This window comes from Halichoerus grypus, chromosome 2 (assembly GCF_964656455.1).
Source record: "Halichoerus grypus chromosome 2, mHalGry1.hap1.1, whole genome shotgun sequence".
NCBI classification, from domain to species: domain Eukaryota; kingdom Metazoa; phylum Chordata; class Mammalia; order Carnivora; family Phocidae; genus Halichoerus; species Halichoerus grypus.
Genome location: NC_135713.1, coordinates 150,626,614 through 150,695,502, shown reverse-complemented (window position 1 = coordinate 150,695,502; position 68,889 = coordinate 150,626,614). Strand labels below are relative to the sequence as shown.

At 62.1% G+C, this 68,889-nt stretch overlaps 1 protein-coding gene across 2 annotated transcripts; it reads left to right on the top strand.

Moving 5' to 3' along the window:
• Positions 1-35,395: 35,395 nt before the first annotated feature.
• Positions 35,396-66,924, top strand: WSCD1 (WSC domain containing 1). 2 transcript variants are annotated; one of them, XM_036078347.2, is made up of 9 exons: positions 35,396-35,515; positions 43,487-44,186; positions 48,803-48,917; positions 49,634-49,818; positions 52,454-52,575; positions 59,928-60,087; positions 60,493-60,657; positions 61,885-62,085; positions 63,093-66,924. In XM_036078347.2, exons 2-9 carry the CDS (start codon positions 43,760-43,762, stop codon positions 63,443-63,445), a joined length of 1,728 nt encoding a protein of 575 aa, XP_035934240.1. In that variant the 5' UTR covers positions 35,396-35,515; positions 43,487-43,759; the 3' UTR covers positions 63,446-66,924. The 2 variants fall into 2 exon arrangements, with proteins under 2 accessions (XP_035934240.1, XP_035934241.1); XM_036078348.2 differs by lacking the exon at positions 35,396-35,515 and adding an exon at positions 42,753-42,862.
• The last annotated feature ends 1,965 nt before the right edge of the window (positions 66,925-68,889 follow it).

The following is a 68,889-nucleotide window of genomic DNA, read 5'->3' as shown; positions in this document are numbered from 1 at the left end:
GTTTGTCCATCGGCTCCTGACCCCGTGGTCGAGGGGCCCCCCGGGGGTGTTGTCCAGCTGGGGCGTGGGCAGCCCCTCCTGCGGAGCCAGGGAGACCCCGGCAGCTCACGTCCCAGGAGACGCCTGGACAGGTGTCACTTGCAGAAAACCCATCAGCGCCGACTCGGGCAAACGGGGGGAGGGCAACAGGGAAAAGGCACAGAATCGGTGTCCCCTGCAATGTCCTCTGCACCCTTTTACTCTTTTAAAAAAAAATCTAGGGTCCATCCAGGATCTCACGTTGCATTTGGTGTTAATTCTCTTCAATCTCCTTGATTCCAAAAATAGTCCCCTGCCTTCGAAAAACCGAGAGAGGGAGGATAGACACAGAGATCTCCCTGTCCATGCATCTGTCGGCCGTGGCTGAAGAGTCCAAGCCACCAGGACACGCTACTCGTCTCCTCGGGATTGCGCCCAGACCAACGTCCGGGCGCGGATCCACCTACGTGATGGTGTGTATTTCCCGCTGCGTCGTGCCAGGAGATGCGCGTCGCCAGCTTGCGCGACGATTGGTGAGAAGCCGGCCACTCGGTCAAGGGGGTGCCCGCCGGCCCCTCCGTGGCACGAGTACGTTTTCCTTTTGCAATCAGCCACCAACCGTGGGATGATACTTGGAGGCGGCGCGAACACCCTGTTCCTCGATGTCATTTCCCCCCGTGGCCCCGGCATCCACCGATGACCCTTGCCTGTGTCAGTCACCGCAGGGCTGGTTTGCAAAACGGTGATTTCTGCGCACCAGCTTGGAGACACGGGGCACGAGGAGGCCACGGTTCGGAGGGGGCCGGCGCTAAGACCCAAGCTTGGGCTTTACAACCCCGCGTCCTGCCCATTCTCCCTGCCGCCTGCAAGGCTGCTCCGGAAGCCGCTTAGCTGTGAGGGACGGGGCCTGACGGCGGCCTCCCGGACCCCGGCACCACCAGCCCCTCCTCTGGACTCAGGCTCCTGCCAGCAGACGCGAGGGAAGGCGGGCCGAGGGGGCGGCGGGCGGCGGGTGAGGCCCCTGACTCACTGGTGCTGTTGGCCGTGGGCTCCCCGGTCTGCAGACCGCAGTCTCGGCATCTCCACCCGCGCCGGCGAGTCAGAACTCACCATCACGGCCAATACGCGTGGCCATTCTGCTGAGACATGGGAACACATGGGTGATCACTGGACCCCAGGCACGTGTTGCAGTTCTGTTGGTGCTCAAGCCAGCGTCTTGATATCCCGGCGTGCACGTGTCACGTGGCTGGTCATCTGTAACTGATAACAAATGACCGGCATTTGCAAATGATCTCATTTTTTAAAACCAGTAGACGCTGGGGAGAATGCGAGGTTATTTTTGCAATCGTCTTCCTGAGCTGCGAGGACGATGTGGAGCTTTGGCCGTGAGATGTCAACCACACACGCGGACTCGTCTGTCTCAGCGTCGGGGGGGAGGCATGACCAAGAGCGGCCGTGCCTCCGTGCCTGGGGTCATCCTGCCTTTAGGAAACCCGCACCAGCCTCTGACTTTGCCCCTTCGCGGTCTTCTTCCCATTTCATTCAGCGGTCACACAGGAAACCCAAAGGGACGAACCTGTGGGCCACCTGCTAGAACCCACGAGTGAGTCTTGCAAGGGTGCTGGGTTCACGACCAATACACAGCAGCTGCATTCCTACAACAACCGGAAAAATAATGTGCAAGGAACGTGTACCCCAACATCGAAACCTACCGAAGACCTAGAAATACCCGGAAGTAAGTCTGACGAACAAGGTGTAAGAAGATGACCTGTGATGCTGGAGGGCTTTGAACTCCCACGTGCAGCAGGGTTACCTGGGAAGTGTATTCGGACAGGATGGGGCCTCAGGCCCCGAGGTTCTGACTCCGCTGCTGGGGTGGGGCTGGGAATCTGTGTCTCCGATGGATCGGGGATGCTGATGCTCTCGGCCCCTGGACCACACTCTGAGAACCATGTTCTGGCTGGTTTTCTCGTCCTCCACCCGCCACTCACTCTGGGAACCCGGACATCCCGCCCTCCGTCCTCAGCCCCTGTCCCCAGGCTTTGCCTCTTGCCCCCACCTTGAGGGTGAGGGTGATGAGTAACCACAACTTTAAGAATAGACACAAGAATCAAAAGAACCATGGGGAGATCAAAATACATAATCAGCTGTGTTACAAATAAAGATTCATTGATGAGCTCACTTCGGACTGAGCCTAGGATATGACGTGCAAATCCTCGCCCCCTGGATTTTATTTACCACCCAGTGAGGGCTGGAGTGTGTCCCTGGGTGTGTGTCTGCATGGCCGCGGGAGGCAGTCCTGCCCCTGAGACTACTGTATGGAGGAAGCGGCTGGGGGAGAAGCGGTCTTCACCTTCGTCTCTCCAATTTGATAAGGGTTTTCCTGTTCTTGGAGGAAGAGGCTGGGCAGAAGGATGGGAATGCTCCTCCAGCCCATCCCGTCCTGGGAGGGGCATGAAAGCTCCCTCTCCCTGGACACACGGGAGGATCATGAGCATCCCCCTTCACAAAAGCCCTGTGTGTCCTCAAACAAACCACTGCCCCGCTCTGAGCCTCAGTTTCCCCGTCTGTGCATACGAACCTTTAGAACAAAGGCTGCGAAGGTCTTCCGAGCTTTCAGGTTTGATTAAATCCTGTGGATGGGGGGGCTGTGCTCCCACAGGTTTTCCGGCTGAGAGCCTGCAGGTGATTTGTCATTTAATTACTCCATGAGAAGTTGGCAGCTCAGCCCCCTGGGGGCCCGGAGAAAGATCCGGCAAACATCCGTGCGGCGTGCATCCTACGTGGAGGAAAATGACAGGAGTCAGCGCAATGCAGTGCAGAGTCTGACAGAAACAAAGAGGAGACTCACGTTTCCTTTGTTCCTTCGTTCCCCGTGTCCGTACCAGGTGTCTGCTCCGGGCCCCTCGCTGGGGTTGGGGTGACTGGAGTCCACACAGAGTGAGCTGCTGGCAAAGTCACGTGATAGCAAGGGACAGAACGGACTGTTAGCACAGAACACAGGGTGATCAGGTCAAAGGAAAGATGGGGAAAACCATAGCGTGAGCACCGGAAGGACAGGGTAACTGCCACCAGGCAAGGGTGCATCAGGGAGGGCTTCCTGGAGAAGGCGGCGTGTTCACTAGTTCCTGGGGGTGGAAGGCACCTGGGCTGTTTCAGCGTTGGGACCCGTGAGAAAGCAGTGAGCACGGTGCCTTCCGCGGACATGCGGCTTCCTTTCTCTGGGATGAATCCCCAGGGGTGAGAGATCAGGTCCAACTGTCAGTTTTCCGGAGGGTGTGGAGGGCATCGCGTCATGGAGGAAGTGGGGATTTGGAGCGGGGGAAGGCGCTGTCCATGGTGGTGGCCCGGGGACTTCCTGGCCGGGCTCCTCCCCTCTCCCAGCCGTCCAGCTCAGGCAGTCCAGCTCTCCCCAGTCACTGGCTTCTTAACTGTGCTAAGACTTAACCCCGGGCCCTGCCCCTCATCACAGCCCATCCCCTGCACATCGGGGCCTTTGTCCCCACCTAATCGCGAGGCCAGGTGGTCCGGGGGGACTCTCGTGGGGAGGGTCTAAGCAGACTTCTGACAGCCACAGGCTCCCCGGCTGTAGCCCTCCCCGGAGGACCAACGCTCGTGTCACTTAGATCCCCTAAGTCCCATCCCGGAGGAGGTTCCAGAAATCTGGGCTCCCCCTGCCCCAGACAGACGTGGAGGTGGGTGGTCAGCCCTGGGGTCCCGGGGCTGGTGTCCTTGTGTATCTCCCAGGGAACAATGAAAGCCTGGTGCACGTGACCTGGAGCACAAACAGATCCTTGATGGCCGGCCCCAAATACATCCCAGTGCCCAGTGCAGGCCGAGGGGCGGGATGGCTGAGCTCTGTGCCTGACGGAGCACGTCCTCACATGGGCTGCCCGGGCAGGAGTCTCCCTCAGGGTCTCAGCACTCCCTCCCCCACCAGGAGGACATCAGAGGGTCGGGCGGAAGGGGGCTCGCCCTGATGGTGTGGTCGTGTCTCTTCTGTCCCAGGCCAGGGCCCCTTGACCACCTTGGCAAGTCCCAGCCCGGCGCTTGGCCCTGGCTCCGTCTAGGTCATCCGGGCGGCTCTGTGGGTGTGGAGGGCGGCCGTGTGCATGACGAGTGAGGCCGCCCACCTTTGTGAGGGTTCCTCGTGGGAGGGAAAGGAGGCCTGGGGGCCAGTGTTTAGAGCAGGGAGTGAATGTGCCCGAGGCCAGAGATGCCAGTCGTGTGGGACCCAGTTCCCTCTGGGGTGGGCGCACACCGCGGCCACAGAGGGTCCCAAAGCAGCCCCGCTGAGCCCCGGGCCCGGCCACGGACCCGGGACTGCCAGCCGCACGGCAGCTCGCGGTTCCCACCACACTGGGGCTCCCACGCGCTGTCCCGGCGGTCCCCACAGACCAAGCCGGATCCGTGACTTCCTCGTGTCTCGAGGTAATTTCAGTTTATCCTTTACGTGAAGGCTCGTCATGCATGAGAGTCAGGAGAGTCAGGAAGTCACAGCCCTTGCTGACCGGAAGCCAGGTGATGCGAAGAGCCGCGGCCAGAGCAGCTGGTCACCGAAGTCCCACGGCTCCCACACGCACGCCGGCCGAGGCTGGCCCTGAAGAGGCGCACTCCTCAAACTCCGGCTTCTATGCTTCCTGGGGGGGAGGATCCCAGGAGCCACGTCAGCCGCATGGTGCTGGACCCCTCGGCAACCTCGGGGACCTCCGTGACCTCGGGGCCTGGGCAGCCCTTCCTGACGCACAGGGCGCGGCACGCAGCCACTGAGCTTGCTGGAGGAACTACGGATGTCCATGGGCACCAGTTAGACATTGGCAGGCTGGCTGGGCATTTGTATCTGATGACTCCGGGCATCTTTTCAAGCCCCAGGACTCGTCACCTTGGGCGGAACACAGAAACTACATGATGAAGGAAGGGATGAGAGCACGACTGAGTTGCTGAACTCTTATCAGGATCAAAAGGCTTTCAGCTCTGCCCTGTCTAGTCCTGCGCCTACATGTTTGCTTCCCTAAGAGGCAAGGGGATTCAGAAAACGGTTGTCGGGTCTGAGTAAGGGGCCGAAAATAATTTTCTTCTGCTCCTTCCTTGTGCAGGTGGGGAAACTGAGGCCAAGAACATGGCAGGAATTTGTCACTCAGCAGAGGGATGACCAAAGAGGATGCAGGGAATGATGGGAAGAGTGCAGGCTGAGAGCCAGGAAGCGTGTGTGCGTGCATGTGTGTGGGTGCGTGCAACATACACGTGCGTGTGTGAGAGTGTGTGCATGCATGTGTGTGGGTGCGTGTGCGTGCAACATACACGTGCGTGTGTGAGAGTGTGTGCATGCATGTGTGTGGGCGCGTGCAACATACGTGTGTGTGAGAGTGTGTGCATGCACGTGTGTGGGTGCGTGTGCATGCATGTGAGCGTGTGTGTGTGTGTGTGTACAGGTGTATCTTGGAGATACTGTGGGTTCCATTCCAGACCACTGCAGTAAAGCAAATAGCACAAGAAAGCAAGTCAGATGAATTTTTTGGCTTCCCCACGTGTATACGAGTTATGTTTACACCACACTGTCATCTACGAAGTGTGCAGTAGTGTCGTGTCTAAACAAACAGTGTACACACCTTAATTTAAATACTTTATGGCTGAAACATGCTCGCCATTCTCTGAGCTTCCAGCGAGTCCTGATCCCTGATCACAGACCCCATCACACCACAAACATCATCACGAAAAGTTTGAAATAGTGCGAGAATTACCAAAATACGACCCGGAGACAGGAAGTGAGCAAACCGGTTGGATACACGGTGCGGACGGACGTGCTCCCCACAGGCTCGCCGCAGACCTTCCCTTTGCAGAAAGCGTGGCGTCCCCGAAGCGCAGGGAAGCGCATTTTCCCACGTGAGTGTCGTGGTACCGCGTTGAGGAAGACCAGCGTCTAACTCCACAGGCGGACGGGCCGGAAGCAGAAGTGATGGAGCGAGGATGCTGCACCATGTGTGTGTGCGCCGCGATTTCTTCCTTTTCCTGGATCCCGGTTCTAGAAACCGCTCGGTGGCGCAAAGTCTCGCAGTCGGACCCTAAACCCTAGGGTGGCTGGGTTGGGACGACACTGTGGTGAGACACACAGTCGAGGAAGCAGAAAACAAGAAACAATCCTCTCCACCCCCCAGGCAACAAAATCATCATTAATTCACTGGGACGCGGATGTTTATTCTCGCCAAGGAAAGCGTGACTAAGGGTCTGCTGTGAATACCAATTGGGTAAGAGCCTGGCCGACGATTTCATATGATTTCATCTGGAACGTGGAGGAGAAGGTGGGGACACTCAAGCATCTTCCCCCCGTTTTTCCCTCCCCGCCCAGCCCGAGCCCCTAGCGCCCCACAGGCGGGCGGCCGTGAGCTGCACCAGCCCCGGGACGCGGCTACGACCTTCCCGCTACCACGCCCTACTTGTTTGCCTCAGGTCCAGATCTGTTCGGTATATTCTTTAAAATATATATATTTAAGCTGTCTCACTGGAGAACAATGTGTCTGCTTTTAAAGCAGACACATTATAGACCGTTTGTTACGATTTCTTGATTTCTCCTGTGAGCACATCCACACCAGCTCCATCCTGACCCCCTCTTGTGTGCTCTTCCCAGCGACAATCATTCATTCTCTCGACCCCCCACACCATGAGTTAGGTTTGCCTGATTTTGAATTTTCTCTAAACAGAATCACAGAGTATGCGTTTTGTGTTTGGCTCTCTGTTCAGCGTTGTTTCTGAAATTCCTCCATGTTATTGCCAATCACGGTTGCTTGTCTTTTTCACTATTAGTTACTATTTCACGCTATGAACATGCTACAATTTATTTACCCAACAGGATACATAGAATAATAAGATAGAATTATTTCTGTTTTAGTGGACTTTGGAGTTGCTTCTGATTTTTGCCCCTCGCGGGTATCGTATTGGCTACAGTCGTAGGCGGGCACTTCCGTTGGTCATGTGCCCATGACGGGAAGTGCTGGTAAATGGGTTTGCATCTTCTCAACTTTGGGAGGTCCACCAAACTCTTTCCTAAGGTGGTTGCACAAGCTTACATTCCTGCAAGTGATGCAAGCACACCCCATTCTTCCACATCTTTGTCAGGACTTTATGCCTCTTTATTTTGGACTTAGAGTGGACGGTGGTGTTAATGTGTTTCCCTGATGACCAATGACCTTGAGTGATTTTCTGTTTATTGGTCATTTAAATATCCTCATTTTTTTTTTTAAGTAGGCTCCACGCCTAACATGGAGCCTAATGCGGGGCTTGATCTCACGACCCTGACACCAAGAACTTCGTGGAGATCAAGAGTCAGACATTCAACCCACTGAGCCACCCAGATGCCCTTAAATATCCTCATTTAAAAGCACCTGCTCAAATATTTTGCCTGGTTTTCTGGTCTCTGTCTTACGGGTTTGCAGGTGTCCTCAGTGTAACCTGTATTAGTCCCATGTCAGTTATGTGTCGAAAATGTCTCTTCCACGCTAGCCTGCCTGCTTCCCTCCTGATGGTGTCATTTGATAAACGAAGCTCAATGCAGCCCAATTTGTCCATCATTTCTTTTAAGTTTAGCGATTTTGTGTCCTGTTGGAGAAATCTTCACTGACTCCAGGGTTATGAAGATAGTTCCCTTTATTGTGTCTTAGAAGCTCTCTTGTTTCAGCTTTCCTACCTAAATCTATGACCAGGTGGATCTGTACGTTGTGAGGTAGGGGTTAGCACTCCCTTTTCCAATAGGGATATCCGGCAGCTCACCCCCCATGAGTCAACCAGAAGACTGTCTTTCCCCTACGTCTTTGTCCTAAATCATGTACATGGGCCATTTTGCAGGTTCTCTACTTGCTTATCCTTGTACCAATACCATACTGCTTAATTACTGCACTTTTATTTTAAAAATCTTGATGTCTAAGAGCATAAAGATCATTTTGTATTTTCTCAGCTCTTTTAATTCTGTATGAATTTTAGAGTAGACTTACCAATTTCCACACACTCACAGTACCTCCTGGGATTTTTATTGGTGTTATGTTGAATCTGCAAATCAATTTGAGGGAAAATTGATGTCTTTATAATACTGAGTCTTCTGGCCCACAAACATGGTACATCCCCTCATTTATTTAGATCTTGTTTAATTTATGTCAATAATATTTTATAGTTTATAGTTGTGGTTTTTAGAGCAGAGGTCTCTCAAATTTTCTGTTGGATTTTTATATGTGTATTTGGTTTTTATACCATTATAAGTGGTAGATGTAAAAATGTTTTTTCATTTTCTATTTGTAGCTAGCATATGAAAACATAATTGACTTCTGTATATTGATCTTACGCTTAGTGATCTGGCTAAATTCATGTATTCAATAATAATTAATCTGTAGATTCTTTCAGATTTTCTAAGTATGCAATCATGTTATTGGTGAAAAATGATGGGTTGATATTTTTCTTTCTAATCCCGTACATTTAGAAATATTTCCTTCCTCATTGCATTAGCTAGGACCTCTCCACAGAATAGATTTTTTGATAGCAAACTATCCCTAAACTCCAGGGAAAAGCGTCTAATATTTCATTATTAAGTGTAATATTTGCTATAGATTTATCAGGTTTAGGAGTGTCTTTTGATTCTTTTTTTAGTTGAAATGGATACTTAATTCTGTATGCATTTTTGCATTTATTGAGATGATTATGTAACTTTTCTCCTGTATTCCATTCACGTGGCAATTTGAACCTGGACTCTAATTGTTAAAAGCCTGGTCTGTTTCTGGTTATCCATTAGTCCTTCGATGTGGCCTCAACTAAAAACCGGGGGTATTTGTGATGTTGACATAGCCTGAATTCCGATTTTGTGCCCTCAACTCTATGAGACCATTGAAAGTTCTTGGCCTCTCATTTGCTGTTGTAGACAATGCTTTGATGAGCTTTCTTTTGCCTTTAACCTTATATATATATTAAAATGTCCGTTTTTAGGGCAGTCTTAGGTTCACGGCAAAATTAAGAGGAGACACAAGAGATTTCCTACACGCACAGAGCCTCCCCTACCCTCCCCCTCACTAGAGGTGATGAACCTACACTGACCTGTCGTAATCACCCTCAGGCGGTAATAGGACCTGTTAGGGCTCACTTGGGTGTCGTACATCCCATGGGTTTGGGCAAACGTGTGAGGGCATATGCCATACGGAGTATTTTCACTGCCCTAAAATCCTCCATGCTCCCCCTGTTCTCCTCTCCCCTCCCCACCCCACGGCCATGCCTTTTTGCATCTCCTCTGATGTCCCTGGGGCAAACTCCCAAGTGTGAGGTTTGCTGGTTCAGAGCATGACCCTCCAGGAAGTCTTGTGTTCCCTCCCCAGGCGCTCTCCGGTGGGCCACATGCAGGATTCTGGCACGTTCCAGTAAGGGGGCTCCAGAGAGCCGGGAGCCTGGGGCCGAGGGCAGGGAGTCAGGAGACGCGAACGCGGCACCGCGGAACCAAGCTCGGAGCCCCGGGGAGAAGCAGCCCTGCAGCTCGGCGAGCAGGGTTAAGTGACCACTGAGTGCAGACCGCCCTCCTTCCTTTGGCCACGGGCTCCCAAAGTCCAGCTGAGACACCAAAAACAGAACAAATTCATTCATGGAATCACTTGTTGTCAAATCCATTTCGGCAGCTTTTCCCAACTGCGTCCATGTGTTTAGTTTCTAGACAGCTGCTGGACACAAACATTGACTTGTGCTCATGAATAATTTAAAAGGAACTCCAGCACGCTTAGCCATGATCCGCTCCTCGTCAGCTTCTCTTGGGACGGTTCCTCCTTTCTCACGCCCTTCCTGGGCTCCAGGGAGGTCATCCGCGTTTGGACAGGGGTCTTGGGGAAAGATGACACTGACGCCGCTGGGGAGGCAGGACGGAATCACCCGCGGGTGGATTATCTCGGTGGCTCACCATGAGAAGCCAGGGGAGCAGAGGTCTGGCTCCGTGTGCCCTCCACGTGGTCCTCTGAGGTCTCCCGGCCTCGGTGCATGGGAAGGGCCCCTGCCCGGAGGGTTGGGGCGCAGGGCCCCACCATATGCACACTGCAGTGGGCGCCGTCCGCATGTTGGGCAGAGCCGTAGCTCCCCACATCCTCACCTGCATGGCTGGGGATTCTGTGATATTGCCCCTGGGGGTGGGAGAAGGCAGGAGAAGTAGCCAGGAGAAGTAGCTAGCCGCCAGAGAGGTGAGGATTTCCAACCTTGCCAGCTAGATGTTGACTCTGGGAGAAAGTGGAGATCGCCCTGGCTACCCGCCTGGTGTCCAGGTGGTCCTGCTTCTGTGGGGCTCAGGTGATAGCCATCGAGGAGTCTGAGTCGGTGAGAAGAACGGGACTCCAGCCCAGACCCGAAGACTGGGGGACTCCTCAAGAGCATGCAGGGGGAGGGGCCAGGTGGCCACGGGGCTGGGGGGACAGTGGTGTGGCCTCTCAGAAGACACTAGGGTCGGAGGCACCAGCTCTGGGCTCCCGGTCCGAGCAGGACTAGCATCCGCTGAGCTCCTGACTCGGACCCATGCCAGCACCAGAGGCTGTTGGGCAGACTCTGAGTGGTCACAGCAGTGGGGAAGGAGCCAGGTGGCTCTGGGGTGGGGACGGCCAACCTCGATGGGGGTCCTGCAATCAGATACTGGGGCTGGGTATGGATGTTCAGATGTGTGCAGGGGGCAGGTCTTGCTCAGGTAAACTTCCTGAGTCCTACTCAGAATGGGGGAAATGTCAGGGTTTCATGAAATATCATTGGTCTTGGGGACACACAGACTAGGTTTGAACGTGGGTCTTAGGCTTATTCAGTAAAAATGTATGCCTTCTGTGAGCCAGCGATGGAGAAAAACATGGAATGTGTAATTACAAAAGAAGTAAATGCATGCATGTGTGCATGTGTGTGCATGCACCAGCAAGTGTGTGTGCGTCTGTGAACGCACCTGTATGAGCGTGTGCACATATGCATCTGTATGTATGTGCACGTGCGTGCACCTGCATGAGTGTGCGGGCTTGCGTGTGTATGTTTGTGTATGTGCGGGTACCTGCGTGAGTGTGTGTGCGTGTGTATGTTTGTGTATGTGCGGGTACCTGTGTGAGCGTGTGTGTGTATATGTGCACGTGCGTGCACCTGCATGAGTGTGCGTGCTTGCGTGTGTATGTATGTGTATGTGCGGGTACCTGCGTGAGTGTGTGTGTGTATGTGTATGTGTGTGCACCTGCATGAGTGTGCGTGCTTGCGTGTGTATGTTTGTGTATGTGCGGGTACCTGTGTGAGTGTGTGTGCGTGTGTATGTTTGTGTATGTGCGGGTACCTGCGTGAGCGTGTGTGTGTATATGTGCACGTGTGTGCACCTGCATGAGTGTGCGTGCTTGCGTGTGTATGTATGTGTATGTGCGGGTACCTGCGTGAGTGTGTGTGTGTATGTGTATGTGTGTGCACCTGCATGAGTGTGCGTGCTTGCGTGTGTATGTTTGTGTATGTGCGGGTACCTGTGTGAGTGTGTGTGCGTGTGTATGTTTGTGTATGTGCGGGTACCTGCGTGAGCGTGTGTGTGTATATGTGCACGTGTGTGCACCTGCATGAGTGTGCGTGCTTGCGTGTGTATGTATGTGTATGTGCGGGTACCTGCGTGAGTGTGTGTGTGTATGTGTATGTGTGTGCACCTGCATGAGTGTGCGTGCTTGCGTGTGTATGTTTGTGTATGTGCGGGTACCTGTGTGAGTGTGTGTGCGTGTGTATGTTTGTGTATGTGCGGGTACCTGCGTGAGCGTGTGTGTGTATATGTGCACGTGTGTGCACCTGCATGAGTGTGCGTGCTTGCGTGTGTATGTATGTGTATGTGCGGGTACCTGCGTGAGTGTGTGTGCGTGTGTATGTTTGTGTATGTGCGGGTACCTGTGTGAGCGTGTGTGTGTATATGTGCACGTGCGTGCACCTGCATGAGTGTGCGTGCTTGCGTGTGTATGTATGTGTATGTGCGGGTACCTGCGTGAGTGTGTGTGTGTATGTGTATGTGTGTGCACCTGCATGAGTGTGCGTGCTTGCGTGTGTATGTTTGTGTATGTGCGGGTACCTGTGTGAGTGTGTGTGCGTGTGTATGTTTGTGTATGTGCGGGTACCTGCGTGAGCGTGTGTGTGTATATGTGCACGTGTGTGCACCTGCATGAGTGTGCGTGCTTGCGTGTGTATGTATGTGTATGTGCGGGTACCTGCGTGAGTGTGTGTGCGTGTGTATGTTTGTGTATGTGCGGGTACCTGTGTGAGCGTGTGTGTGTATATGTGCACGTGCGTGCACCTGCATGAGTGTGCGTGCTTGCGTGTGTATGTATGTGTATGTGCGGGTACCTGCGTGAGTGTGTGTGTGTATGTGTATGTGTGTGCACCTGCATGAGTGTGCGTGCTTGCGTGTGTATGTTTGTGTATGTGCGGGTACCTGTGTGAGTGTGTGTGCGTGTGTATGTTTGTGTATGTGCGGGTACCTGCGTGAGCGTGTGTGTGTATATGTGCACGTGTGTGCACCTGCATGAGTGTGCGTGCTTGCGTGTGTATGTATGTGTATGTGCGGGTACCTGCGTGAGTGTGTGTGTGTATGTGTATGTGTGTGCACCTGCATGAGTGTGCGTGCTTGCGTGTGTATGTTTGTGTATGTGCGGGTACCTGTGTGAGTGTGTGTGCGTGTGTATGTTTGTGTATGTGCGGGTACCTGCGTGAGCGTGTGTGCGTGTGTATATGTGCACGTGCATGCACCTGCATGAGTGTGCGTGCTTGCGTGTGTATGTATGTGTATGTGCGGGTACCTGCGTGTGTGTGTGTATGTGTATGTGTGTGCACCTGCATGAGTGCGTGTGTATATGTGCACGTGCATGCACCTGCATGAGTGTGCGTGCTTGCGTGTGTATGTATGTGTATGTGCGGGTACCTGCGTGTGTGTGTGTATGTGTATGTGTGTGCACCTGCATGAGTGCGTGAGTATGTATGTGTGTGCATGTGTGCATGCAGGTGTGTACCTGCATGAGTGCACATATATGTGTGTACGTGTGTATTCATGTGTGTGCATGTGCACCTGCACGAGTGTACGTGCATGCATGTTTACATGCGTGCGTTCACGTGTGTGCGTGTGCATGTGTGTGCACGTGTGCGTGTGGTGGGGAGAGTCAGGGCATCCCAGGCAGTGGGAACACAAGGAAAACCTGAACACTCCACAGGTGATGAACGCAAGTCTGAGCTTTGAAGGAAGGGCCAGGAGCTGGGTGTTGGGGAAGCCCTGGGGGTGGCCCAGCGCTGGCCCTGGGGGCCTGGAGCCTTGTGAACCACTTCCCAGCCGGTGAGTGTGGCCCGGGGCCACCAGAACGCCTCAGGCAGGAGGCGGCTGGCCAGGCTTGGGTGTTGGGGCCCTGCTGTCCACAGGTGGTCCGAGGAGCAGTAACACACCTGTCACCCAGGGCATCCACAGTGTCCGACCTCAGCATGGGCTGCGTACTCGCCGGCCCCCTAAGCCGCCTGCTCCTTTGGACCGAGGAGCCCGCTTTACCAAATAGCACTGCCCGTTCTTGGAGGTGGACAGACGGGAGGAGCCACAGGAGTGGGGGGTTGGCCAAGGGCAGAGATGACGGGACTGAGTAGCTGAGCTAAGTTAGCTGATGCCCAAGCTGGTCCCGGGGACGGTCTACTCTGCTTGGGCCCCTCTGCCTCCCCAGCACCCCGTGTCTTCCTACCAGCCTCCTGCCCTCCTCCAGCCCGGAGCATTCTGCCCCTCGTGTCTGCCCCTCCGCCCGCCCGCCGCTCAGCCCCCTCCTTCCTCACGCACCTCACCCTCCCGCGAGACCGCGTCTGGGTCTCCCCTGCACTCAGGGCTTCCCGGTGTTGGCCCGTCCTTCTGCTGCAGCCACATGTCCCACACGTGTCCCACTCACCAGGCAGACTCCGCTGTCCCGACGGGGGACACACGGCTTCTAGACTGTAAACCTTGTCCCGAGCCCCCTAAGGCTCCGGCTACTGCTGCGTGACCCCAGGCCTGGCAACCCCTGCCCCGAGGGGCTCGCAGCCTGGTGGGTTAGGAGCCGCCGTCTTGCCTGACTCGGGCCGTCCATTGGTGGCTCAGCAAGGCCAGGCACCCCGACTCTGTTCGAGGTGAGCCCCGGGTGGCCAAGCATCCACGCAGGATGGAGGGTTGCCTGGGGGAGCAGGGAGACGGCCCAGGCTGGGGATGCAGAGCCTGGGAGGTGGGCGGGGGGGTGGTGGGACACGTCGGGGACCTGGAGCCCCCGGGGAGTGAAGCCTCCTGGTCTCTGGGATAGGCCGGCCAACGCCACGCGGGAGACGGTGCGGGAACCGGAGCCTGACGTGGGGCCAGGCGCGGCGGGCGGGGGCGCTTAGGCCCCCGAAGGAATCTGGGCTGGCAGGAGGGCACTTTGTAAGTGGTGCATCCTTATCAGGAGGGACGGCGGCGCTCCGCATGCTTGCTGTGAGGTTGTTTATCGGAGGCCCCTTCGTTCCCCAGGTGGGACATAACCCAGAGCTGCAATTATTTCTAAAATCCTAAATTGGCTTCTTTTCTCTAGGAAAATGGCCCTCGTTTAATTCCTATCCCGGAGAAGCAGGGAGGCATCCGATCGGAGAGGAGTTGAGGGCGCATGGGCCGCTCCCCTCGATTCTTTGATGGGAATCCAGCTAAGCTGGCGTTGACGGAGTGCCCGCGTGGGCGGGGAGGGCGGGCGGGAGCTGCGGCCCCGCGGGGGAGCCCCCTGCACCCAGGGCTCACAGTCTGTCGCTCGGGGATAACAGGCTGGGTGCCGTGCGGAGGGAGGGTCAGCGGTTGGGGTCAGAGGCCGCGGGGATGACAGGGCAGGAACCCTCGGGAGACACTGGCAGGTGGAGCAGAGTCTCCAACCACCTGCTGACGTTTGAGCCTTACGAGAAGGCCTGAGCCTCGGGGGCGGCAGCCCAGGTATGCGGACGGAGGAGGTGGGGCGCAGAGAGCTGGGCGGTGAACACGGTGGCTGCCGTTGGCCGAGCGCCAAGCACGCGGTACCTCATTTAATTCTTCCTGGTACTTGCGAGGTAGACATTTTCATGCCCATTTTGCAGATGAGGAGACTGAGGCTCCAAGGGGGGTGTCTGTGGCAGAGTGAGGGTCTGACCCAGATCGCAGCCAGGGTGGTGCCCGGGGACAGCGTGGCCCGAGGGGAGAACCACACGGTGCAGCCCCTGGAGGGTTTGAGCAGAACAGTGACATGACCCCACTCACATTTTAAAAGGGTCACTCTGGCCACGCTGTGGATAGTGACTGCGTGGACGAGGACACGTCCGCCCCGATGGTGATGATCCAAGGGCAAGATAAGGGGGCTCCGCGGGTCCAGGTTCAGGGACAGAGCGGGCGGCGAGCGGTCAGGTTCTGGAGGCCGCGTGGGGGTGCAGCCGAGTTTGCTGGTGGGATGGGGCACGAGACGGAACAGGGGGGCAGGAGGCAAGGAGGACACGGGGGTGAGGTCTGAGCGCCCGGGAAAACGGGGCCACCACGAGTGGAGAGCCTCCCGCGCAGCAGGAGCTGGTTTGGGGCGTAGCCACGTCGTCTGCCACACGGGCCAGACCTTTGGCACAGCGCCCCACGGGTCTGCATGTTGTGCCCACTGCGCAAAATGCCCTTCCGGCCCATCGTACTTCCGACGTGCTCCAAGTCCTCAGCAAGCGCCCCACAACCCGGCCACTTACGGGCGTGATCTCCAGGGGCACCTTGTCCATCCGGAGCGGCGTCTGTCCTGTCCTCGGACCCCGAGCCCCCCGCGGGAGCCGCGCCTCCTTGATCTAGGATGCTCGGCCCGGCTCGGGGATTCGGAACAAGGGCTATGGCATCCAACGAAGTTGGAACCCCAGGTCTGCCGCCTGGGAGCTGTGGCCGGTAAGCTATTTGCTCAACTACGCTGAGCCTCAGTTTCCCCGTCTGTGGAACAGGGATGGCGGTGGTGGCCCTGCCCAAGTGTTGTTGGGGGAGTAAGTGAACCAGCTCCCGTGATGTGCGTGGTGCCCGGCTTGCGCTCCCGGGCCGTTAGCAAACGCTACTTAACCAGAGCGCCGTGCGTCCTTCGAGCAGCCTGGTCCAGGGGCGGCGAAGCCGCGGTGTCCGTGAGGAAGGGGCTGGCTGACCGAGCCCGGGGGATCCCACACGGTCCAGCTCCAGCCAGCTCTCCATGTCAAATAGCTGTGTCTGCTCACGTGGCCGGAGTCACTCGGGGTGAGATTTCCCTGCCGCACGCGCGGGAGGCCTGACCTTTCAGGAGTATTTATAGTATCGACCAGCTAATTTTAGACACAGTGTCCGCGGATAACACAGTGAAGGCGGCCTTCCCCGCCCGCCCCAGAGAGCACTCTTGGCCACGTCACTCGCACACGGAGCGCGGCCTTCCTGGATGCCTGCCCTGGGCTGGGCCTGGGCATCCACACTGTCCTCACGGAGTGGGCAGAGAGAAGGGGTCCCTTCCGTGGTGGTGGCCGAGGGATTCGGGTCTAGGCTCTTTTCTGGCTGGACATCGGCGCCCAGGTGCCCGGCCCCTCCCTGGCCCTTACCAGACGCTGCAGCCCCCTCCCAGGCTCTGCTAAGGCCCAGCTCCAGGCCGAGCCCAGGGAGGGAGCCACCCGCCAGGCCCCGGGACAGGACCTGCCTCCAGCCTTCTCTGGGCCTCGTCCCGAAAACCCGCCAGGCAGGATCTGCACGAGGGAGGCGGCACGACGAGCCCAGCCCACCGCCTGCGAGGCGCTGGGCACTTGGCAGGTGGAGCTTCCTTCCGTCTTGTCCAGCCACCCCTTCACTGCCCCGCGGTGCCCTGGGCTGGCTGAGCGGGGAGCCCGACGGGGCCCCAGATGGAGGCCTGAGACGGGACGGGCTCTGGCCCAGCCACAGCCTTGCTCCCCCGACTGGGTCCCGGCGGCGGCGGCGAGCAGGCGCGAACTGGACTGAGGCCTCTGTCCAGGCAGCTCGCTGGAGGCCGCAGCCCTGCCGGGATGGCCAACCCGCTGTGCGCAGCCTCTCATCCCTGCGGGAACCAGCCTCCTGCCATTGCTGGGACACCTCCTTTCTCTCCCCGGCTGGCCAAGGACGTGGCCCCCTGAGCGCTCTGGGAGGCAGATGGCCTCCATGCGGACTCTAAGTCCGAGGGGTGAAGGGCCATTTTCTGGGGCAGGTCAACCCACGGACTGAACCCCAGGATTTTATTTCTCCCCTGATGGCGACGAGGTGGAGTCAGCTCCGACTGGCCTCGGAGGACAAGGCTTTCCTTCTGAGTCCTGCCTGGGGGACGAGGTTTTCTGAGTCCAGCAGGGCCAGGATAGAAGGGTGCAGGGCAGAGCCAGTGAGGGGGGCCCTCCTGAGCCCAGGGTGGGGTCTCCCTGTGAGGGGCGGCCGTCTCCGAGGCCGGGCCTGGGCCGGGGGACTGAGCTGCTTCTAGGAGCCCCGGGCTGCTTGTCACAAACTTCCAAAGTCATTCCTTTATTCGAGCTCCTCGAGAGAGACATGGCCAGGAATTAGTTCATTCATTCATTCATTCATTCGGGAGCACATATTTGTGCCAGACGCTGGGCGGGACTGGTAGCCTAATATCCCTGACCCCCTTCACATGGGGAATCGAAGGTCTCCCCTAAGGCTCAGCCGCGGACCTCAACCCCTGGTCCCCGCGGCCCCGGCCGATGGGGATGCAGCAGCTGAAGGGGGCGCAGGACACGGATCTGGCCGTCCACGGCCAGAGGACACGAATGCCCCATGTGGGAGAGAGCTGTGGGTGGAGCAGGCTTCCGGGCCCTTCCCTGCCGGCCGCATTACTGAGCTGGGGAAGGGTTTCTAGCGGGAAACACTCAGTGCCAAGGTGTCACAAACCACGCGTCCACGTTCAGTGAACTTTGGGGCACCTGAAAGCGGAGGGGAGAGAGAACTTTCTGATAAAAGTGCAATAATCCTGCTCGGAAGGCAGTTGCCGTGGTTACCCCAAAGTCTCAGGGGCTGTTTCTCACATGGGCGGGAGCCGGCAGGTGTTTGGCCGGGGAGCCCGACTGACCGAAATGGCGTTGGGGGGTGTGGTGAGCGCGGGGGCCCCCCAAACCCTCCTGAGGGAGCGGGGAGACCGAGTCCTGATGGCGCGGCGGTCACACCCCATAGCTCTCCGAGCACCGGGCAGCCGCTATGCCAGGGACTTGGCACGCCTACTTCATTGACCCTCACAGTGTCCACGGGAAGGAGGGGATAGTCCCATGTCACGGGCACAGCCACTCAGGCCCCAGAGGCTCAGGCCCTTGCTGATCACACACAGGTGGTCCAGCCGATGCCAACCTGGTCCCCTGGACTCCGAGCCCCAGGGGTGGGCATGGACTCCACTCTGCAACCGCAGGGACAGGGTCCTGGGACCTGAAGGCAGTTCCTCCCTCTGCCGCGCTCCTCCCTGGCAGCTTCTCACCAGCGGCCTTCTCCTAAAGGGACGCTGAGCTTCATTCTCTAGCCCTTCCCTGGCCCCCATGCTGCTTTGCCAGATGCCCGACGGGGATCTCACTGCCCCGACGCTGCCCCGTGGGGAGGAACGGTGTGATCCCTGGGATGGCTGCAGAGCAGGACGTGAGTCAGGAAGCCGTTGGCTCTCCTGGTGGCCAGGATGGGTGGATAGAGCTCCTGTCTGGCCGTGCTCACCTGCTCCGGCTCAGCGTGCCTGGAGGGGGCCCTGTCATCTCTCTCTATCCCCTGCACCCTCGGACCCTTTGCATTCATGTTGTCCAGTCACTGGCTCGTTGAGGAAACACGCATCAGTCCCTGATGGGCACCAGGCCCCGTGCTGGCCCCGGAAACAGCGAGACAAAATGCCAGTCTGCCCTCAAGATGCCCGCGGTCTGGAGGGGGGCACGCAGGCATACGAGGCCCTCCCAGGTCCTTCTGTGATTCAAGGAGGCGGGGAGAACCGCAGACACCCAGAGACCCGGGCTGGCTTTCCCTGGGGGCAAGAGGGTTTACCGAGCGTGGCCTCCGATGTGGGGAAGGAGCCGGCAGAGTGAGCTCGAAGCTGCTGCCTGAGAGGAGCCTGCGAGCTGGCCCAGTCCTGGCAGGAGTCGGGGCACTGGGCTTCTGGAGCATTCTCTGACAGATGGAGCCGGCTTGTTGTAAGTGGATCGACCCAACCACGTGCTTGACGTGGACTCATGCTGTCCAAGGAGTCGGGCTTGGTGGTGTTTGCGAGGCCAGCCATGCCCGCGTGATCAGCCCCCGTGAAACACCCAAACTCTGAGTCTCACACGGGCTTCCCTGGGCAGAAACACGACCCACACGTGGCCGCGTGGCCGCGTGGCCGTGTGCTCGGAGCTGGGGAAAGGAGCTTGGGCAGGGTGGCCACCCGGGAGGGGGAGCACTGGTCACCTGGACACAGATTCTTCCAGACGCCCCCGGTGACCTTCTCCCCTGCTGTCGCGCATCTTTTCCCTGCAATAAGCCACAGCTGTGGGGACAGCTCTACGCCGAGCGCAGGAGTCCTTCTAAGGGATCGGTATGCACGTGGCTGGTCTTGGGGACCCCGGCCAGGACAGGCGAGTGAGGCTGTATGGGACAGCAGGAGGGAGGGCTCCCAAGTACTGGGAACAGCAGGTGCAAGCTCAGGGAAGCCAGCCCGTGGCACCCCTGGGAAGTTTGGGGGGCAGGGTGTGGGCACCAGGCCAAGGCGTCCTGATCTTAGAGCAGAGGGAAGCACCAGTGCACTTGGAAAGGGAAACAGTCTAGGATATTTCTGTTCAAAGGTCCTCGTAGGCAATGTGCAGGGCTGAACATGGGGGGTGGAGGCAGGAGACTGGGAGGCCACGGGGGAGGCCACGGGGGAGGCCACGGGGGAGGCAGCTGCCGTGGTGCAGGCAGAATTGACTCAGGTGACTCTTATAGACTCTTCGCCGGCCTCCCTCTCCTTCCCCACCCTTGCTGTTGTCCAGAAGCTCGCTGCCCAGTCCACTGGGATGGGCCCACGTGCACTCCGTGCCAGGCCAGCCGCCTTTCTCTCTGTGTCCCCCAACCCCAGGCAGTGCGCATGATGGTCTGTGTGGTCTGCTCCGCGGTTCTTGATGGGGGTGACTTCATCCCCTCTCCCCACTACCAAGAGACATTCGGCAACCTGGAGATACTTTGGTTGTCACGACTGGGGGTGGGGTAGGACCGGCATCGAGTGGGTAGAGGCCACAGATGCTGCCAGACCTCCTCCAGCACGCGGGGCCGCCCCCCGGCGGGGAGCTCCCAGGCCCCATGCACCGGGCGAGAAAGCCTTCCGAGACCCGCACCATCCCAGAGGTCTTTCTGCAACGACAGAAACGTCCTGTGACTCCGCCTTGTCTAATGTGGCCGCCAACCACACGTGGCCCCGGAACCCTTGAAATGTGGCTCGTGGTGACTGAGGAAGTAGTTTCAATTTCATCTCAGTTTACTTGATTAAACTGTGGTCTTCAACAGCCGTGGGTGGCCCGTGGCCGCCGTACTGAACGGGGGAGATCTCCGTCCCAGCGGGGATGCAGTGATCCCTCTTCTGCTCCCGAGGGGCTTCCCCTTTGTCTCCCCCTGCATGTGCTCTGGGAAGAGCGGCTTGGGGTCGCCTGCACAGTCTGGGCCAGAAAAACCCACCGCCCACGCTCCCAGGTGGAGCCCAGCCCCCACCCGCCTGCGAGGTGACTTCTCCGGGGCCTTGGGGTCCCTTTCCGCCCACGGACGGAATCAGATAATTATCTCGGAGAATGAGTAACTCCTTGCCCCTCGTTCCATTGCCGAGGATGGCTCCCTTCAGGAAGGAGAATGACCCACGTCTCTACACAGGCAGAGAAAAAGTGGACGAATCCAAACAGCAGTTTCTCTGGCTTGAAACACGGAAGTTCTGCTCAGCTGGGTTCAGGCCGTGGACGGGAGAGCTGGGGAGGGTAGCCCGGAGGTGGGGGCTCACGCATGGCAACAGAATGAACGAAGGGGGAGAACCCCTCCTGACAAGGGCATCTGAGGCTAGAGTATTACTCCCATTCTAGCAATGAAGAAAGTGGGGTTCAGAGAGGTTATGTGACTTGCCCAGAGTCACGCAGCAGGTACGTGATAGAGTCGGGGTTTGTACTCAAACCTCGAGCCGCTGGGCTCCGAACCGCCAAGGCCCCTGCAGGAGGTGTGTATGTGCTGTGTGTCAGGCATGTTCCTCAAGCTGCCTGGGCGTGGCTTGGAAGGCAAGTAGGTGTCCCTGCAGGGGGGACACCGGGCTGGGCCCCTCGCCCCGGAGCCAGAGAGATGCCAACCAGGTCCGTCCCTCCAGCTCCCTTGGCCTAAGCAAACCATCAACCTGGGCTCTACTTGGCCCGCCCCAGCGATGGGGAATTCACTACCTCACCCTGCAGGCTGTGGAGCCAGCTGCTCCCGAGCTGGCATCCCGGCGTAGCCCACCGTCACCGGGACCTGGAGCAGGCCGTGTGGTCTCTGGCATATGCGGGGAGTGGGGGAGTCGAGCCTCCATCAGGAGGGTGGGCAACCGAACCTGATGCGTGTTGAACACCTCGCAGAGTACCTCCCACGTGCTTGGAGCACAGAGTCCGCAGACCCTTTTCTTTCTGAAATCGTGCCAAATTCAGCCGTGTTGAAGCTCCCTCGTGGGTTCCTCGGGGATCCCAGGATACCTGCTTCCTCCTCTCCACGACAGCTCGGCAGATGCTGAAAGACGCATTTGAAGGCAGAGGGTCACCTCTCCAGCAGGTGCGTCTGACCCTGAAGTCCGCTCCCACCACCTCCGGGCGGGTGAGAGCCTCATCGCCCTCATTCTGCACCCGTTGGCTCATCCACTCGTCCACTCCCACGTCTGTCCGCCTGACGGACACTCCGCTGAGTCCCTGCGAGGGGTCAGGTAGCTGGCTGGGCAGGAAGAACACAGGGACGCGTCCAGCACCGGACACCGCCCACAGCAGGCCTCGCTCTGCTTTGCTATTGCACCGATTCCACAAGTTTCCGTGGCGATCACCCTGCCAGGACCGCCAGACGCAGCAGAAAGCAAGCCTGATGCGCCTCCTGCCTTTTGTGAATAATTATTGATTACTTTCGGGAGCCGCTAATCTGGGCGAGCCCGATGTGAGGTCAGGTGCATCGGGGGCGGGGGGATTGTGTTGCGGGGATACTCGCTGTGAAGGTGGCAGGTGCCTCCGGAGCCCACGAGGGGGACCTACCTTGGTCTCTTATGTATTTGTTTTTAGCGCGATAAAGTATCTGTAACATAAAATTTGCCGTTTTAACCATTTTTAAGTGTACAACTCAGGGCATTAATTATACCCACAATACTGGGCAAGTGTGACCTGTCTCTGTTTCCCAAACTTGTTCGTCTTCCTGAACCGCAACTCTGTCCCCAAGAAGCAGTAACGTCCCTGTCCCTGCTCCCCCCAGAGCCGCTACTTGTCTCTGAGACCCACGCCCTGTGTGCGTGACTTTGCCGATTCTCGGGACCTCGTGTACGTGGACTCACACACAGTCTGTCCTTCTGTGTGCGGCTGTTACCTGGCCCGAGGGCCCACGGTTCCTGCATGTTGGAGCAGGGGTCAGAGCCCGTGGGGCCCCACGGCACGATGCGCCACGTTCTGTTTACCGCTCATCAGTTAGCGCTCCCTGAGCTCTTTCTGTCTTTTGGCTGCTGTGAACCCACACGTGTAAGCCTCTGGCGTTTCATGGCCACGGCCGCCCCCAAACCCACTCACTGAGTCCTCAACCCCGCGAGGGGCTGCCGTTGGAGACACGGCCCTGAAGGTCGTCAGCGTTCCCGCAGGGGTGGTGTCTGTGTAAGAAGAGGACAGGACAGCAGGAGGGCTCGCTCGTGGAGGGGAGGCCACGGGAGCCCACGGGGAGCCCACGGGGAGCCGGCGGACCTCCCGCGTCCAGAACCGGGGGGAAATGCACCTGTGTTGGCCGAGCCCCCCCGGGGTCATTCAGTTACCGCGGCCCGAGCAGAATTAGCTCGTGGCACACGTTCATCTCTGGTCCACACGGGAGCTGGTGTGATGAATTAATTACCAGTTATGTGGCTGCGCTGTTACGGCTGTCGTCCTGTGGATTTCACGGATACTCATATTTGGGGGAGTTATGTCTTCTTTCAGCGGGAACTCGCCTTACTGGGGCTGAGGGGAGGTATGAGCATCAAGATGCCTTTCCTCCTGCGGGATCTGCACATGGGCCTCAGCATCGCCCGAACTCGGAGGCCACCGACGTGTCCTTCAGGGGCTGCGTGGATAACCAGACAGCAGGATATTAGTCAGCACAAAACCGAGACTCGCTCTTGGCCGTGAGAAGACATGGAGGGGGCCTGAAGTGCGTATGGCAGCCAGTCTAAAAAGGCTCCACGCGGGCCTGAAGCCCAGTGCGAACCGTGGTCTCCCCGTGACGCCGTGGCCGTGTGGGTTCAGCGGCGGCAACATGCGCCCCACCCCGACGGGCGGCGTCGATCCCGGGGGGGACGACACGTGGGGACGCGCGGAGACGCAGACTCCCTGCACCTTCCGCTCCGTGTGGGAGGCCTGCTTCAGCCTGAGACTCCACGGGATGGGTGGGGGGTGCAGCTGCAGGATTTGGGGGTCAGGACCGGCAAGCTGCTCGCGTAACAGACCAAAAGCCACCTGTGCCCCCTGGTTTCTGGCTGCAATAAACCCGCATGCTTGTCTTTACCTGCACTTTTTATATTATTTCACAACTGGTTCAAAATCTGGGAGGGATACTGTTTATTAAGAATTTCCTCAAAGATCCTCATTATTGTTCCATTACAAAAAAAAAAAAAAGACTAGAATTCAGGAAGCCAAATACCTACGTGGAACATGGGGGCAGCCAGAGCCCGCGGCTGTGACCCTGGGCAGGGCGCTGTGACCTTGGTGGTTTCTGGAAGCTCTGATTGGGTGGGTGGGTTTTCTAGAGATGGACAGAAGGACGGTACTTCCGGCGTAGGCAGAAAGGTCGTGCCACAGGCCAGGGGATACGTCGGCCGCGTGCGTGGCTCCTGACACATTGTAGCCAAAACTGGGGCTTCCGAACACCCTCGGAAAAAGCAGGACCTCCAGGCCCCACGGGGCTTTTGAACAAGCTGAGCCAACAGAGAGCAAAGGTGGGGCCCACCGGTCCCCGACTGCTGAATCAAGCCGGGCTGAAGGACACAGCCTGGGGTGCTGGCTGGACCCCTGTCCCACCCCCTGTGGCCAGCTCACCCCCAAGAGGATGGAAACCAGGCTGGGGAAGAAGGCGTCGCCTCGGACACCTTTCTTCGCGATGGGGACCAGGAAGAGGTGCGTCGGGCTGGATTCACCTGCGTCTCACTTCGTGGGAGCCTCAGCCCCCAAAGTCCGTGGGCTGAGTCCGCTCTGTCCCCAGAGTCCTCCCGAGCACGTCCTTTCCCTTTTTCCACATCCTAAGTGTGGGTGGGGCCGCTTCTGGAAACACCTTTGATGTCGAGAGCACCTGCCCACTGCAGCACCCTCAGCTCACGGGCTCACGGCCACGGAGCAGGTTCTGCTCCTCTCTTTGGTCTTAGGGCCCACGTAAATAATTCAGTAGCGTCTCCGCTCCTCCGGCGTGTTTGCGGCAATTAAGTGAAGGTTCTGCTGGGAATGCCGTGTTTCCAGTGTTCCCAGACCTCCGACCCCGGTGAATTTAATTCTGCTCCTTTAATAATTTCTGGGAGCGTAGATTCTGTTGAGTGAGCAGATTCCCTCCTGTAGAAATCAACTTAGATCCTGAAGCCGTGCACTGCATATTCAGGAAGACAGAGCCCTGCTTTGCGAGGATGCAAGCAGGGGTGCTAAGCAGCATTCTCTGGAGGCAGCTGGGCGCCAGGCGACCCTGCCTGCGTGGGTGGGGCTGGGGGCTAGGTGGGCTCCCCAGCACCCCTCAGAGGAACTGCCTGCCTGAGATTGCATGGTGATCCGGGTTGGAAATGTAAGTCCGTCCTCCATCATTCACACCTTCCTTTATGCAACAAAATTTATATTCCAGGCACTGGACTGGGTACAGGAGAAGGCAAAGATGGGAAATGTGTGGTACTTAAAGGGGTCCCTTATGGCCAGTGAGGAAAACACAGACACGTGTGGAAGACAGGTGTGGTGGGATCAAGGCGCCCAGAGCATAAGGTCATCCTATAGTCTGGGCTCCACTGACCAGCACCTGACCTCGGAGGGACCGGTCAGGCCCCTGTCTGCAGAGACTTGGAACTGAATCAGGAGGCTTGCCGTGGCTAGAGCCATCAGGAAAAATTAGAAGGGGAGGAAATACCTTTTTACCTTGTGGCTGAGTTGAGGAAGATGCTGGTCTGCAGAGAGACAGAGAAAGAGACCAAGGGTCAGAGAGGAAGAAAGAGGAATGAGGCCCTTCCTCAGAGAAAACAGGAGTTAAGTGGGAACTTCCTGCATTTCCGGGTTTAGATTCTGGACCCCACGAGGCCATGCTACCGTCCTGCCCTTGGGGTTCTGCAGGACGCACCGATGTTCTCATAACCAGACCCTCTTTTGGCCTGAGCTAGCCTGAGCGGGCTCCTGACGCTCGCAGATGGAGGTGTTGACCGCGATCGTGCTGAGGGGTGTGTGTCGGACAAGAGGGGGGCCAAGGAGCCGAGGTCAGGGGACGCCGCACCCCCCGAGAGGAAAGGCTTACCAGAGGATCGTGTTAAATCCCCGTCTCGGAGGAGGACCGGCAGTGACAAATATTGGCAAACAGTCGTGCCGGACGCTCTCCAAGTGCTCCCCGAGGGTCTGCAGAGTAGCCCTGGGGGGCGGCCTGGGAAGCAGGCATGGTGTGATCCCGTTTCTCAGATGGAAAACTGAGGCCGCCAGGGGCCATGTTGTTCGACCACGGCTGGGCGACTCAGAAGCGGGAGGGCAGAGAACTGCACCGCGGACCCTGGCTTGTTCAGCGGCAGGGTTGTAGGGACGCCCGGCCAGCACCCCCCACCCCCCCCAGGTGCATCCCGACAAGGAGCAGACGGCCTCACACAAAGGATGGTGGATCTGGGCACCATTGGACAACTTGCAGGGCCTGGAACAGACTAAGAATGTGGGAGACCCCTATTCACACATGGTCAAGAGTTTCAAGGGGACACCATTCAAGCAGGTGCCGTGCTTCTGGCCGCGGGCTGCCCGGGAGGGCGGCCTGGAGCCTGGGCGGCCGCACCACCGTTTCCAGCCTGGGGTTCGGCAGGGAGCGTGGCGGGCGTTGCGGTCCCATTGAGGGCAGGCTGGGCCTTTTTGTGCAAGGCCGGGGGGCTTGGCTTTCAAACTGGAGGAGCCTGGGAGCCAGGATTCTGAGGGACTGGCGATTCCCTCTGAGTTAGTGCTCACACAAAGCCGATGGCCCGGAGCGCTACGAGGGGGGGACGGCGTCGTTTCTACGTGGGATTCTGACGGGCTGTCTCCGCGCGGGCTGCCTGGGACCTCTTCACTGTGTAGAGGATCCAGCCAAGAAAGTTCAGAGGCCGAGGTGGGGAAACACCCATTTAGGGAATGTTGAATCCATTAACACGGTATTTTTGAAAAAGTCTCAGCTGGAGGAAAATATTTAAATGGAAGTCATTAGTGAGCATATTTCTGAAGCCAACGGTGCCTAATAAGCCAAAATTGCTTTCCCTAAAAACGAAACCTATTGAAGGTTTTCAGCCCTCTTTCTGAAGTGCTTGATAAGGGAGGAAAAAAAAAAAATCCATAGCTCTCCCTGGATGGGAATTGCTGAGGGCGGAGTGCTTTCTGGTTAGGCATTGTCCAACCACAGGGATGCAAACCAGCCCTTTGCGATAATTTATACCTTGGAGAGGAGTTTGGAAATGGGTCTGCTTGGAGCTAAAAGCATCGTAAATAAACTGCACCAGCTTCAGTGGGGGATTATAGACTGGCCTCCCCGCCTCCCCGCCTGGCACTCGGGGCCTGCCCCACCTGGGCCACGTGGTTGCACCCCAGACAGGCCGTGCCCACCACCTCCTGGTGCCGGGGGCGTGTCCAGGGGCCCCAGAGAAGGGCCGGGGCAAACCAGGACCTCCCGACTCCTCAGTGGGCTCGCTAGGCCCTCGCTGGGGGCTGGGACGGTTGCAAGAGCCCAGGACACTAGTAAGAACGAAGCCCCCATGTTAGGACCACAGCAAATACACAGACAAAACCGTCTGTGTGAATGTGTGTGCAGCTGGTGGGGGCAAGCCTGCATGTGCGCATGCGTGTGTCTGCGTTGGGACTGGGGGAAGTCGGAGCATTTAACCCAGGGTTTGACGCTCGGTCACGTCCTGGGCAGGGCTGGCACAAGGTGGGTATCAGGTCTGGCTGGATCAAGCCAGGTCTGGCTCCTGAGTCCCCACCTTGTAGGACCTGGAAGGATCCCAAGGAGGGGGGGTGACTTGGCCTTAAATGCCTGCATTTAAGATGAGATTATTTTTCCCCACGTTTTCCCTCAGAAAAGATTCCTCCAGAAGTCTGTTGTGTAACAAACAGGACACTGTCTGGGTTGTTGGGAAGACGTGGTGGCCCGAGACACCCCCTATCTGTTGGCCAAAAAAAAAAAAAAAGGAAGGAAACAAAGAAACTGAACACAGATGGAGTAATTCATTATTCCCAGGAGTCTGTCCCCAGGACTGTCGGGAGCTGTTAGGAGCAGAACTTGGAGAGGTTATCTCTGCGAAGCCGAAGAGAGTGGGTTCTTCTGAGGAGATAGCCCCAGTGATGGGGGACAGGGGCCGGCCTGTCTGCAGGGAGGGCACGGGGGCGGCTGCGGCTGGATGCGGGGCCCGGGGTCTGGAGCCCGGCTGGACATGGGGTTTGGGGTCTGTAGCCCAGCTGGATATGGGGTTCGAGGTCTGGAGCCACGGCTGGATGTGGGGTTTGGGGTCTGGAACCTGGCTGGACGCGGGGCCCGGGGTCTGGAGCTGCAGCTGGATGCAGGGTTCGAGGTCTGGAGCCCAGCTGGACATGGGAGGTCCAGTCGGGAGGTCCTGGCTTGCCCCTGGACATGGGGTTCGGGGTCTGTAGCCTGGCTGGATACGGGGTTCGGGGTCTGGGGCCAAATTGGATGTGGGGTTCGGGATCTGGAGCCTGGCTGCATGCGGGGTTTGGGGTCTGGAGCCGCGGCTGGACGCGGGGCCCGGGGTCTGGAGCTGGAAGCCTGACCCGGGGGGAGGGATGGAGTGGGGGAGGCAGGCCGGTGAGGGGCCCGGGTGTCTCTGAGGGGCCTCGTCCCCCTGGAGTCAGCTCGGTCTGCCAGGAAACCGAGGTGGCCGAGATTCAGTGGCTCCCGGCACTTGCTGTCACTTTCCATCTCCCTGCTCCTTGGAGCTCGGGGGGAGCTGGGCGGAGGCGGGTCGGGAGCCTGACAGGCACCTGAGCCCGGCCATCGCTCCCTCCATGGCAGGCGGGGTCCTGACCGGGAACTTGGTGGGGGCGGGCGTGCAGGATTGCTGCTCCCCGAGGGGACTCCGGGGGGAGTCGGTGGCGGGGAAATCTGTCTTAATCTCAGCCTGAGATTCTGTGGGCCAAACTCATACATACAGAACCCCACAGAGAGAGGGCCCCACGCTCCTACCGCGGCTGTCGTTTGTTGCAGGAGACAGGCCTGGGGCCTGTGGTCCAGTGGGTCAGGCCCCCGCCCCCTGCCTTGCTCACGTCCCTTTTCCAGCCCCTGGTCGAGAGCTTCCCGTGGCCCCGGGACGGAGGTCAGATTGCTGTGGCATCCTGTCCCGGCTCACCTGCCAGCCCGGGGACTTCTCAGCCTCCCTGATCTGTCCAGGTGCGCGTGTGGCCTGGACCGGCCACCAGCACAGTCCGTCTCCCCGGACCGCCCCTCCCCGTCCCTGCTCCAGGAGCACCCCCATCCCCTCTCCTGCTCCTCTGAGCCTGTGCAGGGGGGTCGGCAGGCCCGTCTGAACTACTCAGACACCCTCCATCCCTGTGGCGGGCGCGATGCTTTCCCTCGTGGGAGGGCCGTGCAGGTAGATGAATGGGGGGCCCCACGTGGGGCGGGAGAAGGGGCACGGCTCGGGGAGGCGGGAGGGGACAGAGGGAGCAGGGGACAGGCAGGCCCAGTGTGCATCTGCGACCCCACCTGGTCTGTCCTGTGGAATTCACTTCAGCCCCCACCACCCGCCGGGCCCCAGTTGGTTGGGATTTCTTCCATGGAGGCCTACCCTTCTCCTCCCTTTTCTCTGGGTCGCTGACCAGGTGTCCGGTAATGGAGCTGGGCCAGGGGGCCTCACACACCGGGAGACGGCATCCACCAGCCTCCGAACCCTCGAGACCGAGACGAGCCTGCCGGACCCTCTCTGGACCCCCGGCCGGAAACTCCCGGGGCTGTCAGGGTCACAAAGAGCAGGGAAGCACAAAGAGCTGTCGTGGGGGGGCCTGGCACACAAAGAGGACGCGAATGGACGATTCTGGAGCCTGTGGCTGTCGGCGTGCCGGCCCTGGGTCTCAGTTTGGCAGAGGCACCCGGGCTGTAAGGGGGGGCAGAGGGAGGGGTGCGCGCAGGCTCTCTGCTAATTTCACAGCTCTTCTGCACATCTGCAATTATCTCAGAAGAAGACGTACCGGACGCACCTCTTCTTGTCCACCTGACCTCCAGACTGCCAACACGTTCTGGGCCTCTGATGAGTGACTCACGGGGACGTTCGTGGACGTGGCAGAGATGGGGAGCTCCTTCTGCTGGGCACCCCTGTGTGGGTCCACCGTGCCGTCCTCCGGCCCCAGGTCTGCTCCCCGCCCTCCACCTTCCAGCGGACAGCGGACCCCGTAAGCTCTGCATCAGACCCAAATCACCACGACATCCGCCCTCTGTGGCCCCTCGGGGCCTTCTGTCCCTCAGCCCTGCCCAGCTGGGGCCTCCACACCGGAGGGAGGGCGGCGGGCTCAGGCAGTTATAAACCCAACCCAGCAAACCTTCTTCCAGCACCTGCCCGGTCAGCCACCACGCTGGGGCCCGTCGGGGTTACGGTAACCGCCGCCAGGGGGGAGAGTCACCGTAGCCATCCCGTACGGAGACACCCTGTGCCAGGAGCCGTGCCCCGGAATCTTCTCCCAGTTTGGCAGATTAGGAAACTCCCCAGGGGTGGGGGAAATGATGTGATTTGCCCAGTTAGAGAAGCAGAGCTGACCCCAAAGCTGGCCCCTTCTGTCCCCCGTGTCCCTTAAAGAAAGGCCATTCTGTACCGACTAGACCACGTGCCCATCTTACAGAAAGGCAAGCCGGGATCCGGGAGGGGGAGTTCTGCACGAGGCCGGGCCGCCTGCTCAGGTCAGACCAGAAGGGAACTCAGGCTTCCTCTGTCCGCTGAGCCCGGGGCCCCCTCTGCAGCCCCCGCACCCCGGAAACTCCGGGGCCCCTCTGGCCAGGCCTGCAAGCCCAGCTGACCCAGGGCAGAGCAGGGCTCTGGGGGCGCCTCCCTTCCAGGCAGGTGGGGTCCACCCTCCCCGCCGCAGGCCCCCTCCTTCCTGTGCAGGCTCCATTCCACAGGGGCACAGCTCTGGGCTGTGTCCCCCTGGAGGCTCGCGGGGGCCCTGCTGCGGCCCCTCCTCACGGGACAGGCCAGCACACGGGCAGCCCAGCCAAGCGCTGAGCCCAGCCCGGGGTCTGAGTGCGCAGAGCGGCCCCAACAGTTGACCGCACTACAAAACCTGCACAGGAGGGAAGGAGTCACGTCCCCTCCTTCCGACATGTCGCCAGGGGGTCCCTCCAGGGAGCAGGATGCAGCCTTCTCAGGCCACACTGGGGCCGTGAAGCCGGTCAGCCTGTGGGCCAGGGTCCCCTGGAGCGGCAGCCGAGGGCTCCGTGGTCGGAGGAGGAGGGTGCTTGGAGGCAGGTGGCCGGGGGCTGGTGCTTTGTCATCCCGCCGTGGCCTGTGGCAGGGGGACCCAGCTCCGTGAGCCATCCACAGTCCCCCCCCCCCCACGCAGAGTCTCGCTGGTGGCCAGCAGAGTCCCCGGGGTGACTGCAAGAGGGCTGGACGCAAAGGGGCTCCGTCTGTGACCTGCGGGGGAGGGAGCAGTGTCTGAATCCCTGGGAAGCGCCGCGGCTGACCACTGGGGACCCGCTCAGATTCATTAAAAATATGTCATGCTAGACTTACTGCATTTTTAAAAATCAATTATTTATTTAATAAATATTTAGTGAGCATGCCTATGAGCCAAGAATTAAGCTAGAGCCTACGGATAGAGCTGTGGACGAGACAGAAAGTGGCTCACATTCTAGCTGTGGGGGCCCGTGAGGGTCGGGAAGGAGATGACAGGCAAAAACACGCGTGCCCCGGGTCACGATGGGGTGACGCGTTTTCTGCAGCCCGGGGAACTGGCCGGCGAGGTGGGGGCTGGGATGTCAGGGCGGGGGTGGGGGGCGTGCCACGAGCCTGGTGGGTCCAGAAAGCACCCACAGGCAGCATTTCCGGATCACAGAAGCTTGGGAGAAAGCTTCGCATACGATATTTGCTAAAACGCGTTAATGCATTTATTCCGTGGCAGGCCAACACACCACACACCACACGCATTTTATCGATCCTCACGAGAGCCCGGGGATGGGTGCATTTTCTCTGTCTCGTGGGCGAAGACAGTGAGGCTCAGAGAGACGGTGACTTTCCCAAGGTGGGAGGAGAGTGCGGAACTGGGACCCGAGACGGGGCCCGGGCTGGTCACCCCGCGACCCGTGACCACCAGGCTGCCTCCATCAACGCAGGGCAGAAACAGGGGCTGATGGCTCACACTTCACTGAGTATTTCCCGAGGGGGAGGACTAGGTGGCCGCCTGTGGAGGGGCAGGGCTGTGGTGAGGGCTCAGGCTGGGTCTGCTGCCCTGCGTGCCCGCGAGAGTCGGTGATCTGCATGAGGGCTCAGCAACTCCTCCAACACACTGTGTGCTTCTGGACGCCTCCCTTGCCTGGAATGGCCCCTACTACCTACAACCCAGATAAAGCCTACTTCCCCTTTAAGAGTCAGTTGAAATGCCACCTCCTCCATGAAGCCCTCCCTGAATCCCTCCAAACTTTTGGTGTCATGCGCATATATGCACACACAGCTACTTGCCTTCCCAGCAGCCAGCTCCCTGCTTGTGTTCTGCTACCACCAGAAGAACAATTTTGGCCAAGTGGTGATGTGCTTGAAGCTACAAGCATCCCAACTGATATAGCAGAGCTCCTTCTTTGTGGTACATTCTCACTTTGGGTGTGTTTCCTTGTCCAGTTGTCCACACTGGAAACTCCTTGAAGGGACTGCTTTTTCTTTTCAAAGAGTATTCAGTGTTCAACACAAAATCTAATGCAATGGGTGCCTTGCTCAGTGAATAAGTGAAAGGATGGATGGATGGATGGATGGGTAGGTGGGTTGATGATGGATGGATGGATGGATAGATGGGTGGATGGTGGATGGATGATGGTTGGATGGAAGGATGGATGGATGGATGGGTGGGTGGGTTGATGGATGGATGGATGGATGGAAGGATGGATGAATGGATGGGTGGATGGAAGGAAGGATGGATGGATGGATGGGTGGATGGATGGGTGGGTGGGTTGATGGTGGATGGATGGATGGATGGATGGATGGAAGGAAGGATGGATGGATGGGTGGATGGTGGATGGATGATGGATGGATGGGTGGATGGATGGATGGAAAGAAGGATGCATGGATGAATGGGTGAATGGATGATGAACGGATGGATGGATGAATGGACAGAAAGAAGGATGGATGGATGGAAAGAAGGATGCATGGATGAATGGGTGAATGGATGATGGACAGATGGATGGATGGATGAATAGACGGAAAGAAGGATGGATGGATGGAAAGAAGGATGCATAGATGAATAGGTGAATGGATGATGGATGGATGGATGGATGGATGGATGGGTGGATGGATGGATGGAAAGAAGGATGCATGGATGAATGGGTGAATGGATAATGGATGGATGGATGGATGGATGAATGGATGGGTGCATGGATGGATGGATGAAAGGATGGATGGAAGGAAGGAAGGAAGGGTGGGTGGGTGGGTGGGTGGATGGATGGGTAAGCCAGCAGATGATATGAAGCTAGGAGGCAATGTAAATACTTGGGGTCCAATCACTGGATCCACAAAGAGAGGAGCATATGGAGTCAAAAGCCAAACACAGAGGCAGGATTGACGTGGGAGCCGATGGTCTGGTCCCTAGTTCCAGACCTGCAGGGGAGTGGGAGGCAGTTCTTTACTCAGTGGTAACTGGACATGTCAGTCCCACTGTGGGCCCGCCACAGAGGTCCCTGTGGTGTCAGGGATGTGGACGAAGATGACGTGAGGACAGTGGTCAAACAGTCTCAGCTATGCCACGTGACAGCTGTGCGGCAGAGCTGGATGGGGGCTGGGAGTGGCTCCGCCGTCAGGCCCAGTCCAGGAGGCCTCCTCACGTCCTCTTACTTGTGACCACTGCCCCAGAGGAGGGCCTCATCCCAACCCTGGCCAGCTGGATACCTTACAGGTGGCCCACGCCCCGTATCCAAGCCCTTCTCCACCACTTCCTGGATTCCGTCCTCCTCCTTCCTTCTCCACGTCTCTCCCAGAGTCAGCAGGTGCTCCCACCTGTCTCCCACCCCCTGGAGGGCTTTGCACAGCAGGTGCCGTGTGGCACTGGGCACAGAAATGGTACAGACACCCAGCAGACCTTTCTTCTCCTTCTTGAGGCAACTCTCCACCCTGGGAGCAGCCACGTGGACTTCTCAGCTTGAATCCTGTCCCGAGCGACCTCCCAGAGGAGCCAAGCTGAAGCGCCCCTGGGCTCTGCTTGCTGTGAGCGTTGGGCATTCATCCACCTTGGGGCGTCAGGAGCTTCCTCTGTAAAGTGGGCACGTGAAGGCAGCCACTGACTTATTGTGAGTCACCAGGGAGATAGTGGGCGGGAGGCAGCCGGGGCCGGCGTCGCCAGCATGAGCCCCGTGCAAACTTCCACAGTCCGTAAGGGATATGCATGGGGGCTATTCTGCAAAGCCAGGAACGGCGGGGCAGCCCAGGATGTCTCTCCCCCCTGATACCCTCGCCCCATGTCCCCACGGCTCCAGAGGGGACCAACCCTGTTCTAACTCTGGGGCTTGGCTGTGTGCACTTAGGCAAGCCCCCTTCCCCTCTGAGTGCCACTGGACTGACCTTCATACAGCGGGGCTCCGACGGGTCCCGGGTCTAATCCCTTCCTTGCCGGCCCTGCACCTGTTGCAAACAGGCTCCTCTGAGTCTTGCCAAGCAGCTCTGCCCCTAGCGGTCGCCAGAGGCCTGACGCTCCCTTTCAGGAAGACGGGGCTCCTGCAGCCTCTGCCGGTCCTCAGCCCCCCGGAGCATCTCCCCAGCCAGCGCTGGGTGAGGACAGGGCCCCCTGATGCACCCGCAGGGGTGGCACTGTGGCTTGGGGACTTCTGAGGAGCAGGGGCAGGGGAGACGCTTGGAGGGGAAATCCTTAGGGTTGGATCCAGCCCTTATTTAAAGAGGGGGGCTGTGGATAGCAGTGTGGTTGTACACCTGGGTGTCTTTATTGGTGCCTACCGCCTTGTGCGCGCGCGGGAGTGAGCTAGTGTGTGCGCCTGTGGGTCGGTGCCCCAGAGGACTCTATGCAAGAGTGTGGAACTGCTTCCGTGGGCGACTGTCTAGGTGTGGGTCAGTCCCCGCGTGTCGGTGTGGGCGCCCTGAGCGTGCAGGCGCCGGAGAAGGGGTCCGTGGGTTCGCCCGCGGGGAGGTGCTTCTGTGCGTGGCTGGCCCAGGGCGCGCGTGTGCGGGAGGACGTGGGCGTCCGTGTCCAGCTGCGGTCGGGCCGGTGAGCCCGCGTGTCTGCCCGTGTGTTGGTATCCGAGTACCACAAAGTGTGTGACGCTGTGTGTGTGCCCGTCCCAGTGTCCCGTGTGGTTCGTGAGTGAGTGGGACGGAGCCCAGCGGGTGCGGGTGAGTGAGAGTGGGTGTCAGCGTGGCTGGGAAGCAGGGAGTCGCGTGTCCGTCAGATGGTGCGGCGGTCCGAGCGTCTGAGTGAGCGTGGCAGTGTGGATACGCGTGTCAGGGTGTGAGCGCCGCTGCACCCGCCGGGTGTGAGCATCACACCAGTGGGGCTGTGCGTGTGCGCGCGTGTGGGCGCCCGTGTGCGCGCGTGGGCAGCACACGCGGGTCCCTCGCTCCGCCGGGGTGCGCCGGCCTCGCGGGCCAGCCCGGGGTGCGTCCCCGCCCCCAGCTCGACCCCTCCTACGCGGCGGGCGGCGGCGGGCGCGGGCGCCTCTAGGACCCGGCGGCGGCCGGCCGCTGTCCCCGGGCCGCGCGAGTGAGCATGTGCAGAGCCCGCCGCCCCCCGCCGCCCGCTCCGCCCGCCCGGCGCCCGCCCGCGCCGCCCGCTCCGCCCGGACGCCCGCAGCCCCGGGAGCCTGGCGGCGGCGCCCTGTTCCCCGGGGGGGCGCGTCGGGCCGCTCGCGGGGGCGCCGGGGCTCCGGGCGCTGCGGGGCTGCGGGGCTGCGGGCTCGGCGCCCGGGAGCGGGCGCGTGGCCGCCGGAGCGGGCGCCCCAGCCGGCCGCGATCGCGGGGTGAGTGCTGTCTCCCGGGCGCCCCGCCGGGACCCCCGCCGGGACCCCCGCGCGGGCGGCGGGCGGGCTCCTTCCCAGACGCCCGAGAACAAGTTTGTGTAGACGCGGCCGGAGCGCGGCGGGGCTGCACCTGCTCCCGCTCGGTGCGGCTGGCGGGGGGCGCCTCTGGGGCCAGAGTGGCTGGCCGGGGAGGGGGGTGTGGGTGCGCGCGTGGGGGCAGCGCAGGAGGGGGGCCCGGGGCGGTCGGGGGTGCACCTGCTCCGGCTGGGGCGGCTGACCGGGGAGGGGAGTGTGGGTGCGCGCGTGGGGGCAGCACTGGGGGGGCACCCGGGGTGGACGGGGGCGCGCAGGGCAGCTTTGGACGCGTTGTCCCCACCCCCCGGAATTCTCAGCGAGCGTCCGTTTCCGCGGAGGGAGAGGCGGATCGGGCCGGGCAGGGGGCGAGCACGGGGTTTGGGGTGCGCGCTGCCTCTCTCAGGAGGAGACGTGTGCCGGAGCAGCTCCCCCTCGCTCCGCTGCCAAGCGAGGCTTCCGGTCAGCCGAGGGCTCTCTCCGTCTCTCCGTGAACTTGAACAGAGGCAGAGGCGAAGGTGAAACGTATGTATTTATGTATTTTGTCTGCAAAATTACCCCAAGTAGAGCTTTGCATCTCCCTAGGTGGGGACGGAGACAGGACTGGAGGCTGCTAATTGCGTTTTTCTTGTAAGTCCGGAGTCTCGGGGTGGCCCTGCCGGGGGTCTCTTTTCTGAGCATCCGCTCAGGGGGGTGGTGCCTGCTGGTTCTCCTGAGGGAGGCAGGGGCGCAGAGTGACGCCCGTCCTTGTCTGAGCAGGGGGAGGCTGGACACCAGGGTTGGGCTCCCACAGCCCTGCCCGGGGAGCCGGGGTGCACGTGCCCTTCCCCGGCGCTTGGAGATGGACAGACTGGGAACTCCACTGTACTTTTCTGACAGACAGCGTCAGATGCCACCACCCCGTCCTGCCGCTGGAACAGCCTCCTTCAGTTTAGGGAGGCACTGGGGCTGTCCCGGCTTGGGACGCCATGGCTCAGATCAGCAGATGGGGCCTTTTGTTTTCGCCTCCGAATTGCCTGGGATATCAGGCTAGGGAAGGGAGGGCTGGTGGGGCGGGAGGGAGGAGGGATAAGCCGGCGGGCCCTTCTGTCTGCATCTGTCTGCTGCAGCCCCTTCCTGGCCCTTGCAGGTGCGGGGTGGGGGGGCAAGGGGAGGTTCCCCCCCAAGGATGCCCCTCGCCGCCCCCCACCACATACCCTTGGCTCGGGTCTCAGAAGCCCCTCGGAGAAGGTGTCCCAGTGGGCCGCCAGAGCCCCGGGGTTCTGTGAGGACCAGCAGTTGGGTTGGTCCCAGAGCACGTGTGTTAGCGTCCCAAGCACACTCGCGTGGCAGCCCCGTCCTCCTCAGGAGGAGCCCTGCGGCCCTCGCCTGCGGCTGCACCCTCCCACCCTCCACATGAGCATTTCCAAGCTCCTCTGGAAGAAGGCTTGGTGTGGGGGTGAGGCGACCCCGCTTTCCAGTGGGGGTAGGAGCCCTGTGGGGTGTGGCCTGTGGCCTGCAGCGTATCCGGCTGGAATGAAGGGAAGCTTGGATTAGGCAGAAGGCCAGACCCCATCCCTTTCCCCCCGTCTGCCCAATCAGGCCGAAGTGGATATTCTGGGCCACCAGTTGGTCGGCTGCGAAAGCCCGAGTCTCTGGCCAGGTCAGGTAAGGCCCAGCGCTGAGGAGTGAGTCACAGGGCTGGTTCCCTGGGAGTCGGCCTGCAAGGGCTCCCCATGCCTGGAGGCCGGGACTGAATCCTGCTGAGCAGGCGCTCTTGCAAGGGCTGGTTCCCTTGCAGACACTCCCGGCTCATGCTCCCATCCGGCTCAGACCCGGGTCAGCCGTGGTGAGACCAGCCCGCCTGACTCTCCCTCTGGAGCTGCCCTGAGGTCGGGGCCCAGGTGCTGGGGACAGCACAGTGTTTAGACCTTTATCCGGGAGACGCGCATGATCATCACGCCCACCGGTGGCGGGGCCCCGCTCATCTGGGGAGTGGGTGCGTGATCATGGCTGTGCCGACTCTCTCCTTGGGCCTCAAAGTCTTGTTTTCACACTGTTTCTCCTAATCTCTCCTTGCCGTGGCTGTACTAATTACCGTGTTAACTTACTGCTTGTGCAGTTATCAGAAGCGTGACGCTTTTGGGGAACGTGGTTGGAGAGGAGCTGAGAAGGGGATGGAGGAATAGGCTGGATCAATTTAAGGAGCCATAAACAGGGCGCACCTGTTGGTGCCGAGGCCCCTTCCTTCCGCTGGAGAGCCTTGGCGATGGGAGCCCCAACCAGAGGGTGGCCGTCTTGGCCTGAGGGGGCCAGGAGGGTTCCCAGTGCAGGAGCGCCCAAGGCACCCCTTCCCAGAAGCGTGAGTCCCCCATCCCAGCGACTGCAGGAGCCAGAGAAGGGCAAGGCTGATTTTGCATGCTCCACTCACTCGCCCGGATTTATCCGAATCGCTCAGAGGGGCTTGGATAACCCTCCAGGGTTCGCCCCTGAGTGAGAGAAGCAGAGGAACAAATGAACAAGATAGGGTTCTATGGAAGAGGTGGGCCCGCGGTAGCCCAGAGAGGTTGCCTTGGGCTGTTTCGAGGGTGGGTCAGGCTCCACATCCACGCACAGGAAAGGGAAGGTGGCAGGCCCCACGGCGGCTCCCCACTTTCTTTACGGCCTGGAGCCTGACGCCCGGACGGATCCGCATCTTGGGGGGTCAAACGGATGGAGGCTGTGTGACATGGCTCATCCGAAAGCGTGGGTCTCGTGGAGCGGCAGCTGCTTGTCTGGGGCCCTGCTCAGTGGCCCTGCTTCTGTCAGCTGCTGCGTCCCTACGATGGGCCCGCGGAGACTCCCACCTCTCGGGTTTTCGGGGAGATTGCTCATTCATTTCCCGATCTGTTCATTCCGCACACAGGATGCCGTGTCTCTAACGTGGTGCAGGGAGCCCTGTGTGTAGGAACCTGAGCGGTGGGTGTGAGGGAGCACCCTCTCCCCCCTTCGCACTGAACAGAGTTTTGACCTTTCTCTTACGCCTTATACCTTCTTAGCAACATTTCTCATTTTGGGCTTTTTCACCTAAGTTCTGCATTCAGAAGATCAAAGTATCCGCCTTTTCAAAGTCAGGGACCCATTTCCCTGACCTTGTCCCGCCCGAGGGCCTGGAGATTTGAATCCCGTGGGTCCTTTGCTCTCTTTGGTCTGAGCCTCCAGGATGCAGAGGCTGGGGGCCCCAGCATGTCCTGCGGGTCTGTCCTGTGTCCACCCAGAGCGGGGCACTGAGTGTCCGTGCCTGCAGGGGGCTCCCGGGCTGGGAGGAAGAGTGGGCAGAGTAGCGTGGAGCCCTGACTCCGGGCAGGACACATCGCCCAGGTGCCGTTCCCGGAGCATCCCAGCCCAGCGTCGAGCTCTGGGGGACCAGGAAGACTGCATGGAAGAGGTGCATTGAAGCAGAGCCTTGATGGCCACAGGGCACTTCAGAGTCACGCAAGGGGTCACAGGGCCCCCGGCCAGCGGAAGAGTGTGCGTGAGGGGGCGTGACGCAGCTCCTGCCAGCCAGGGAACACTGTGCTTGGGACACGGCCTTCCGCAAGGGGCCAGGAGGTGGAGTGTCAGGCTGAGGAGCATGGGCCTGGCTGTCTGAGTCCAGGGGAGCCCCTGCGAACGGCAGAGTTACTGGTTCTTCGTGTTGGGAAGGTCACTTTCTTAGGCTTAGCCTTTTGGAGAGGGCGCAGTGTCCAGTGACTCTGGGCAGAGGCAGGGCTGGAGGGGAGGGAGAAGGCAGAGGGGGCTAATTCAGAGCCCCGAGCCCAGCCGGAGGCTCCCTAGTGCGGCCTCCTGGGGGTCCTGAGGCTGAGGAGCCCCCCCACCGGCCGCTACACCAGCTGCTGGTCCTGAAGGCTGGAGCCCCGAGCTGCGGGGACCCCACTGCCCATCTCCTGGGGGGGCAGCATGCTGCGCCCTGTGCCTTTGTCTGCAAGGCTCTTGCCTCACTAGGAGCACGTGGCTCTGAACCCCGAGGGTCCCGGTCCTCACTGCTGTGGCCACAGGGGCTGAGATGCTTCTGGGGGCACCTGGAATCTTTCTCCTCTCGCCTGCCCCTGTCTGTCCTCTCTGGGGCGGGGGAGGGAGGCAGAGTCACGTGACCAAACCCCAGTGGCCCGGGGTCAGGCCTGGGCCCCTCCGAGCTCTTTCTCCAGCCCCCAGGCCCCAGGGGCTGCCTGCTGTCCTCTCCCTGCTGCAGTCCCTGGGACCCCCCCGCCTCACTGAGCGTCAGGTGCCATCTGCCTGACATCTCCCCGCCTGCAGGCTCAGCACCTGCTGCCCCCTGGGGCCCAGGTGGCAACAAAGTAACAGGAGAGCGCTCAGGTTTTCTGAGCCCCCCCCACCCCGCGCTAGGTTCCTGCTCCCTTCTGAGACCCTCAGAAGCCCTGGGCCCCTTACTCTCTCCTTGCTGGGAGGGGACTCTGGAGCCTCCCCCCCCCCGGGCCCTGTCTTCTCTGGGCTGCTGCCGGCACTGGGCAGGGCAGCGAGTGTCCCCCTTTGTCCAGCCTGAGGCTCCGTGCTGAGCCCCGGCCCCCCTCCTGACAAGGCCCCAGCCTCAGGCAGCGGTGTGTCCCCTCATTCTCCTCTCCCCGGAGCTCGCTCGTTGCTTGATTACAAGGTGGGAGGTGCCGCGGGAGGAGAGCGGCTGGGGGAAGAGTGACTCCCAGCCCACGGGGACCGCACACAGCACGTCCGGGACGCGGGGCTGGGGCACGCCACGAGCAGCGCCGTCTCCGGAGCTCGGACCTGGCCTGGGCTCAGACGGGCTGGGGGAGGCACGCGGAAGGCCTTTCGAGACGTCCCGCCTCGTTCGCTGCCGGTGCCCCGGTGGGCCCGGGCGGCTCCGGAGCGGGGAGCCCTGGTGTGCGTGCCCCCGGGGTCTGACCACAAGCGGTGCACCTCACCCTGGAGGGCTCTAGGGGCCGCGGCTCTCGGGGTGGGGGGAGAGCAGGGCACCTGCGTGGGAGGGGTGCGTGGAGTCACGGGATGGGGCAGGGGGCGAACGCTGCCCAGCCTGGCTCCTTCTTGTGCTAGGAGTGCTTCGTGGGGGGGGTGGCGCTGAACAGGGAAGAAGTTGCCAACAGCCTGGGCGGCTTCAGGCAAGGATGGGGTGCCGGGCCCACCCCAGGGAGGCGAGGGGCCCCTGGAGACTGAGGTCACCTGTGACATAGCTGCTGGGGGCCCCTCTGCGGCGTTCACAACAGCGGGCGCCACGCTTTGTAGGGAGCAGGGCTTTCCCCCCCGGACCGATCCCACAGCCTTGCTGATTGCCCCATTTCACAGATGAGGAGCCTGAGGCTCCGTCCTGAGCAATGCCTTGCCCCACGGGCACCGCCGATGGGCTCCCGCCCGAGCAGACCAGCCGTGGCTGGACAGCCCCCGGGCGCTGGCAGCTTGTGCCGTGGGGCTGACCCTGTGGCCGGGCTGGGAGCTCTAGCGCAGATATGCCCCTCCCCCAGCCGCCCCCCGGCCTCAGCAGACATCCGGCATCAGGGCGCCGCTGGCTGTGTGTGGGGTCTGGGGGGGTGGTGCTACGTCAGGTGTGATCGGTGCCTTGCCCGGAGGGGGTGCCCGCCTCGAGGAGGGGTGGGGGTGACCGGCGGGTGTGACGCTGGGAGGAAGGGTGGCAGAAGTCCGGGGCAGGGGACGTGCCGGCCCCCCACACCGCCCCACGCAGGTGTTCTGGGCTGGGAATCAGCCTTGCGATTTTAGAAGTTTAGGGTGGCAGCCTGCTTTATAGGACCCTGGAAGTGGCCGTCCCTGCCTCCACGCCCAGGTCCCCTCCCCAGACCAGGAGGCCCCCCTGGGAGGGGCTGACTCCGGAGGGTACTGTGGGGTCCGTGATCACTGGGACCCTGACCGATGGGCCCTGACAGCGCCCTGCCCACCACACGCGGATCCCCCACATTTTGGGCTGGGGCCCCGCAGGTCTGGGTTGGTGCCCCCTGAGTGCTCGGGGCCCCAAGACCCCACAGGAGGAACAGCTTTCTGATACCAGGATTAGCCGGTCAGTTTATCCTCTCGTTCGCTCTAAAAAATGTATTCAGAAACCAGGATCACGGCACATCCACACTGCTGGGCAGGCCTCGTGCTGGGGCCAGAGTTACGGGATCGACAGGTAGCTGGGCGACGACAAGTGTCCCAGGGTGCCGGGTGCTGGGTTAGGGGTCAACACGGCTATAGGAAGGCAGAGGAGTCTATGCCAGTGTGTGTGTGTGTCACGGGGTGGTCAGGGAAGGCTTCTTGGAGGAGGCGACTCCTGGGCTAAGCCTCGGAGGTTACCCAGGGGTTCACTGGGCTATGAGGATGGAAAAGACAGAAGAGGCCCCAAGGCAGCGTGCTCCGGTGGCCGGCTGGGTCGTGGTGCATGCACGCTTGCACGCGCGTGTGGTGGGAAGCCCAAGGAGGGGGCTGGGCAATGGACAAGCCCGGGCGGGGCCTTGTGTGTCCCGCGGAGGAGCTTGGAGTTACTCCCCGAAGCCACGGGGAGCTCTTGGAAGGGGTTTTGAGCGGGGGGAGCACCGAGGTCAGATTTGTGTGTTCCGAGGCTCACCCTGGCGGCCTCGCCAAGGGTGGACTGGAGGCCCAGAGCTGGAGGCAGGGGGATCAGGCAGGATTTCTTGGGATTTCATCGGTGGCGTTACAAATCTGACGAGGCTGGCTGGGGCAGGCCCGGCTCACACCAGCTTAACGCGAAAGTAAGAGCTCCAGAGACCCGCGCAAGTGGCTTCCCGGCTCAGAGTTTAAATCCAGCCCCGTCTGCTGACCGTGGAGCTGCCCCCCCTGCCCTGGCCGGCAGGACCTGCCCCCCGCGATCCCAGGCCCCGGTCCTCGGCGGGGGAGGGGGCGGCCTCGGGACCTGGGGGCTGGAAGGGGTGGTGCTGGCCGGGGAGCCGCTCTGGATCCCCGCCCCAGACACAAGAGCCCAAACATTGTCTTTCTGCTCACACGGGGCTGGCTGTGCCCGCGCACAGAGCACTCATTGAGGGGCCGCGGGGCCTGGCGGGGGTCCTGGGCCACGTTAGTCACGCTCCTGGGAGCTTTTCTTCCCGGGACAAGACCTTCCTTGTGCCGAGGGCCGCCCTCACGCAGCGGCCTGGCTCCCGGCAGCTGCAGAGCCCCCGCCAGCCCCTAGCCGCCCGCTTCAGGGGCACCGCCACCGGGAGCCAAAGCCCAGTGGGAGAGCCGAGGGCAGCCCTGGAAGGCCGCACTGAGCTGAGCGCCGCCCGCTGTCCCGCCAGGCGCCCCGGCCTCCGTGAGCAGGTGCGCGGCCCCGCACCCTCCCCCGGGCTAAAGCCCATCGGCCTCTGCAGAAGCAGTTTCCAGAACACAGCCTCCAGGTCCAGGGCACCCCCGGGAGTCGGCAGGTTGTGCGCATGCATAGAGCCCCTGCTGCGTATGCGGGCCCTGGGCTGGGTGCGCTTGTACGTGCTGGTGTCCGTCGCTGGCCGGACCGTTTACTAGTTCAGAGTCCAGGCCCCGAAACAGACCCTTCCAAACCTCGGCTCCTCCGTCCGCCAGCTGAACGACGTGGGAAAGTGCCTTTGCCTCCTTTTGCCTCCTCTGTAAAATGGGGCCAGCGTCCACCTCGCTGGTTTGCCCTGAGGGTCGAAGGAGACAGCACGTCAGGGCCTGGCCTGTGAGGGCTGCGTGCAGAGCCGCCTCTGTCCCTGGGCCTTCACCGCTGCTCAAGCGGAGGGGGCGTCATTCCCATTTTGCGGACGGGGCGGCTGAGGCCCAGTGACCGCCAGGGGCACACAGCCAGCGGGGGCGGAGCTGGGACCCGAGCCCCGCTCTCTGTCTGGGGCTCCTGCAGCACAGGTGTCCCCTCTGGGAGACGGAGGCCCCCGGGCCTTGCGTCTCAGCGTGCTCTCTCCGCTCTTCCAGATCCTCCGGCCGGGCGTGCCCATTGGTGGAGCTCAGCGACGGCGGAGCTGGTGACGCTGAGGCAGGACCCACAGCCACGGGGCCCCGTGGCCAGGGACGTGTGATGCTGCCCCCCGAGCACCTGCCGGAATCAGGGCGGGAGGACCGGGGAGCCCGGAGGCGCGCAGGCTGGTGCCGGGTGCGGGGATGAGGCCGCTGGGGGCCCCGGCCTCCCCCGCCGTCGGGTGCTAGGAGCCGTGCCCAGGCTGCAGCCGGGAGCCGCCGCCCGGGGGCATGGCCAAACCCCTCTGCCGCCTGCAGAAGCTTCTCCTCCGAACGCAGTTCCTGCTCTTCTTCCTCACGGCCGCCTACCTGATGACGGGCAGCCTGCTGCTGCAGCGGGCCCGCGTGGCCCTCCCACCGGGGCCCCGAGCGCCCGGCCCCCTGCAGGCCCTGCCCGTGGCCGCCGTGGCGCTGGGCGTGGGCCTGCTGGACAGTGGGGCGCTGCAGGCCCCCCGCGTCAGCCCGGAGCTGCTGCTCGGCGTGGACGTGCTGCGGAGGCCCCCAGCCCGGCCCCGGCCCGGCCCCCGCGGGCTCCGGAGCCGGAACTCAGAGCTGCCCCCGCTGAGGCGTCGCCGCTGGTTCCACCACCTCGCGGGAGACGCCCAGGGGCCGCCCGCCCCGGGCCCCGAGGCCCCCAGGCCCGTGGCCAGCAGCCGAGGTAGGTGCTCAGCCCTGGCTCCCCTTGCGCGTTGGGGGGCCCGGGCCTGGGGGGGCAGGGCTGGCTTTCCCCTTCTCTGGCCCCGGGCCCGCCTGGGATGGAGGCACCCAGGCCCGCGGCCCCCAGACCACCGGCTCTGTCCGCTCTGTGGGAGTTCTGCTCGCACCCGGCTGGGCTGGCCCCGTCATCCCAGAGCCCAGCCTCTGGGTTCGGGTGGACCTCAGCTTGCGTCCTGGCTTAGCGGCAGGCTTGACAGTGACCTTGGACACGTGACCTAATGGCCCCGGGTCCCTGGGGAGTGGAGACAGAGATACCCACCCCAGGGCTAGTGTGGGGATGGGATGGGACCGCACTGAGGGCCCCAGCGCAGCAGGCTGTCCCACGTGCAGGTCCTCGGCCTCCCCCAAACGCGGGGTGGGGCGCATCTGCACAACACCGTCAGCGGGTGATGCTGGTGCTCGCGCAGGCAGAGAGCCCTGGGCGGGAGGGCCCGGTCGTTTCTCGGCACCGGTCACCGGCAGCTAACTGCCACGGCGTTTACAGTGCACCTGTAAATGGTATTTATGGGCGTCACCGCTATCGTGGTGTCCCGATCCCCCAGGGGAGACACTGGGTATGGGGACGTTCAGTCAGTTGTCAAGGTCACTCTCCTGCTTTGGGTTCCCCGGAAGCCTTGGCCTGTCTGGGGTGTGACCCCAGAACACTGGCAGGGAGCGAGGAGGGAGCTGGGGAAGAGAACGTGGCAGGGGACGGACTCGGAAGGAGGGCAGAGTGCACATCTTGGAGTGCAGCCTGGAGGCGGCGGGTCAGGAGGAGGGCCAGGCCTTTTTTCTCAGGATGGTGAGAAGGTCCAGGGAAGATGGAGGAGCCCCCACGGCCCTCGCGTTGGGGGGATGACTGATGGTCGGTGAAGCCCAGAGGACGGTGCCCTCCTGTCTTCACAGAAGGTTTCTCCCGAGATCACGTGGGTCAGAGCCCTTGCTGCGGGGTTCCTCAGGAGGCTTCCACCTAAGAAAGGGGGACATGGGGAGGAACGGATTCTGCCGCTCAGTCTGCACAGGCCTGCCTTCTGTCAACTCGCCCCAGCACCCCAGGAAGCTGGGTCTCTATGCGGACTATAACCGCGTGACTCATTTAGACTCAAGTGTGAATGACTGACAAAGTCAACACAGAATCCTTGAGCAGCAGCCTTGGAAAGAGTACAGGTTTTGCAAACAGACCTGGGTTTCTCTCTTGGTATAGCCGGTCACTGGCTCTGTGACCTTGGGCAGATTGGCCAGAGGTCAATTCCTCTTTATTTCTCTCCATCTGCCCTTCTCGGGGATCCACGCCTGAGTCTGCTACTGTCTGTGCCCTCGAGGAGCTCAGTCTGGGGCCGAACTGTCACCGTGCAGCAGTGCTGAGGCTCGTGTGGAAGGTCGTTGTGACCCGGCCAGCAGAGGGGAGGGCTGGGGTGACCCAGTCAGAACCCCGGGGGCAGCCCTGGGCTCCATGGCATCCCCCCTAGCTGCACGGTGGACGGGGCGTAGCGGCAGCTGAAGAGACTGGGGTGAGACGTGCTGGGGACCGGAGAGGAGTGTCGGGGTGCTGACCGCCGTGAGCCCCAGGGCGCCCTCCCCATGACCCAGCACGAGGAGGAGGCTCAGGGCCAGTGTAGAGGATGGCAGCTCTGCGTGGCCTGTGCCCCCCCCGACCCCCAGGACTGGGGGAAGCGTTTGTGCTCTGGGGGCGGCTGTGTCACCCGGGGCGCCCCCCGGCCCCGGGCTGGTCACGCTCGTCACAGACAAAGAGAGTGGCTCTTTGCGGCCGGGCAGCCCGCCATGCTCCTGGAAGGGCCCCGCAGAGCGCCGGAGCTGCCGGAGGCCCATCAATCACCGAGCATTTCATTACACCTTGGACAACATCCATAATGGAGTAAAATGTCAGTAAGTTTACTAGGGGAGAAATAGTAACTTCCCCCGCGCCAGTTTGTTTTTTATTGATAGTGATTTCCAAAGACATTCCAATATCTCCACGGCTGGCGTTAACAGCCACACGGCACGTCCGTGTTGATGTGCAAATGAACAGATGCGGACTCACAGACAGTAACGCGTTGCCTCCGTTTTAGCCGAAAGCAATAAATCCGCCCTCAGAATGTGTCCCAGTGTGTCCCCCGGACGCCCTCGGCTCCCTCGGAGCTGGGAGAGCCGCCCGGTAATTTTCCAGGAGGGAGGGCTGGTCGCCTCCCCCGGACGGAGCGGGCGCAGGGTTCCCGTGGCGGCCCCCAAGTGTTTGCTCCTCTCTCGCCCGCCCGCGGGCCAGGTACCCCACTGCCGTTTTCCCGTCCAGCGTCCGGCTGGGTCCCGGCCGCCCGAGCACAGTGGTGACAGCCTGGGCCGCGCCCAGCGCTTCCTGCTGGGACCCCACGCGCTGACTCACTTCATCCCCGACGGCCTTGCGGGGGGCCAGGAGGGGGGCCGCCGGCTCAGCGGTGAGGGCCTGCAGAGTCCGTGCCCTGTTTGTTGTTCACATCAACACAGTGGCCCCCCAGCGCCCTGCAGGCCGCGCCTGCCTCCCACCGCCTGCCTGTTACCCCCTCTCTCCGCCCTCCCAAGCCCGCGGGGCCCGTCCCCACTTCACAGTGGGGAAGCCGAGGCACAGTGGGGAGGGGGTGGCACGGGCCCAGATTTGTGCCCCTGCCCCGCCGCCTAGCCCCAGCCGTGGACCCCTTACACGCTTACAGTTAATTTCCCATCAACGGTGATAAACGTCTAACCACCCCTGAGCTTGTGTTTTGGGGATTAATTGAAAGTCGTAACAGAATTTCTTCTTCGCTGAGCAACACATCAGAAATTTCTCAAATATTAGTTTTCTTTCACCAAGTAGGCCGCTGAGGGTAACCCTTTATTCCTGCTGCTGGTTGGGGGCGGGGTCTGGTCTCAGGGGTCCTGACCCATCCGTGACCCCGGGGGGCCAGCGGCCTGAGAGAGAGCCGATGCTTGTGGACACGGCTGGTGACGGGCGTCCTGGGGCCAAGGGGACAGGGAGGCTCATGGCCCCGCGGGCAGACAGTGAGGAAGGTGATCCTCGCTCCCCGCTGCCCCGGGGCTCTGCCTCGGCGACCCCAGCTCGGGGGTGGAGTCCCGTCTCTGGCCACCCGCTCACCTCCCACTGCTCCGTGTCTGTTACTCGGGGCCCTGGGAGCCCCTCCTTGCGTCCGAGCTCCTGTTCCCCAGCCCTGTCCTTGCAGGGCGTCAGCCTGGTCCTGGGGGCCCCGGCGTGCCGCGGACACGGCGTGCTGGTGCTGACCCTGTGCTGGACCCAGCGGGGCCCCCACGGACACAGGGCACGCGGGTGTAAGAGACTTTCAACAGCAGTAGTTAGGAGACGCATTTGGGTGTTGACCAGGTTTTCAGATACAGAATGCAGGAATCTGCAGCAAGGAGAGGCCGTGGCGGGCTGGTGGTCCGTGGTGGGCTGGCGTGGTCGGGGACGCCCGTCCAGGACGGACGGGAAGCGGAGGGTGGGCGTGAGCGGGGGCGGGCACAGGTGCACGCAGGGGGCAAGGGGAAGGGGCTCGGGCGGGGTGCGGCAGGTGGTGGGCCTTTATCCGCTGGGCGGTTAGGGAAACTGAGGCACAGAACGTTGCCGTGATGTAGCCAAGGTCAGAGACACAGTTAGGTGTGGACTTCACAGACGGGACCGTCGCTCCCGGATGCGGCCCCGGGAATGAAGGTCGGGGACCCACTTCTCCGAACCCCTTGGCTCCTGCTCTGGGCCGGGATCCTGGCAGGAACACCGGAGTGTCGCCTGCCCTCGGGGCACCGGGTTGGGGGGCGGGGCATCGTCCTGCCGGCCGTGGGGACGCCTTGGGCGCGTCACCCCCCCAGAGGCGGCGTGTGCCGTGCGGGTGCCCTTCAGACGTCCTCGGGCAGCGGGCGGCGTCTGGGCACAGTCCCTGGCGTGCATGCGCGGCGTGGGGCCCGGGGAGCTCCTGAGCCACGTGGCGGTGCGTCCACGCGCCCGGTGTGCTGGCTCTGTGCTCGTGTTCTCCGGGCTTCTCTGCGCGTCTCTGGGAGACCCCTCTGCGCCGGGGGACGGGGAGGTTAGGTGTCACGGCTGGGACGTCACCGCCACTGCTTGGTGGAGTCTCGTCCCCTCGGCGGGCGAGCGCTCAGCAGTCCCGTGGCGCCCGACAGACGCCGCGTCCACACCTCCAGCCACGGCGGCTCACGTCCCCCCTGAACGCAGGTTTTTCTCTTGAGATAGCTGTTCCCGTTTGCAGGATGTTCTTTTTAGCAAAAGTCAGATTTACCATAACTGATTTGTTCCCTCCGGATCCTACAGAGGTGGCAGGACCCGCCGGTCGGGATGTTCGTGGAGGCGGGGGGCGCTTTCCGAGCGGGGGGTGGGCGGGGATGGAGACAAGGGGTCCCGGGAGGGGATTCGGCGGCAGACGCGGTGAGGTGGGGCTGGTAGAGGAAGCGGTGGCCGTGTGGGGACAGGCGTCTGCGAGCGCCAGGGGCAGGTGCGACCTCGCCTGGTGCCCGGGCCCTCCGAGGAGCCCTCCCGAGGGTGGGCACGCGGCAGGACCGTCCCGAGCCGGCCTGAGTCTCCGCCGTGCTCCCCGCCCGCAGGTGCCTACGTCGGCTGCTTCAGCGACAGTGGCCGCGACAGAACGCTGAGGGGCGCCGTGTTCTTCGACTTGAGAAAGATGACGGTGTCCCACTGCCAGGACGCGTGTGCCGAGCGGTGAGTGAGGGCCCCGGGCCGTCCAGCCGCGCTGAACCGGGGGGCACGTGGCCGCCAGGGGCCCATCCTGCTGCGCCCGGAGCTGGACGGGTCAGCCCCCTAGGTCACGGAGGACGCAGTGCGGGCTCACAGCTGTGCCTGGGGGGAGCTGGCCGCCATGTGAGCGGGTGGTTTTCCTTCCCTGGGCCTCGGTTTACTTTATGTTCAGACTACAATAGAGGGCTCAGCTTCAACGTCACCTCTTCCAGGAAGCCTTCCAGCTTGGTCACGATCCATTGCACCCCTTTTATAGACGGAGAAACTGAGGCCGGAACGGAGAGGAGGGGTCCCGGCTCAGCCTTGCAGTGCAGACAGAGTAGAAAGTGGCACCGACTCAGTCCCCTTTTACCTTCCTAGCGTTTCGGGGAACAGACGGGGCGGGTGGTAAGGGACGGTCAGGGCCGCACGGACAGCAGGTGGCCACAAACGAGGATGCGGAGCGCCAGGGGGTTTCAGGCCTCGGAGCCAGGGGCGTGAAAGCGCTGGCCTCTAGTTTATCACGAAGGGAGGCCTGCTCCCCAACATCAGCTGGGGGACCCCGAAGTCTGGCTGAACACCGGCCCCTACGGCCAGCCGTGTGCCGACGGCGCGGCCCTGGCCTCCCAGCTTGACCCCGACCTTGGTCGCGGCCGCCGTGGGGTCGGGGCCACGACTCAGCGGGGCTGCTCTCCCTGCAGGTCCTACGTGTACGCGGGCTTGGAGGCCGGGGCCGAGTGCTACTGCGGGAACCGGCTGCCGGTGAGAAGCGTCCGGCCGGAGGCGTGTAACCACGAGTGCAAAGGGGAGAAGGGCTCCGTGTGCGGGGGCGTCGGCCGGCTGTCTGTCTACCGCGTGGAGGACCTGCAGCTCGGCTCCAGGAAGCGTGAGTGTGTCCTCCCTTCCCTGTTGCCCCGCTGGAGAGGCTCGCGTGGGGGCGGGGGCGGCCGAAGGCTGTGTGGGCTCGTGGCCTATGGGACAGACACACTCATCAGGATGCCTGGGCCCACACGTCTCGCACGTGCTGTGTGGCCCCGGGCAGCTTGCTTCCCCTCTCTGGGCTCTCGTTCTCCGTCAAGTGCAGAGGCAGCTCTAGATGAGCCGCGGTGGGGCCGACCGGAGGCTCCGAAAGTTTCCTGGCCGTGCAGTGCCTAGACATCCCGGGCAGACACGAACAACCCTTGGAGAGCCCGGGCCCCGGAAACAAAGGGGGACTAAGATGGCGGTGCGGAGGCCAGAGCGGGGGGAGGTGCGGCGGCCGGGGCCTCCTCCGCAGAGTGGGGCTGCCGGTCCGGGGGCCGCAGTGGCAGGGACGGAGTTGGGCCCAGAGCTCTGCACACAGGGACGTTCAGTTCCGCTGAAGTACAAATCCGTGAAATTTTAGGTTCCAAAGGAAACACCACCTGCCAGTTCGGGGAGATAGACGGGTCAGTTTTGACCTGAGCTGGAGCTGAGATTCAAACCACCAAGCTTGCGGTGCGGGCCTGCATCTGGGTGAGGCCGGAGGCTCAAAGTTTTACCGCCCACCTGGACCTGATGCCCCGACCTGACGGCTGGCTCCGTGGAGCCGATGCTCGGTCTCCTGAGGGCTGCGCCCCCGACTCAGGCGGGTGGAGGTCCCCAGACAAATCCTCACTGAGGATAAGCTCACAATCCAAAATTATAGAAGGCGGGAGGCGGGAGCCGACCGCAAGGGGCAGTGAGCTGATGCGCTGGGAAGTAAGAATGTGCCCCGAGAGTTGCCGCTGAAAATGTCCAGCGAGCTGCAGCTGAAGCTTAGGTGCATCCACCGCAAGACGACACGCCCCGGATCCCCTCGATGCCATTATCGGGGCTGCTTTCTAAATGCCATGGTGGTGCACCTCTGCCCACGTCGGGGACACCTTGTCATGATGGGGAGCAGCCGGGCTGGGCGTGGGAGGAAGTCGGAGCCGGGGAGACCTTCTCCCAGCCCTGGCAGAGCTGGGACCATGTGACCGCCGTCTTAGCTTTCGGCTTCCCACCAGCAAGGAGCACTCGCAGGACTGAGACGGGTGAACGTGCTCCCGGATGGTGGGCACCGGGCGGTCGAGGGCGTCAGCGCTTCACCGTGTGCCCCGAGGGGCCCTGGGCTGTCCCCTGGGCACGAGGGGGCCGCGTGCCCGGGCTTGCAGCCCCTCCCCTGACGGACGCACAGCGCGGACGCGGCCGGTGCTGCTGGGACCGCCATCCGAGGCAGGCCCCGCCGCGCCTCACGTGCCCGTCCGCTGCCTTCCACTCGCGGGGGGCTCGCCGGGCCCACCTGGTGCCCAGACCGCAAAGTGCTGGCCTCCCGGGCGCAGGTTGGGGACGGGGTCTCCGCGCTGCTGAGGCGGGCAGAGGGCACGACAGCGACACTGCCGCCTAAGCAACCCTGACGAGTGCGGACGGAATGCAAGCTGTCGGAGCTGGAACATTCCAGAAGGCTCAGCACCCAGGACGCCGGCGAGGGGCTGGACTCCTCCCCCTGGGCTGGAGGGCAGCTGGGCGGAGGCGCCCGCAGAAGCACGGGCTCGAGGAGTGTTCGTGGGGCCTGGTGGGAGCTCGGGTCTGACCCAGCGGCACAGCCAGGGGCCGTGGCGGGATTTCACTTCTCCGCATCGACTGTTCTCCTCATGCCTGCATGGCAGGGACGCAGAATTTTCCAGACTATCAGCCTCTCAGGTCGCCTGGTGCAGAATCTGGCGCGGTCCAGATCTGTGGAAGGAAGGAGGGACGGAGTGGGGGACAGACGCCGTGCCCCGGGGCCGGGGGGAGAGGGAAGGAAGGACGGAGGGGGGGACGGACGCCAGGGCTGGGGGGAGAGGGAAGGAGGGACGGAGGGGGGGACGGACGCCGGGGCTGGGGGTAGAGGGAAGGAGGGACGGAGAGGGGGACGGACGCCGGGGCTGGGGGGAGAGGGAAGGAGGGACGGAGAGGGGGACGGACGCCGGGGCTGGGGGGAGAGGGAAGGAGGGACGGAGAGGGGGACGGACGCCGGGGCGGGGGGGAGAGGGAAGGAGGGACGGAGAGGGGGATGGACGCCGGGGCGGGGGGGAGAGGGAAGGAGGGACGGAGGGGGGACGGACGCCGGGGCTGGGGGGAGAGGGAAGTAGGGACGGAGGGGGGGACGGACGCCGGGGCTGGGGGGAGAGGGAAGGAGGGACGGAGGGGGGGACGGACGCCGGGGCTGGGGGGAGAGGGAAGGAGGGACGGAGGGGGGGACGGACGCCGGGGCTGGAGGGAGAGGGAAGGAGGGACGGAGGGGGGCATGGACGCCGTGCCCCGGAGTTCGGGGGGAAGCCGGCCTGAGGTCAGCACGTGGCAGCCACGTGGTCCCTTGTCGGTGACCGTGGTGGGGAGGTTCAGGCGCCCGGGGTCTCAGGAGTCTGGCCCGTCCACACCCGGTCCAGGGCGGTCTGTTGTCTGGTTTGCTGACTATTTGCCGAAGCCACCGTTTCCCCACGACAGACACCAACAACCAGGGGCACCGTTTCTCACCAGAAACCCGTCTGTCCCTGCAGGGAGAACCGTCACATACCGCGGATGCTTCCAGCTGCCGGAGAATGGCACCCACACCTTCCCTGACTCCTTGATACAAGCCAACGTGACGGTGGACGCCTGCTCGGGATTTTGTTCCCAGAAAGTAAGGCCACCCGCAACTCGTGCGTGGAGGGGTGCGTGGGGCAGGTGCCCGGGCCGGGTGCAGGTGTTGGCATGGCTGCATGGCCTGTGCTCGCGTGGGCGCCCCCGGCTGCCCAGGCGCTGTCCGCGGGGCCGCGGGGCCGGAAGGATCGCGCCGCCCCCGATGGCGGCTCTCAGCACGAACGCCAGGTGTTCAGTGGACTGGGTTTGTCAGTGGGACGTGCTTGCTTGGGGACAGCAGACGGCTCATCGGCTGCGCCCGGGGACGGGGCTGGGTGCTGACCTGACATCAGGGGCCATGGTCACACGTGTGCCTTTGGCTTACCTGGGGCTCGGGTGCGACTCTGCAGAGGGTGGGCGCGGGCTCAGACCGCTGTCCCTGCCTTGCGCGGGAGCCCTGGGAGGGACACGGCGGTCAAGGCCAGACGGGGCTGGTAAACGACAGGACCCCAGAGCACTGAGGTCTGGGGTGGGGTCCAGTAGCCCTGCACGTGGCCCCCGGGCGTGGCAGTAGGCTGAGGCCGGGGCTGCTCCCGCATGCTGGGGACTGAGCCGAGACCGCATAACGGGCGGGGCTGGGACAGGAGCATCCTGGTGGTGGTGGCGTGAGCGTCCTTGTCCGTCAGGCTAGCTCACTCCATCTTCCTAAGGGCCATGTCGGGCGGGTGCTGGGACGCGCGGCCATGTTTGAGGTGAGGGAACAGAGGCAGAGAGGCTCCTGCCTGCTGCCCAAGGTCACCTGTCCCCTACGTGGGGGAGCCGGGAGTTGGACCCAGTCGGGCCCCCTGGTTCTGACCCGGCCGGTGGCTTGGAGCTGCAGGAAGTGGGCTTCCGGAACGCCGAGGAGCGCGCCCTCCCTGATGCCCCTTGAGATGCGTTCCTCGGGGCCGAGACAGAGCCTTTCTGCACTTCCCACCCTAAACCGCCGCCTTTGGAGTGGGTCTTTGCGTCCCCAGCATTTCGGGGTGTCTGGGGCGTCCTCAGGGCTCACGGCATCCAGGGCCCATGTTCCCGCATTCCCCACGTGGGAGCAGAGCTCTGGGTAGAGGCCCCACGCACCTGCCCCCACACGGCCCTCCCAGGACTTCTGCACCCCTGCCGTCCTCAGCAGCCCCGGGAGCGCCCACTGCCGTCCGCAATCCGAGGCGCTCGGCTGCACCAGACCAGGCCTCCTCCATCTGCAAACCTGGAGGTGCCCCGCGTGCCAGGTGACCCGCCTTACCCTCCCGGTGCTCCCAGGGGGGACACTCTGAGCCCCGCACGCTGCCGGAGCCAGCGGGGCTCCCAGCAGCGGGAACAGGCGCCCGTCCAGTCTCGACGGCGTCGGGGGAGGGGACGGGCAGCTCCTTTTCCTCGCCCGACGGTTGGTGGGTCTCAGGGACCGGTGTGTCCTGGCACGGAGAGCGCTTTCCCGTTCTGGGCTCCGTCGCGTGCATGTCCTATTGCTTATGCAGCCCCTCCCCCGCTGTGGATTGTTTCCGTGGTTTTCAGTGTTTCGCTTTCGCGAGCAAGGCTGCGGTGACTCTCCTGGTAGGTGGGTCATTCTGTGTCGCTGGATCCGAGGGAGATGCTGGGTCAGGGTCCGTGTGTCCACTGCGCTCGGCAGAGATTATGTGGATTTTATGGATGTGTGAGGCAGACACGGTGGCTTTGAGAATTTTGGGGGGAGGGCGGCTCCAAAGCAGCGTTCTGGGCCAGATGCCCCAGTGACCTGGGCAGCCCTGGGCATTCTGCTCTGGGGTTACGGACGCAGAGTTTAGAGCCTCGGGGGTCCTCGGCTTTCTGGTTCTAGCTTCCCGTTGACCGGCGGGCTCGCGGCGTCCTGAGCCGCCCTCCCGCCTCTGCCCGGCCCCTGGCCGCAGCACCCCACTCCGACTGACAGCCGGGTGTCCCCTGCGGGCACAGCCGAGAGCCCCCGCCCTAGAGCTGGCTCGGCCCTGTGAGGCCCGGCCCACGTGCCCCACGCCGAGTCCTGGGGAGCCGCTGTCTTTTCTGACTGTGTCCGGGCTGAGTTCTGGGGCACACAGGCCCGCGGAGAGACCTGTCGGCAGGGGTGGTTCTCTCTCCTCCCCGGACATCAAGCGGGTGGGAAAGGTGAACTCGGGACGTCCGCCATACGTTCCCCTCTGGAGGGCCAGCGCCTCCCTTCCTACGAAGGCTGGTGGCCCCGGGGCCTCAGGGCTGTGGGGGCAGCTTCGTCTGGCGCTGATTTGGCCGAAGACTCAGATGCTCTGGGACGCGGGCACGGTGCGCAGCGGGCGACCCGGCCACGGCAGGTGTCTTCACGGACAGAAGCCCCACCATGGAGCCAAGGCCAGGGTCAGCTCGGGCCTCACAAGGGCCGGTCTGGGCCGTGGCGGCCTCGGGGCACCCCACTTCTGAGTGCCGTCGGAGGCTTGTTTGTGGCCCCAGATGAAAGTCTCCACCGTTGTTTGCTGGTTGGTTCCAATGGTTCGGGAGCCCCAGGGTGTGGCCGGATGGAAGGAGGACACGTGGGGCGCCATGAGCGCCTCAGCGGTCTGACCGCCTGGTATTTGTGCGCGGACCCCGCAGTGGGGCCGCCGAGGGACTCCGGCACGGTCGGCGAACAGGCTGCTAGCACCTGACGCCCCTGCAGGGATCCCACGGGCGGTCTGAGCTTCGCTCCCCCTGCACCTGCTCCTGGGTGTGCTGACAGGAGTCGGAGGGCGAGGACGAAGGGGCGGCCAGCATCTGGGGTGTATGAGCTCTTCCTATAGATTATTGATCGCCCGGATTAGTATTTCCCACAGACGGGTCTTCTCAGGCTTTTCCCATGGTGCTGGCCAGGCTCCTTCCCTGCTCCACCAGGCCCACCTGATCCCGGCAGGTGCAGTCTGTCCCCCAGGGCGGGGAGCCTCCCCGGCTCAGCCCGAGGTTGGGTCAGTAAGGGTCTGGGTTTTGTGAATTAACTTCCTGGATGTTGGGAGGTTTTCCCTTTGCCAAGATGCTAGCCGGTCCTGTCCACAGGTGACGAGCTGGCACAGCTTTGGGGCTCTCACATAATTTCGGCAGTAAACCTGTCAACGTTACACTGTGTGTGTCTTTAAAGAAAATTTATTGTTTTTGGGGGGGGTCGGTGGTTACAAAGGTAATGCATACCTGGTTTAGAAAATTTTGAAAATGCAGAATTAAATTAAAACTCACCTGTGACGTTACCACATCAGAGAAAACCACCAATAACGTTTCACATCCTTTGGTCTTTTATTCTAAGTGCATGTTTGTGGAATTTGTTTCTTAAAAGCTGAATCTCTCGGGGCGCCTGGGTGGCCCAGTCAGTTGAGCGCCTGACTCTTGATCTCAGCTCAGGTCGTGATCTAGGGTCGTGAGATTGAGTCCCGCGTCGGGCTCTGTGCTGGGCATGGAGCCTGCTTTAAAAAAAAAGGGACTCTCTCCTTCCGTTTGTTCCCGTGTTCCACATGTCCCTCGTGGCTGCCGTGGGGCTGCAAACTGGGGGCCGTGTGGTCGGAGAGGCCCGCCCTCTACTTTGGGCTCTTCCTTACTTTCCTAAGTAACTAAGTAAACTTAGTTTCTAAGTAACTAAGTAACGCTGCCCCGAACATTCCCGAAGGTCGACCCGTGAGCAAGGTCGACCCGTGAGCAGACTCATAATCATCTCCTCGTGTCATCACACGTGGGAGGGGAGGGATTTGTGCGTCTCTTATGTCACTCGTGAGACCTGCGGTGCGTTTCCAGAAGCAGGTCACCTGGCCTCATTCCAAAGACGGTGGAATGTGGCTTCAGAGTCCCTGACCCGGGTGCATGTCCCCGTGCAGCCACGTCCTTGCCTGGTGGTCCTGGCCAGTCTCATGGCCCTGAGCCGTAGCATCCTCACTGACTCACGCGGATGCGATCCGTAGCCGTGGCTTCCTATAGTCGAACGTGGGCTGCCTCTCTGACCACACGGCCCCCAGTTTGCAGCCCCACGGCAGGGAGACATGCGCTCGGTGACGGGCTCCGTGGCCGGGCTCTGGTTCACCCTGATGCTCACCTGTGAGCAGAAGCCCGCCCTCCACCCCCATCCCAGCAGCCACCCCCCGGGCACCTTCTTTCCTTTTGGGCCTGAATGTCCAGAGCGGCCTCGGAGTGAACGGAGGCGGGAGACCAGTCAAGGCGAGCTCCGTGCTGGTGCACAGATTTCACCGAAAGCCCCCCGTTTTCATGTGTGTGTCCACGGAGTTGAGAGCGGTGTGTGGCCGAGCCCTGGGCTGATTCTGTCCCTGATGGGCCTCATGGTCTGAGGTCTTGGGCTGCTTGGCACCTGCCTCCTCACCTCAATTTCCCCTTCTGATGTTCTGATTTCTGGTGTGTTTTGTGACGCCCGGTAATCCCGGAGACCGACTGCAAGAAAGGCGCTCAAGGAGGACGGAGACGGATGGGCCCGCCGGGATGTCCACTCCCTGATCCCTGGCCACCACCATGCCTTTGCATGTGGACGCCGGGACAGGAGGGCCCATCCCTTGGTGCGTCCTGACCCGACGCCAGGCCAAATGCGTGTGCACGTGGTAGCCACCGGGCCCAGGCTCCGGATGCGGTTTCCAGGTGGGGCCCTGTCCCCCCCACCGTCCCCTCCACCCCTTCGATGGGAACAGTCCCACGTCTGTGTCCCAGCCTCCCCCTCCCGCCTCCCCTTCTCCGATCATCTTCTCTCTCCGAAGCCCGGGTGGGGGTTGGGGGAGCAGGGAAGCCGGCAGAGAAGAGTTACATCAATATTTAATTTTTATGGAAATCATGTCCTAGAAATCCCCAAGGGGCTGGAAATTGTTCTGTGTTTTCAGAATCTGGTGATGTTGCTGGAGCGGTTATGTTGTAAATAAAACCGCATTACCGTCTACGGCTCCCCCTCGCTCCGCACGCACCGCGAAGCTTGACGGGTTCATCCACTAGAGGAAGCGGAGGGGCTCGCGTCGCCGGTGGGGTGCAGGGTCGCGGGGCGGCCACTAGAGCTGGGGAGGGGTCCCGCGTGGTGGCGTTTTCTTCTCTGAGCAGAGCCCAGGGCCCACGGGAGCCTGGTGCCCACGTGCGCCACCAGCACCTCGGGGGACATTCGACCGTCGACTGGTGCATCCGTCAGACGTTCAGTGAGCGTCCACCAGGCGCGGACACTGCTGGAGGGACACTTCCTTCCGGGACATGGGTCCCGTGGGCGCTCTCGAGGACACAGAGGACAGAGCCCAGATGGGCGTGGAGCGAACGGACACCCCGATGGTGCGTCTGCCCGTGGACGGCGACTCTGCGGTTCCTCCACGGAGGATCCCGCGTGGGCGGAGTGGGCGCACAGACGGCCATCTTGTCCCTGTGTGTTCACACGGTCGTTTGTCTGTGTCCTAATCTCTTATGACGACACTGGTCGGATTGGCTCACACCCGCCATGGCCCCATTTTAACTGATTTACCTCTTTAGAGACCCCGTCTCTGAATACAGTCGCATCCTGAACTGGGGGTAGAACGTGGGCTCGGGACAGATGCCGCGGGTGCGGAGAGATGGCTGGGGACCCGCCGGTGCTGTCCTGCACCCCGATGCGGGCCCCGTTGTGGTGCGGAGTGTGCAGGGGTGAGGGCTGGGACCGCTGTGGCCAATGGTGGGTCTCACAGGTGCAATGGGGGTGGGACTTCCGACCTCCGTCCCGCGTGTAGGGGCCTTAGAGGGGAGCCCACGGACAGCGTCAAACCCTCAGGTCCCCGCGCGTGGGGGGGCAGCAGAAGTCCCGAGAGATGACAGGGGGGTCACCGAGGACGTGCACCAGGGTGGGGGGTCCTGCCCCCAGCTCACAGATAGGAAAACCGAGGCTAGGAGGGGGCAGGCTGTTGAGCTGTGGGGTTGGTGTTGGGGTCTGACGGGTTACACACCTGCCGCTTCCTCCCTGATCCCTGCTCAGGGGAAGCCCACAGACACCCCGAGCCACTGCCTCCCCCGTCCTTCATCCTCCCAAAATCCATGTCTCCAGAGCCTCCTCCAGCAAAGGCATGGGGACCGGGTGCTCTGGTCCCAGGGGAGGGGCGAGCCGGTGAGGAGGCTGGAGGGAAGCGAGGTCCTTCCCCTCTTCCAGGCCAGGAGCCACAGGACTTGCCTGTTTCCTAGAGACTAGGGTTCCAGATGGGCCCCACGGGCTGTCTCAGGGCTTTCCGTGTGTAGGGGGGCTCGGTGCTGTAGCAGCGATGCACATGCGTGACGGGGGTGAGCGGGGGTGCGTGGTGGGTGCGCAGCGTCGGAACAGCTGGGGTCTCAGCTTCTGTCTCCACGCAGCAGCTCAGCTCTCAGAGGGACGAGGTCGGGAACCTGGGAGCTCCTGGCAGGGGCGCAGCTGCTGCAGGTGTCCGGGAGGAGGAGGGAGGCGGGGAGAGGCTCTGGTAGGGGCTGCAGGGCAGTGGGGGGGGGACACATGCCCCAGCACAGGAGTCCCCTCCCCCCACCGGGGCTCTGCATCGCCCTCCCATGGCTGGGACTCGCCCGGTGACTTTTCTGAGCCCGGGGATCCTCGCTTTGCCGAGCCACACTCAGAAAACGCTATTGATTTTCTTTTTCTTATTTATGAGATTCTTGCTGTAGGCAAAAAATAAAAAGGTCTGTGCGGTGTTGCCTGGGCTGTGAGAGGCTTTCTCGGCCTCCCGCCTCCCTCCCTGCCCACTCGTCCCTGCGTTCCCGTTTGCACAAGGCAGGGGCAGGCAGGGGCGAGTGGGGCTGGGTGTCCTTCCCCCTGGGAGCGCCCGCACGCGCCGCGCCCGGTGCTGGGCCGTCCTCATAAGGAACGTGCAAGGTGGATCTGATTTCTCTTGTTCAGTGGTGAGGTTCAGAGAGGCTCGGCACCTTGCCCGAGGTCGCCCAGTGCCCAGCGGTCTCCTCCGTGGGGGCAGAGGGAGCAGGGCCAAGCACAGGGGAGGGGGCTGCCCCTGATCCTGGTGGAGCCCGCAGGGACTGGGGGAGTCTGTCCCGGCCTGCACCACCCTGCCCCCCGCAGCAGGGTTGGGCTGACCTCCCCAGGGAGCCTCAACCAGAAGGCCAGAGGTCTCCTTGGGGCTTGCGGTCTGTGGGCCCCGCACTGCGCTGTGTGGGCTTACGGGCCCCATTCTGACCGGGCACACATGGGCTCCTGTGGACGCCCCCACCCCGTGTGCCCGGTCCTTCCACACTCCTGCTGGCCCCCCAGAGTTAGTCCCGGGTCTGCTCGTGCTGTGACTGTTGACCATCCCCGGCCCGCTGTGAGCTGTCACGTCCGTGTGCCGTGCTCCCCCCCCCCAGGCTTGAGCTGGAAGGATGGACGTCCATCCCGACGTGAGCTGGGAGGCCCGGCCCGGCGCGCACCCCACATGCTTCTGTCCCCCTCGCTCCTGGCAGGAGTTCCCACTGGCCATCCTGCGGGGCTGGGAGTGCTACTGCGCTTACCCCACGCCTCAGTTCAGCCTTCGGGACACCGTGGACAGCTCGCTGTGTGGCCAGGAGCCTGAGGCACAGAGGCTAGCCCAGTACTGCGAGGTCTACCAGACACCCGTGCAGGGTGAGTTCGGCGCCTGGGGGACGAGCGGGGTCCTGCGTTCTGGGGGTTTGGAGAGGCCAGCGTGGCCGCGTGTGGTCCTGGGGCGGGGGCGGCCTCCACTGTCCCTGGAGGCTGGACACGGGACGCTCCTGGCCTTGACCCGAGTCTGGGGATGGAGGTAGTTTGAGGAAGAGCAGGAGAGCGGCGAGGCGGGGCCAGCGACCCCCCTGCAGAATCCAGAGTGTTCCGTGCTGTGCGGGGAGCCAGGGCCCGCTGCCCGGGGCATGGGAGGCCTCTCTGGCCACATGCCTGTGCAGCCAAGCCCTCCCCTCCCCGGGCCTGCCTCAGTTTCCCCGTCAGTGTAGTGGGATCCTCGGGGCAGCGGGTCCCGGTGGGGCGGTCGGTGGTCAACCTCTGGACTTTCAGACACTCGCTGCACGGATAGGCGGTTCCTGCCCACCAAGTCCAAGGTGTTTGTGGCTCTGTCGAGCTTCCCGGGAGCCGGGAACACGTGGGCGCGGCACCTCATCGAACACGCCACCGGCTTCTACACGGGGAGCTACTACTTTGATGGGACCCTGTACAACAAGGGTGAGTGAGGGCCAGGGCAGGGGTCCCCGGCTGCGGGGCAGGACCTGTCCGCACAGCGGTCTAGGTCTGCAGGGGGCCAGGGGACCCAGGGGCTGGACCGGCCGCGTGGGGTGGCCCGCGAGGTTCCCCCCTGAGGCTTCCGGGACTGGCTCAGGGTGGCCACCGGCCTCTGCACCGACCCACCAGTGACATGCACAGGTGCCCGGCCAGTTCTGGGCGAATGTGGCCCGTGTGACGGGCGAGAGTGGTGCTGTGGGGACAGCCTGCCACGCACAGAAGGTGACGCGGGTGTCAGGGTGTCAGGGACCAGATCCCGTGTTTACAGCCCGTGGTCTGGCTCCTCCTTCCCCTGGAGCGTCCCAGCATTTGACAGAAGGAGCCCCAGCGAAGGCTGACAGGGTTTGGCGTGCTGAGTTCCAGTGGGCGAACCCCGATGCAGAGGAGCCTGGTTTCCCGCCATCAAAGAACCCGTCCCTGCTCGCTGCACCCTCATGTGTCCCCAGCTGCTCACGAAGCGGGTGGAGCTGGGGCTCATCGGCGTCCCCAAGAGCCCAGGAGAAGTGCGTGCTCATTTACGGAGCATGGGTCCCAGGCTCGCGGACCCCGGATCTGTCGGAGTCTGACGTGGCCGGAGTCTAGGTTCAGAGACACCTGTCCAGGGGTCCTTCCGTGACATCGCGCTGCACCCCCTGACCGGTCCCCTACTCCTAGTTCCTGTGAGCCCCTGTGCTCGGCAGGATCACATGCGGAGCCCTTCCATCCTCAGCGTAAAGCCCACCGCGGAACGAGCACACAAGCGTCCTGTTGACTCGTGTGACTCTGCTACGGTGGGGAGGGCTGGGGTCCCACTGCAGGACCACAGCATAAGGTCTGACAGGCCTCGCGCCTGGTGACGGGGATCCCGCCCCCACTGCCAGGAGGGGGTGGAAGCCAGGCCTCCCAGGGACACACGCGGCATGTGCCCAGAGCCCTGCGCTGCTGTGTGACCTCGGGCAAGTCTCGTACCCACTCTGAGCCACGCCTGCAGCCGCCACTAACTCGTGGGTTGTTTGTGGTGCTTGGGGGACATCTCCGTGCAAACGCCCACACGCACCCACCTCCAGGGTCCAGAGGGGTGTCAGGCCCCTGCCCCCGGACTTCTGGGGTCTCCCGGAGGCGTGTTCAGCTCTGCCTGCTGCCTTGGCGGGGGCCCGACGCGGTCCTCAGGGGCCTCCGCTCTCCCCGCAGGGTTCAAGGGCGAGAAGGACCACTGGCGCAGCCGGCGCACCATCTGCGTGAAGACCCACGAGAGCGGCCGGAGGGAAATCGAGATGTTCGACTCGGCCATCCTGCTGATCCGGAACCCATACAGGTCCCTGGTGGCCGAGTTCAACCGCAAGTGTGCTGGGCACCTGGGCTACGCGGCCGACCGAAACTGGAAGAGCAAAGGTAGGCAAAGGGGGTGGGCAGCCTGTGGCAGGGCGGGGGGAGGGAGGGCGACCCGCCCCACAGTGTGGCCGAGACGCGGGTCCGGGGGGCGAGTGTTAGGGCACGGAGCGGTCAGAGGGAAGCTGCGTCCAGCAGGTGCAAGGCCATGGGGCAGGCAGGCCCGTCCCTGCAGCCTCGGCCCCTGCTGACGCCTCCCATGGCCTCCAGCCGACCCTGCCCCTTGCTGAACCCCCGGATGCAGGAGGCTGAGCTCTGGTCCCTCCTTGGCTCTCGTGAGCCTCAGTTTACTCATCTGAGACACCAGGGTGGTCCCTATCTCAGAGTCATCATGAAGACCAGGGAGAGCGAAGGCTCTTGGCGGCATCTGAGGTGTGCGGGCGGGATAGTTACACCAGCGATGTTTGTTGACATTTGTACCTTTCCCCACCAAAACAAAAAGCCCGCCAGCTTTCTAATTTGCTAGGATAGAAATCTCACGGAGTAGACTATTGGCAAAAGTTGGCGGCTGCCCGGCGGCGTCACGGGGCAGACTGGCCACCCCCCCAACGAGACAGGTCAGCATCAGGCAGGGACCAGGTTCACTTAGCCTCACAGGAGGCCCCGGGGCAGGTGATCGGGCCTGCGTGCGTCCTTGCCGAACCCCTGCTCATCCCGGTCACCCGGGACAGGTGAAGGTGGATGAAGGTCATCCCGTTTCCCACCTGTCATTAACACTGCTGTGCCACGTGGGCCCCGTGGCTCTCCCTGCCCCAGCGTGGGCCCAGCGGTCACGGCACTCACCATCCACGAGAGAGGGAACCGGTTCTTGGCGCACACGGTCCACATCCGTCCTCACGTGGTGCTGCCACAGCCACGGATGCAGCCACGGCCACGTGACCTGGGCTGGCCCGGGGGTGCTGCTCTTAACTGCCCGCGGGTCGTCAGGAGGGCCTCATCCATGGGGCCCTCACCTCCCCGCCCTGAGCGCCCAGGAGGCGGGCCTGACGGGCGCCTTCTCTCCCGCGCAGAGTGGCCGGACTTCGTGCGCAGCTACGCAGCGTGGTGGTCCTCGCACGTGCTGGACTGGCTGCGGTACGGCAAGCGGCTGCTGGTGGTCCACTACGAGGAGCTGCGGCGCAGCCTGCTGCCCACGCTGCGGGAGATGGTGGCCTTCCTCAACGTGTCCGTGAGCGAGGAGCGGCTGCTGTGCGTGGAGAACAACAAGGAGGGCAGCTTCCGGCGCCGTGGCCGGCGCCCCCACGACCCCGAGCCCTTCACGCCCGAGATGAGGGCGCTGATCGACGGCTACATCCGGACGGTGGACAAGGCGCTGCGCGACCACAGCGGGGCCGGGCTGCCGGGCGAGTACGTGCCCAGATGACGGCCCGGACGCTGCCCCGCGGCCTCGCTGGGGCCCGGCTGCCGGAGCCGCCGCAGGCCCCCCTGCGCTCACAGACACGGCTTGCGGGGCCACGCAGGCTGGGCCGGGCCCTTCGGACCCGCAGACGCTGGCCCGCCCGTGCACACTGGGCTCCCAGTCCGGCTTCCTGTTTCGCACTGCAGACTCGCCGGCCAGGGTCCTCGCCCCCGGACGCGGGGCTGGGCGGGCGTCGGCGCCGTGGGCAGCGAGCACCCCGGCGTGGGCATGAGCTCACGGATGCTGCTGGACCCCGCGATCTTGACGGCGCATCAGACGCCCCATGAACACGTGTAGCATGGCCACCAGGCACCCTGGTGTGCAGCCCTACGTCTTCCTTCTCTGCAGACGGGCTGGCAGTGCTGGACAGAGTAGGCCCCCCCCCCCCACTGCACACCGACCTCAGGACCTGCCACAGCTCTGTGCACCCCCCACCACCCCGTCCAACGTCAGCACTCCTTGGAGGGGCCCCCTTGCCCCACTTTTCCCTCCCGTGTCCCAGAAGCGGGTGTGAGGGCGAGGGGGCATGGGGCAAGAGGGGCTGGCCTCCAGGGGAGCCCCAGACCCGAGGGGCACACAGGCCTGCAGGGGGGCTTGGGGTGCACATGGGGAGACCCAGGAGGGACGGGTCTTGGGGATCACTTGGCCCCACCCATCTTGGCCATGTCCCCATCCACACAACCCTCGAGGGAGGGGCCATGGCCAAACCTTCTGTGTTCACCCCCCGCCCGGTCCCTGGGGCTCGTTACCACGCCCTCTGTCTCTGCGTGAGGTTGCCATCTTTCTCACTCACCCCGGAGGAAGGGTGCTCACGGACGCCGTGGCCTGCTGTGTGCTAGCCCGGCGGGGTGTGTGGGGGGAGGGTAGGAAAGCCCCCCGCCCCAGCTCACAGCCTTGGGGGGCAGGGGAGGCTGGTCACAAACAGGAGTTAACCCAGTAGCAGAGGAGTGTGCGTGTGCTCAGGGTCTCCATGCTGCTGGTCCGGAGGAATCTGTAGGGATTTCCCCAGCAGAGCAGAGGGAAGGGCATTGAGGCAGAGAGAACAGCGTATGCAAAGGTTCAGAGGCTTGGAGAACAGGAGTGTGGGGCATGTGTGTCTGAGTCTGTGCAGCCGGGGACAGAGTGATGGGTGAGGACAGAGGTGGGGACACAGAGGGACTGTTCTTACAGCGGCCTGGTGCTCAGCCTGGAGGAACAGAGCGCCCTTCAGAGGCCGACTCTCGGGTTCAGAATGAGGCCGTGCAGACCAGGGCTCCAGTGTGGGGGTGGGGGTGGACCCCTGCGAGGTGGGTGGTGGTGGGCGGGCCCCTCGGCAGCTTCTCCAGGCTTGGGGTGACTGCGGCTGGGCCCCTTGGTCTGACCTCCCGCGGCCTGAGCCAAGCTGCACCAGGGGAAGAAAATGGGGAGAGGCTTGGGGAAACCGGCATTGGAACGTCCTGACCCTGCGCTCCCCGCCAGCTGCCGGAAGCCGAGAGCCACCACAGTGAGGGCAGGTGGGTGGGGGGCCCGGCGGGCTGCCCCTCTTCGGAGGGAGGCCTCCACAGCCGTCCCCGGCTCCGCCAAACCCACACTGGTGCCGAGCCCGGCCCGGCCCTCCCACAGCTGCGCTCGGCTGGACGCTGGAAGCACCAGGTCTTGCTAAGCGTTTATTGGCACGGCTCTGCTTCCGCCATCCAGTCTGGGTCGGCCTCTGATAGAGCGGTGTCTCCAGCGTCACAGGAAGAGGGGAGACCTGCCACGAGGCCCCACCTGCTGTGGAAGGCGGCCCGAGGGACACCTGCGCCCCCCAAGCAACCGTAGAGTCTCGAGGGGATGGAGGGCCGGGTGCTGGCTGCCTCCTGAGATTGGCTCCCAGGTCTGGCCCTCACTCTTTCCGGCTGCCCGGGAGACTTCAGGGACAAGACCGGGACGCCGGGGAGGCTGGGAAGGGCAGAGGTGCGGCTGGAGGGCCAACCCACGCTGGCCCTCAGGCCTCCCACCCTCCTGCCCACCCTGGAGTCAGGACAGCAACAGCCCGCCCCTCACCCCGGTAGATGGTTCGTTTCCTGCTGCCAGGTGCCCAGAGACCTCCCTTCCTTCCCGGGGGAGAGCTCAGATGGCCTGGCAGCTTCCAGGGCACCTCAGCCAGACCTGCAGAAGAGTAGAACGACGGGGTCAGCCTGCACTGGCTCACACTGAGTCCGTGCAGTCGGGCGCCCGACACGGAGATGGTGCTCCTGGGTGTCCGATGAGCAAGGACGTGCAAAGGCCCTGCTGCTGATTCTCCATGGCTGTCACCACAGCCTGCCCCTGGGGGAGAGCTCGGAGGCACGGGAAGGGGCTCTGGGTGTCCGTTTGTCTCTGCAAGTGAGGCGTCCTCAAGCTCTCAGCTTCTCCATCAAGCCTCTGCTGCCCCAAGCAGCCAGGGAGCAAAAGCCAGTGTGAATTTGGTGGAGAATTGTGGTAAAACCCTACTTCCTGCAGATTCCACCTTTAATGGCGATGCCGTGAAATCACGTAAACCTGTGTTAAGACGTGTAATCTCCATGGTTTTCATCTCCCGTTGTGGATCAATTTGGAAACACCAAAATATATAATTTAAAAAAACTAAAACACATTTCTGATAATCCCAGCGATGTGTAAATGAGACAGAAGAATAGACAGGCTTCCAGACCCTGGGAAGAAAGCTGCTTAATTATGTGAGCATCTTGTAATGAAGCCTCTTGCAGCTAAAATTAGATCCTGAGTGCATGAATATGTGATAATGTTTGCACACCAGAATGCATTTTCCCCTTAAAACGTGGCAGGAGCTCCTTGGTTCTTGGGGGGGCCCCTAGGGGTGGGGAGATAGGAGTGCTTGGGGGGGTCCTCGCGGCTGCAGGGATGCTTGGGGCAGAGGTGTGTTTTTCTGCGGCTGGAAAATCCCCGGGGGTCTAGCAGGAAACTGATGGGTCTGGGGCCACACTGCTCACCGCTCCCAACAGGACCAGTTGGCCTGGACGAGGTGGAAATGGAATGGAAGGCAGACTGCGAGCCGGGCAGGGCCGTGCCCCTCTGTTCCCGCCCCTGTTTCCTTCCCCAGCAGCCCCGGTCTCCGGGGGACGGGGGGATTCATGTTCATCACCATCTCTGGGGTTGGGCCCCCAGCTCGACAAAGCCAACGGCTCTTTCCGTCTCTCTGGCGATGGGTGGGCTCAGGGATGGTCCTGTGAGCTACAGGGGTGCGGCCGGGGGGCATCTCAGGACGTAGGGAGCGTGCACTGCTGGTGGGAGGGGAGGTCGGCGGCCCTGGGTCTGCAGAGGGGCCCACCCTCCAATGACGCTGGTTCTGCCGCGGGGATGGTCGGGGGCACAAGCAGCCAGGAACTTGGTGGCATCGTTAAGAACGCTCAAGCTTTGCCTGCGACCAGCCCTCCCTCTGGATGGTTTTTTTACATGAGCCAATAAATCCCCTTTCTTGTTCACCTCAGGTTGTCGGGCTTCTGTTCCTTATGGTCTGCGGGCTTGGCGCCGGGTTCTTTCCGTCTGCGGCTGATGGAGATGGAGGCCGAGCCTCGGCCCAGTTCAAGCTGGGGGTCCGGGGACGGTGCCTTTTCCTGGAGCAGAGACCTCGTCCCGCGTGCGCCTTGGTGGGGGGAGAGATCTGGCTTCTGAGCTGAGCTGCCCCAAGTGCAAGCCCTCTGCTTCACAGACGAGGGACCTGGGACTCCCACGAGGTCGCACTGGAAGGACGAGCGCACAGAGTGAGGGCGGGAGCGCGGGCTCCTTCCACGAAACCACCTGACCGCCCTTCTGCTGCATCCCTATAACTCTTGGAGGCGTCGCCACAGACAGGGCAAGTGTGCAGAGCCAGCTCATTTGGAAGCGACCCCATAAATCTCACTGCTGGTTCTTCGCCAGAATACACTTTGGTGGGTGCCCGAGGTCAGTGCCGAGGGCCATTTTATCAGAGCGTAGCCAGGACTTGAAGACCTGCCCAGACGGAGCAGGGAGAGGGACTGTGCCCGGGTGTTCATCCTCTGTCCCGGGCATCCCAGACACAGAAGGGTGTTGCTCCCTCGGGGGGTTCACCCGCAGGACAGGCAGGTGCCCCCTCGCATCGTGGGCCAGCCCTCCTGACCAGCAGACAGGCACCCGGTCACCCGGACTTTGGCATCAGGTTACTCAGTGATCTGGTCCCCACAGCCTGAGCCCCGCACCCAGCTGACGCGGTGCGATTGGCCAGAGGATGAGATCACACCCCACCAGCATCAGCTGGGCCGCTTCTCCTCTGCCACGTGACAAATTACCACGAACCCAGCAGCTCGAGCCCACCCCCAGGCACCCTCCCCCGGCTCCCGTGGGTCAGGCATCCGGGTGGACCTCCGTCGGCCGCCCGCCATCAAGGTGGTCTTCCCACGGGAGGCTTGACTGGGGATGTGTCTGTGCCCAGGCTCACCCACATTTTTGGCAGAATTGAGTTTCTGTGGTGGTAGGACTGAGGCCCTCGGTCCCTCCGGCCCATGCATGGTCCTGACATGATGGGGACCCCTCGTAGGAAGATCGCAATGTGGCTGCCAGCAGGAGGGTGACCCAGGGTCCCACATCTACTACACAATCCCAGGAAGGCCGTCCCATCCTTAGCCGCATCCACCAGACAGAGCACGTCACAGCCCTACCCCCACTCGGGGCGGGGGTCCCACGAAAGCATGAACCCCAGGAGGTGGGGATCCCTGGTGACCAACTCGGGGTCTGTCCACCACAACACCCGTGTGGGAAAAGTCCAGAAATCCGTACTTTCTGCTCCGCACTGGGCTGCACTGAGTGTGGTGTGTGTTTGGGGGCATCATCTGGGGGGTGTCAGGTTTCACCCGCGTCACCACGAGTCAGGGCCGTGTCCCCAGTCCACAGTGGCCACTCTGTACTCCTTTCCAATTCATCCTGCACAGCGCACAGTGGGTCTTCCGCAATCTGGACTTCTTTAATTTTAGGACATCATTAACTATTTTTGAGTTGAATGTTGCCCCTCCCCCCAGCGTCCCTCTCGAATTCCTCACTCCCTGGCGTCAGGACTCCAGAGCCCAGCTGCATCCGTCAGCACGCGGCGGGCCGTTTCCCACACTTGCTGTCTCGATCCCACCATGCGGGTCCTGCACTTTGATCCTCAAAAATTATCATTTGCTCTTCACTGCATACAGCTCCCATTAACCTACCTGTCAATTTCCATAATTATGTGGTTTTTTTTTTAATTCCTAGAACTTCTAATTGATTTTTATCCCAATCTGCACTGGCTTTGTGGATGATGCCCCTTCACGTCTACTCACAGACATTAAATACACTCAGTGCTCTGTTAACTCTATTTCCTTGGGTGTGAGTTTCTCTCTTTGTCGACTTTGTGGTCTCTTTCGTGGTTCTGGTCCTCATCGGAGTTTTGGCGGCTCTGCGTTCAT

Excerpts from the sequence above, each read along its gene's own strand:
- WSCD1 (XM_036078347.2), top strand. The coding sequence starts at position 43,760 with ATGGCCAAACCCCTCTGCCGCCTGCAGAAGCTTCTCCTCCGAACGCAG. Across the intron at positions 48,918-49,633 it reads CAGGACGCGTGTGCCGAGCG|GTCCTACGTGTACGCGGGCT; the intron begins GTGAGTGAGGGC and ends CTCTCCCTGCAG. Across the intron at positions 62,086-63,092 it reads CCGAAACTGGAAGAGCAAAG|AGTGGCCGGACTTCGTGCGC; the intron begins GTAGGCAAAGGG and ends TCTCCCGCGCAG.